Source organism: Leptinotarsa decemlineata, unplaced genomic scaffold, assembly GCF_025532065.1.
Source record: "Leptinotarsa decemlineata unplaced genomic scaffold, Ldec_3_MD MMD2_tig00002974_RagTag_RagTag, whole genome shotgun sequence".
Classification (NCBI taxonomy): Eukaryota; Metazoa; Arthropoda; class Insecta; order Coleoptera; family Chrysomelidae; genus Leptinotarsa; species Leptinotarsa decemlineata.
Genome location: NW_027412578.1, coordinates 1,679,846 through 1,748,345, shown reverse-complemented (window position 1 = coordinate 1,748,345; position 68,500 = coordinate 1,679,846). Strand labels below are relative to the sequence as shown.

Sequence of the window (68,500 nt, the reverse complement as noted above, 5' to 3'; positions counted from 1 at the left end):
TTCAGAATCCAAGTGATGTTCCGGCAATTGTGGATAAACAAAAGCAGAATGCAGAACTTGATAGACGATAGTGATTTTTTTAATGTTATTAACCAGAATGACATCTATGTTTAAAAACTTCTTTTGTGTAAAATTACTAATGAATTTATTCATTTTCTTGTCTGAGTTGTAATGTTTTTTATAGGCTTCGATTTCATTTCATTTGTTAATTTGCAATTTGTCAAGAATATGTCCTTTTTTTATATATGTTTTCTTACTGAATATTCATTTATGTTATTCGTATAACTGCATGATTTCTCGAAAGTGTGCGGTTGGAATATGATATTTAAGCAAAGATTAGCAAAGAAATTTTAGTTCTCTATTACGTTTTGTTTTTATCACATGCTTTTTCAGGATAATATTTATGATTTACAATTGCTTCAAATAAACCAATCATAATATGTAATGTATTATTTAGTTTCTTTCCTTACCACTTATAGCACAATCTTGGTGGAATATTTTTTTTTACTTAAAAGGAGCGTTTATTCAGTCCATTTGAAATAATGATCCAAATTCAACTTGAGAGAATATGTTTCTCAGTTTGAAAAAATATTTCTTCATGAATATAGGAGAGCAAGATTTCTTCAAATCGAGATAATGTTCTTCACTTTGAGATTTTTATTTTACTATGCAACTTCTTTCAGCCTGAATTGGAACACCAACAACATGTGGTTTCGACAGGACGACGTTTTGTGCCACACAGCTCATGCCACATTGTGATTTGAGGACATAGTCATTTCACGTAGAGGTGATGTAAACTGGCCACCAAGATCGTGCGATTTGACCCTGTTAGACTTTTTCTGGTGAGGTTTTCTCAAGTTACAGATGTATGCTAATAAGCAACAAACCACAGCGGTTCTCAAAGCCAACATAATCTATGCCACGGGTCAAATTCAGCCTGATTCATGCACCAGAGATGAAAAATTGGACGTTTACGCTCCACCCATAGAAGCCGTGACAGACATTTGAACGATGTTACATTCCACATCTAATGGCATCAATAGGTATTTTAAACAAATACAAATTTTCGGTATCTCACATACACTTTGTTTTATTCAAATTCAAAGATGAGAAGCGCATAATGAAAGACCCTGTACTGTTCTCAGATTGGTGGATATTTAAAACCAAATTATTATAACAACTGATATGCACTCGTGTAAACGTGGTCATTATAAAAGATGCAGAGACTAGTAACTGAGGTAAATTTAGGTGAAATTTTTAGATATTGAATATTTTTCGTCATTTACTAATGAAACACATTCATGTCTTAAACAACAAAGTTGAAAATACATTATTATTATATAAAACAATTCATTATTGCTCATCACCAGTATTGAAGAAGTACAACTAGCGAATAAAAGGAATATTCAATAACAACTCTCTTCAAGTATACTCGTATATGATTTTGCTATAAAACTGGCTTCCATCGTACATAGGCGACAATTTTGATGTAAGAAGGTTACCAAAACGTTTCGTAGGATATGAAGTGATATATTCATTTTTCATAAATCTAATGATATTGTATGTTGATGTTAGTATTATTGGGAATTTATAGAAATTTCACCCGAAATTTCTTGATGATATACCTCACTTGATGTGGTTAGTTGATTCACTTCATGTATTTGTGTCCAGTCGTGCATAATAGATATCGTCCTACTACCATATGTTTTTGAGATATGTGTTTCAATATTTTGAATATTAGAATTTCTTTAAATTAAAAGGGTTAATTTTTTAGGAGTAACTAACTTTTGGGAAAGAAAGTTTTTGGCTTTCTAATACTCACTCTTGATACAAAAAAATATGTGACTCTTCCAAAGAAAGGATAGAAGTAATCAATTTTGAAAGAAGTAACTCTATACAAAAAAACTAATTGATACAGTTTATTGTATGATTTTAACTATACGTGGTTTTTGTAAAACCATATATAATGAAAATCATACAATAAACTGTAATAATTAGTTTTAATATGGATTTTCATCAAGTATCGGCTAGTTCTATTCAACTCTATACAAGATGTGTAGAGCATGCGTTAGAGTAACTTTCAGACACATACTGAAAGAAAAAACCCACTTGAAACAGCTACTTTCATATAAACATTGAAATTACAAAAGAAAAATTCTTTCAAAACAAATATTTTTATATGAACCCTGAATTGTACGAAAACACTTTTCTCTACTCGGTTTGTATTCCAAACATTCGTTATAGAATTGAATCAGATATCATTCACAGGATTTCTACACAATATACTAAATGAAAGGTAAAAATTTCACTGTCATCCTCGCTAGTAGACATCGATGTTTCGCCGTAAGACACTTGCATTAGGCGTTTGTTTGAAGGTGACTGACAATGTTTCATGATAAATTTCACTAGTTTGGACTTCCATTGTCGACTATATAAAATGATTTGAAATCCCTGAAACAACTAAAAAGGAATAATTAAAAATGAATAGCTGAAAATAACAATTATATTAAGCAAAATAAACCTGAAATGAAATGATAGTGAAATAAACTACAAGTAAAAATATAACAATTGAATAAATAAAAATCAAATCATTTTATATAGTAGACAATGGAAGTCCGAACTAGTGAAATTCACTTGCATTAGGGCTCTTCAGTACCAATCTGGATGACTGGTCAGTCATCACCCGAAGACGATTGTAGATACTAACAATCGAAATGTCGTAAACTAACGTGACTTGGAATCTCTCAACTTTTTATTTTTATTTTCTTTTTTCATTTCTTTATTTTTATTTATTTTTGTTCAATTGTTCTATTTTACTTGTATTTTATTTCACTATTATTTCAATTCAGGTTTATTTTGCTTAATATAATTGTTATTTTCAGCTATTCATTTTCAATTCTTCTTTTTTAGTTGTTTCAGGGATTTCAAATTATTTTATATAGTAGGCAATGGAAGTCCGAACTAGTGAAATTCATCATGAAACATTGTCAATCACCTTCAAACAAAAAACGCACAATTCATTTATAGATTACAAACTGAGTGAAGAAAAGTGTTTTTTTATTATATTAATCAGTGTTCATATAAAAGTATTTGTTTCGAAAGAATTTTTCTTTCATGTAACTCAATGTTAATATGGAAGTATCTTTTTCAAGAGGGTTTTTTTTTCAGTTTGTTTCTGAAAGTTACTTCTTTTCATGATGTACACATTTTGTACAGAGTTGCTTCTTTGAAAACTGATTACTTCTTTCCTTTCATTGGAAGATTTCCATATTTTTTGCATCAAGATGGAGTAGTAAAGCCAAAAACTATCTTTTTTTTAGAATTTATTTTTATCCTACCAGAAGTAACATAATTCACTTCCTTCTGTTTTTCATTTACCTAATAATGATGCCGATAGATGTAATTATATTTGTATGAAAGTTCGATGTTCATCGCAGAATTCAATTCATTGCAAGTGCCATTGATTTGATTACAGTAATATGACATAACAGGTGTTTAACGCTCATCCTATACGTTCGAGGAAATGAATTCACGTGTGATTTCACACACATATCGTGAAGAAACTAATCAATGCTTCATTGCGAGAATAAATGACTCGAATAGTTGTTTTACTATATCTATATTATCATACATGAGTTTGTCTCACTGATCAATCATTTTTTCGTTTTCCACAGATCTGAAATATTCCTAGGGAGTATCTTGTGGGAGGGAGTTGACGCTATTATTATTAGTCATAACACTTCTAAAAGTGTTGTAGGCCAAACCAAAACTTTTCTTTAATGAACAGGGATTTCAAATCATTTTATATAGTAGACAATGGAAGTCCGAACTAGTGAAATTCATCATGAGGCATTGTCAATCACCTTCAAACAAAAGAAAAATTATTTTTTTGTGTGTGTGTGATGAGTTCAGATGGCATTGGTACAACCAATTTGCCAGTCTATTTTAACATGTAAAATTTCTACAATATTTTGATATTTTATAGATTTATAATACATTCTTATTTATTTATAAAGGTTAGTATTCAGTTAGTACTAGTACTTTTTTTATTTTTCTCTCACTATTTCATTCTTTTTTCAATATTTGTTTTTATTTTCATTTGTTTTAACTTTTTTCTTTAAATTTCTTGTTTTGTGTGAGTTATCTAAAAATTTTAATATATACACATTTTTCTCTTCTCGTTTTAATTTTCCGTTTCTCCTTTTTTTTATTCTTTTTAATTTTTCCATTCTTTTTTTTCTTTCCTTTTTTTCCATCTTTCTGTTTTTTTTTTTATCCTCATCTTACACTATACGAACGGATTTACATTCGTTTGGGACGTGACAGAACGCGACTTATAAGCTTGCTGGTAGTCCTGTTAGTTTTATTCTACAATATACAGAGAATACAAACTTACTGAAAAATAAAATTATAATTCTAAATTAACTTTTTTGATATATTCGAATAAAATTTTAAAAAGATTTGTATTTTTTCTATTGATTAGAAATTCTTCCAATCTTATTGGGAATATCATATTTTCACTTTTCAGTATTTCGTAAAGGTTATCAATATGTTTTTTATTTTCGATACATTCTACAATTAGATGATCTAACGTACCAATTTTTCCACATGAGCAATATGGATTTTCAGCTAATCCTATTCTGAATTCATATTCTCGGTACATTGCGTGTCTAGTTCGCATTCTGCAGATTGATTTGATGAAGTTTCTGTAAATTTCATATCTGTACCACGGAGAATTTTGCGGATTCTCCTGAAATATCCTATATACCTTTTTGTGCTGTTTCTTGTTTGTTATCATTTGGTAGAAATCAATTTTCAATGTGGAATTTCGTTCATTGAAATTCATCATCAACTTTTCACAATACAAACTAAAATTTTCCAATTCCAAAATCCAAATCTGTGAATTCTTGAAATTACAACCCTGAATTTATTTTCGAAGCTACAGAGACATCTACTGAAAACATACCAAACTATTCGGTAGTGTCTAACAAATAGAAAACATTAAAACCGCAGCGTCGTACGAGACGTCGAATCCAAATTCTTTCCAGCCCGTATTCATGTCGAAGTTTAGCTTCTGAGCAATAGGTGGCAGAGCCACCTTCAGTGTACTGCATATTAAAAATGAATATATTTAACGTTTGCAGGACAATTTCACTGATTATACGAATGCTTTTTTGTTTTCAAAAAACAATTCTTTTACCTATTCAAATATGGAAATAGGAAATTTCATCGAAATAAAATTATTGATGACAACAAATTCATACAAAATAAGTAGATATCTAGTAACTACAATTAGTTTTGAAACAAATTGCGAATGCTTATTATTTTTGGCATGTAAATAAAAATACACAGTAACAATTTGAAAAAATTGGCCGCGGTGGTAGTGCGCCCGACTCACGATCGGAAGACCGTGGTTTCAATTCCTGCCTCGACCAGATATTTTTCTCGAGAGAATTCATCTGGTTGAAGCTGAGATAATTCTGCAACCGTGTTACGAATCACACGTTAAAAGGTAAGACCTCGTTAGTCCTTAGCTAGCACAAGTTTCTTAACTTCTGAGAGTTGTTGTTCGTATGGGGGCGACAGCTGATTAACGGAAAAACAGATTTTCAACAGATGTAATGAAGATATTATTATTGAAGATGAAATAATAATACAAAAGTGTATATACCTAGTTTTAACCATTTTCGTTGCGTGACAATTTGTAGTTTTTTGAATTTTGAATAGAAAAATAATGCTTCTTCTGGATCAAGCAGAGTATATTGAGACTTCTCAAGGATTTTTAGAAAAATTTCCAGCAAACTGTCGCCTCCAGAAATCTGCGTATCCAAATTTTACCAACTTTCGAAAAAATGAAAGCTGAGGGATTAGTTACTTCTATAATATATCAATTTTCTCACTTAGCTATCCAAAGATTGGCTGAATGCTTATGCCCTTAGGGTATGCACAAACAAAAATTGTTTTTTTTTAATTTTTTATAAAAATAATAACGGGAATCATTCTACTTTGGATCAAGGTCCTTGGTTTTCCACCATAACCACTATGTATAGGAATATTCAATACAAATGAAAGGAAACAACACTCAAATAATATTGTGTTTTTCTATCTTCACGGCCCGAAATTTCCCAACTTTTCCAACTCGAAAAAATATCGAAAAGTTGGGAATTTTGTGAAACTATCACTCAAAAATTTGTGGACTGTTCAGAACTGTTCTCTTACTTGGGAGAAACTAAACTTTTTTGAAGTTTTCAAAAAACTCAGAATTTTAAAGTATGGGATCTCCAAGTTATGCATGTTGGGAAATGCCGACCTTCCCCTGGTTCTTTCCCTTTTCTCATTACCTCTTCCTTTGTTTTCTCTCATTTTTATTTTTTAATTTTTATTCATTTTTTACTATTATTTTTTTCAATCTTCACGGCCCAAAATTTCCCATTTTTTTTTCCAAGTCGAAAAAGCAGGGTCTAGACCCAGGGCCGCCATGCTGACGGCCCTGGGTCTAGACCCTCCTGGTCGGTAGCTAAATAGTCCAGTTATTATAGTTAGTTCACCTCGGAATTCGAGATACCCAGCTGTAAGTCTGTAAATACTTGTATATTGACACCCTAAAAGTTGTCTGAAAACCTACATATGGTGGGGTGTACGCAACTATTAAATTTCAAGGTCAAAGGTCACAAAAATCGGTTTCTTGCGCTTTTTTTGTAAATATCTCATTTCTTATTGGTTTTTGCCATTTGTATTCATTATCAATATTGTAGAATACAAAATTTTCTACAAATTTTGTTCATAAAAATTTTTCATACGGTGAACCGGTTTCGAAATAAAGGGCGGAGAGTGCGCGGTCACAGGATCACTTCAGGTCAACCGGTGCCTCCGGTCGAAAACGCGCCATATATAGTTGATGAACTATCGATAAATCAATGATTATAAATATTTGTCAATTTTTATAAACTATTATATTATATTTTATAATTTTTTCCTAACCTTTCCACTTTTTATTCAGTATTAATTTATTCAACAACACTTACCTGCCCATGTAATTGCAGAATTGTTAATGAAAATAAAGAAATTATATTTGAGTTTTAACCTAATTAATAACTTCTTACATGATGAAAAAAAAAACAAATAAATTATGAATTAATCTTTTTATTAAAAAATATTACATTTATTTTTATTAAAAGTAAAAAATGGAATAAAGGTACAAAAACTACAATTTATAATTTTAATCATCTTCTTCCTCTTCATCGTCGTCTTCTGGCTGCTGTTAAATTTCAAACTGGTCTTCATTATCGTCTTCAACGACATTTGTCCCACGTTCTTCCATGATTTCGGGTTCCATCTTTGTTAATGTCGCTCTGATATGGTAGAGCATTGAGACAAGCTTGCCCATTACATTGGCCATAAGCTGAAGAACATTGCAAGCCCGCTTTCCTGCATCCGCATCACGAACCACAACCACTCTTGCAGTTGCAGAAAATTGTATTTAGCAAATCTTCTGGAGCAGGTGGTAAAATTGTCATGATAGGCTTCAGAAAATCGTTTCGCATTGCCCAACCCCATACCTGGGGTTCCAAATCATGCCCTAACAAAGTTTGAACTTGATAATATACACGTTTGAAATGTTGATGAGCAGCTGCACTTGTTGGTGGAATATTTGAAAGCTGCACAGGTTTATTTAGTTTTGCAGACTTGACGTAATGCATATAATGAAGATGATTGAGACTTTTCACAGATTTTGGAGCATTATAGACTACCAATAAGGTTTGAGTTCCAGTCTCTAATAATCTCTGGGCCGAACAATTTTCTTCCTCGAATGCTGCAGCTAATTCATCCAATTTTGTCAGTTTCTTAAAAAACTTTTAAAAATTATTTTTTCCCTTTTTAAAAAGCGCAGAAGTTGTGTCACAGCCACTTAATGCGTGCAGAAATAAAATATGTGTTTTGGAATGAGGATAATTATCAAAACTTTTAGCCGAGTATATCTCCGTTTTTACATTTCCTTTCCCAACTTTTTTAAAGAAAATTTCTTGTTCATAAGACAGTGTACGCCCAATTAAAATGACAAGTAAATCAATATCTTGTCCTATTATAACTGCAATTTTTTCATACTTTGATTCCTCAATTGCAGTTTCAACATTAAGAACATCCGCGTCATCTCTTGCTTGTTTAGTAGTAATATTTGCAGCTTGTAATTTTCCAATTAACATATTAATGAATTTTTCTTGAGTAACTGGTACAACCATTGTTTCATCGCGTTTACGTTTTTACTGTAGTCTGAATATCTGTCAAATACAACAATTATTTTGGAACTGTAATGCCTTTGTAAATATAATTCATGTATTTATCAAAAATAATAGAAAAAGTATCTTCTCTGCTCCATACAACATGATGAAGAAGAAATCCGCCATCAATAATTTACGTCACATTATTTTCATTGAGAACAAAATCAATTGGGCTCACGTTGTCATACAATAACGATTTTGTTGTTTTTCTCATGCCATCATTATCAAATAGAGCTGTTCGATACGGACTCAATTCATATTGAAGGTTGACCTAAAGTGATCCTGTGACCGCGCGCTCTCCGCCCTCTATCTCAAAAACAGTTCACCGTATGAAAAATTTTTTGAAACAAAATTTGTAGAGAATTTTGTATTCTACAATATTGATAATAAATACAAATGGCAAAAAACCCATAGGAAATGAGATATTTACAAAAAAAGCGCAAAAAACCGATTTTTTTAACTTTTACCTTGAAATTTAATAGTTGCGTACACCCTAAAATATGTAGGTTTTCAGACAACTTTTAGAGTGTCAATATACAAGTATTTACATACTTACAGCTGGGTATCTCGAATTCATGGATTCTTACCTAATTTAAGCTTAAATGACTGGAGTAAAAGCTGTTAATCAAAACTTATCAAAACACACAATTCCACCTCTAACACAAGCGGATGGTTAATTGTAACAACAACCATAAAAAAACAAATCTAGTAGCTGGACAATCTGCGTCCTACTCCACGGTCGATTTTCTGGGAATGGCACCACCCACTATTCTCACACTGGGATCCACAATGCCAAAAATTATTCTTTGACAACGTCTAGTCAGGCGAATTTTGAACAGCTCAATATCAACAAGGCATCTGGTCCTGACAAAGTGCCTGTCATCGTACTTATAAAGTCCGGAAATGAACTCGCACCAGTATTTTGCACACTTTTAAATTTGTCTTACAAGGTAGAGGTTTTTCCTCCTCGTTGTGAGATTGCTCGCGTTCAGCCTATTCCAAAAAAGCAGGAGAAATCTTCCAAATAACTATAGACCAGTCGCTTTGCTATCAGTGATATCAAAAAATCATGGAGAAAGCCGCAAATCACCATATTCTTGAATATTTGGAAGACTTCAGCATTTCGTGCGATCATACACATGGCTTTTGGAAACAAAGATCAACAGGCGACCTTCTATCTTATTCAAGAGCTGTTGCGCTTGATATTTCTAAGACCTTTGACCGTGAGGCTTTGCTGGCCAAACTTCGATGCAATGGCTTGTTGAATAATTTTTGTGTATGGTTCTTCAGGTCCCTGAAAGAACATTCCCTGCAAGTGGCCGACGATGGATATCTCTCGAATACTTTTACCATCAACGCTGGTGTTCCCCAGGGATCCATATTGTCCCCAGCCTTCTTTTCTTTGTATATCAACAACTCATTGGAAAATAAAACAAGAATCCCATATATTGCTTTGCTGAGGACAGCACACTTGTCTCGTCATTCCATTTGGATTCTAGAACATCGGCTGCGGATGCACATCTTCACCGGCAGCAGGAGGTTGCATATCTTAATGAGGATCTAGAAGTGATTTCGAATTGGGGTGAAACCAACCAGGCTTTATTCACTGCCACAAAAAACCAGGCATCGGTTTTCTCAAAAAAATTACTGTCTCCGAACCGGATACAATGATGTCAGGACAGACGATTCCGCTTTCTGCTTCAATAAGTTTCTGGGGTTTGAAATGGACACCAATATGTCTTGGCACAATCATGTCGCTGGAATTGAAACACCGTCCCGAACCGAAAACTGTACATACCTCGGCAACTTTGGTGCTTTATGCTCAGATCAGCCCTTCTTTGTAGTATTGTTCTTATGTATGGAGCTCCGCCCCTAAGCATACCCTGAAGCTGATGGATTCCATACAGAAAAGAGCCATCCGCTTGATTGAAGACGCGGACCTCGCATGCAACCTTGATAGCCAGGAACATCGAAGAAAGGTTGGAGAATTGTCTCTCTTCTATAGATACTTTCACGATAAGTGTTCAAGTGAATTGGCACATTTGATTCCATCGAGAGCAGTACATATCAGAAATACGCGACGGATTGTGGCTGCTCATAGTTTTGAGGTTCAACTCAGTACACCTCGAACTTCGCTATTTAAGAACTCTTACATTTTGAGAACTGCGTTTATGTGGAGTGAACTTCCTGGGAACGTTTTTCCAAATAGATTCAATCTCCAGCGACTCAGATCCAATGTGAATCGTTACTTTCGCACAGGCACCGCTCTAAGAGCACTTCAAAGATTTTCCTGTAGTGCTAGTGTTTTGTCTAAAAAAAAGCAACGATCAGTCACAGTGAATTTATAACATATCATGTGTTATGATGACAAATCATTTCCGCTGGTTTTGTATGTATCGTGTTTTCAGAGATTTGGATATTTTGTTGTGAAATTTAGTCTGCCTAATACAATTTTATCAAAGCTAAAATTGGATTTCTCATTATTTTCTACTCGATAACACATGCAATTTTTTGAAAGAATGAACAGAGAATTTGTTCTCAAGTGTAATAAAGAGCAAAATAAAGTCACCCTGAAAAGTATCTGCGTAATATACATATAAACCTGTGAAGAGGATGATTGGCTTATTTATAAATTTTATGAAAATGTATGAATACAAGTTGATGACTGATTAGATTTTTTAAAAGGTTTACACTAGGTACACAATAACTTTTGAAGTTTACTTTTTCCCTTTTTTACTTTCGAGAACAGACAGATTAAAGGAGGTTGAAAATCTAGAACACATTAAAGATCATCGAGTCGTTAAAAAATATTGTGTTTAGAAGACTCTTCATTCAAATTTCTTCCAGAATTTTCATAGAAATAATCTTTGATTACCTCTAAAATTTGCTTATGTGTTTTTAATTTTCAAAATAAACTATCAATTATACACTTTTATTGTTTTTAGACACACCTGTGACAAATGACGATCACCATGAAATCCATAATATCTTTGATAAAATAGATTATTCATGAACATCATTAATTTACCATGCGAGATGACACATCAGATATTTCTGTTGCATAACAAACCACGATTGCAGAGTGTGAATAAACTCACTTATGTAAATAAAAAGCATTTTGAAATGAAAAATAATGCTGCGGAGAGGAAAATATGCAGAAACATTTCATTTATAGACGAATACATCTCCTATCTTGGCTAATTCATTTTCTTATGTTCTTGAGAGTGTTGAATAATTTCTAACCTTGTATATCGATGGGGTCTTGTATTCAAACTGTAACTAACTTGTAATGGAATGTAAGCTTACACAGTTGACGTCAATGATTTAGTCATAGGCCTTCCGGAAATAATGCATCCATCGCTGTTTTTTCTGTGTTACCTAGGCTTATGATCCAAAACCAAAATATGTATGATAAAAATGAAAATCGAATATATTATTGTGTATTGTAAATTGAAATTACAATTTTTCTATTTGACCTATTTGTTCAGCAAATAAATCTGTGGTCTCATCAAATAATTTAACTTTGTGCAATTCGATTTTCTATCGCTGAAATTGCAAGACTCGATAAGCGTTCCTGGCTCATAGAAGATCGCATGCCAGAGCTAGATCTGCTCCATAGTTTTGCAGCTCTTCAATTGACATTTTCGAAATATTGGAACCATTAGGAAAATCGAAATTCTGCACTGTAGCACAATCAAGCCTATTTTCAATTTCTGATATGGTTCGAGAAAATACCATCATTTTTTCTTTAGAAAATAGTTAAACAGGTTGGAGTGTTTGTAATTTGTCTTCACAAATCTCATCGAAATGTTTTTTTCGTTTCGGAAGTCGTTTGTTTTGCAGAATACCACTTTTTCAGCAATTTCTCCAGCCTCTTTTATTCAATATTTCATTGGATTTTGTCTCATGAGTAGACCATCCATTAGTTCGACGGAACTGGCAAAGATAATAGCTCCTTTCTGAATTTCTATATTCACTCGATGGATTTCGCTAAATTAGTGATTTAAGAATAAATCAATATTCTTTATAGCAGTTGCCTCGTACTAGAACATGAGAAGTATGCCTAACTTTTTTCAAGGCTTTCGCTACTTACTTCTGGCAAATTACTCAATAGGGCATCCACAGCAACATGTTTTGCCGACCACTTCGTCTAATTACTTCCTTTTAAACTTGCATTAACATATTTTTTCTCGAAGTCCCACCTAGAAGTGGAGCCAACAAGAAAGTAATATATTTTTTGAATCAGTCCAAATAGATCAACAGATTGCTGGCATGATGGTGCAGAATAAACACCTACAAGATTTAAGGAGTGAGACAAGCACGGTACAAACTCGGCCAGCTCATTTCTTTCTGCAATCCTGGCCTGTACATTGTACATTTTTCATCTCCGATCACTTAATTAACGGCTACATCCATCAATTTATTAATTTTCACATGTAAACGCATTCCTTTCACCCCCACGGAGGTCACATCTAAAACCAAAGAAGCACCTATATACCATTTCAGCTTCCTAGGACTTACCAGTATCGAAAAACAAATATCAATGAGTGTTAAGTGATTGACTTTCGTATTCATAAGTATAGATTTGGAGCCCAGTGTGTATAATAATAATTTTTACTGAGAAAGGTACTGTGTTAGCGAAACGCGTCTAGAAATTAAAATGTGAAAATTGTGATATTATTATCTTGGATAATAACAGAGTATCACAGACAATTGGAAATAAACATACATACATAATACACAAACAAATGTGTTTTTAATATTCCGTCTTGGAAATTATCACAGCAAAATTCATCATGATTCAAACAAATATATAATGGTAATAGTAATAAAATAACGGTGTTCCCAGTTTATTCGAATGAGATGGAAAACAATTCACTAATTTTTTACATTACTGTTTGGAAAAAATATTCGGAAGTTTTGTTAGTAAATTCTTAATTTAACTTTCAACCTTTCAATAGTTGCATTGTTTTTCAGTAGAAAATGTTCAAGATTGAGTTGTAAAGATTGAGTATATACAGGGTGTTTACTGAACATGCGGCAAAAAATCAAGGGACAATAACAATTCATTACCAAAAATTACATGTAATGTTTCTGAATCTATAATTAAGCACAGAAAATGCACGTCAAATATACAAAGTCAATCAATTTCAACCTATTCGATACATACAAATGATCACTCATGAGACATACTATTCAAATTGAATGTCTGCAGCTGTTTGTAGGAATCGGAATGTTGTTGATAGATACCAACAGAATTATAAGATTTTTTATAACTTGTAGATCAGCAGTGTAGTATGCTACACTTTTATCCAGTTGGTAATAATTTTATCATTACCAAAAATGTTATTGTTGAAATTATTTTTCACCTCTTATCTTCGAAACAAAGCACCTTATCAAAAATCATACAAAAACAAAATTTCCTTAGAATAGTCCAAGAAATAGTCTCTCAATTTTCTGCTGCATGTTCAAAAAACACTCTGTATAATTGTATAAATGCCATGATGCCAACTCCAATTGTAACAGATCAAGAATGGGGTATTTTTTTAATCAAATATGAACTTTGGGGGGTAGAACTTGAGGTGAAATTTAGCTACCAAAGATGGGTTTTTGTACGAATTTGAAAATTTGTACTACATATCAGATTTAATTCGAAAGATTTTCAAATTTTAGGGAAGGGGTAACCCGTAAATATCAAGGAGAACTAATTGTTTTTCAAACTGTAATAAGAAAATACAAATAATAAAATAATAAAAAAGGATTGTATCATAGGTGAATACAAATTTTTCAAGGAAATAAAACAAAATCAAAAGGCTGTTTATGGAAATGACTCAGTAAATAAACAATTGAATAAAAACTGAATGAAAGAATGGGCTGCACTTTTATTTACTTATATTACCTCAACAGTGTCTATTACTCATTGAAGAAACATAATAAAAATGATTAAAAAGATATCAGAATAACTCTGACAGGGATTAAACAGTGAATATGCAACATAACATGGAATGTTCTGTCACAAATGCATTTTTTCAATTTCGCCGTTGACAAATTGTTTGTTACTTGGGTACGAAAATTATGATAAGGATCTTATGAAATCGAATGGTGCATCGTTAACTAAAATATTCATGGCTTTATCTCTATTATATTCACTATTTTCTCCACAATATGCTACTTTCATATCTAACGTCATGTTAACTTCAACGTTCTAAAAATGTATTTCCTATGAAATTCTAAATCATTAATAATAATGATGGTTATTCATTAAAGAAATACATAAAATACATTTCAGTGAGATATACTATAATCCCAGAATAATAGGAACATGCACTGAATTCTCAGAAATAACTGACTTTTTGCCTTAATCTGTCACTTGCAGTAGCGTACGTATATTATACTGAAAACATGAGGAAAAATGATGATGAAATATATAAAATCACAACCTTGACAACAATGTTTCCGTTATAATGCCAAAATATTTCTGAGAATTTAGTGCCTTGTCTTATGGAATTGTGCCATAGTTTCAATAAACAGAGAATCACAGAAGTAGTGGTCTAATTCTTGTTTATGTCATATAGGTAAATAAAACTAATTTGGTATTGTTGTGTCATAGTTAGGCGAGTTCTTGGGAGTATCGTTGTAGTATATGATCAATTTAGTTTAGTTAACGATATATACATTACACACATATACATATAACCTATCACAAAAACTTTGTTTTTCGTATACCAAAAGCTATTGGTCATTGACTCATGATCTGTCCATTTTCAGCAATTCATTTTTCCACCACTTTTTGAAAGTACTATAATAGAGTATATTTCTGTTGTTGTGTTGAAAACATACATTCTTGGGGCGAGATAGTTTGTATTTCACTGGCCAATAATTCCAATACTGCATGAAAAAATAATTCCTTTATTTCAGATGTCAGATCAAATTGTAAATGATATAGGTGTACCACAAGACAGTATTTTGGGGCCACTGCTATTTATTATTTACATAAATGATATCAACTATGTACCTAGTTCACACCACGTTAATTTATCTGCTGATGATACCCTTGTATATATAAAAACTCTAATTCAAAAGAAGCTGTACAAAATATAAATTTATCATTAAAGAACATCGAATTATGTCTACAAGTGAATAAACTCAAATTGAATATCAATAAATCTCAGGTGATGATTGTTACATCCAATTCGAATCAAAGAAAATTGATAGTAACGACGTTGATATCAGCATATTCAATAATCAACTCACAATTGTGAATGAAATTAAGTACCTAGGATTTATTTTACATCATCAATTGAATTTTAATAAGCATGCTGAATATACCATTAGAAGGATATGTAAGAAAATGTATTTTTTCTCTAGAATTTAAAAATCTTCATCAACCTTTGTTAGACTAACATGTTACAACTGCATAATAAGGCCATACTTTGACTGATGTGCCACACTGATGTATCAAAATCAAATGGCACAGTTGGAGAAACTACAAAATCGTGGTATACCCCAGTATACAGTGGCAGGCGGTACATAAAAGAATGTATTATTTGAGCATGATTTCCATTTTCAAAATTACGAGTGGGATACAACCAGCCTATCTTAATAGATATTCAGTTCGAAATAGTGATTACCATTCATATAACACAAGAACATGTAATACATTTTATATATTCCGAACAAACTATGAGAGTGAAATGAATTCAATGTTATGTAAAGGTCTAGATAGCTTCAAAAATAAAACATTTGTGTTCCTCAATAGTATTCAGGAAGTTATTATTAGAATATATCAAATTATAATACATGACGTACTGTGAAAATTATACATGTAATAATAATAATAATAATATTTATTTGCCAAATCTTCTTAGAAGTATTACATTGAATATTGAAAAGCATAAGAGTGTGCAAATAAAAAACGATTGCCACTTAGGTTCACATGGAACCTGTCTGTGGGAACAATTGTTTTTTTTTGTTTCGTCTTATGAGTAAGCTTATAAGAGGAAATCAAAAATAATCATGAAGAAAAGAAATGAGATAAATAAATGAGTAAATAAGAAATGAATCAATTCGCTGGGTCTACAATGTTTTTGACAAATTGTCTACTTTGTTCAAGAATCCATTTTTTAATGCGTTTCTTCATCAGACCAATATTATTAAGTGTTTTAACTGAGACAGGAACATGATTCAGGAGTTTAGCTCCAATATAGGTAAAGCATCTTTGACCAATTGTTTTTTTTGCTCTTGGTATGTACACTGCTGCAGAGTTTTGAGCTCGTGTTATTCGATTGTATATGTATATACATTATTCATATATGCATAACTATATATTTTTTATTAGGATTCCTAAGACGAAGTCTAGTACTATTTCGGTGTGTATTGCAAAAATATTCATGAGAATTGAATTTAATTTTCCTCTGGTGAATGACCTGCAGTCAATTTTTCATTACAATATATATGCTTAACGTGTTTGATTCGATATTCGTTGCATAGAGTGTGTAAGGTACGATATTTTTTGGTATATTATTTTCAAAATCCACATCGGCGCAACGTGAAACTTTTCTAAAGAACTTCCTCTAACAACCCAACAACCTGAAATCTCCTATGGTGTAATGGACTGTAACAATAAGAAGTAGAGGATTTTTACATTTTTCATTTCAAAAAAGTCAAGATATTTGAATTTCGAAAGATAACACCATCTCACGTGGCGTTCAACCATTACACTAAGGTACTTTTTTCAGATTCTGAGATATATGAACCTTGCTCCACATTCAGACAGCCTTCTTGAATAAACCGAGTGAATGAATTTGAGTGAGGTTTGTTGGTATTTTTAAGTATATTATAGATCTTAGGTACGGGAAGTGTCTCTGCGATAATGTTTTTTCAACTTTTGGTATAGCGGTCGTTTTCGCTTTATTTCTTGTGTTGTATTCATGATTTATTCGCTCAAAATCAGTTTTATTTTTATAAAAATGCGATATTATACTTTGGAAGTATAGCTATGGTTTTCAATACTAGTACAAGATGCTCTAAAGTACACAATATCAAAAAGAAACCACTCAGTCGAAAATTTCAAAATCCCTTTTAGGTAATCAACCAACGAAATAATTCGACTAGGCAAAACTCTAGTTGGAATTCAACTATTACTGAATTGGTTTCAGTCAAAACTTTCATTTTTAAGAGAACAACAAAAAATCGCTTCATTGATCACCAATCTGAAGAAAAGTTATATGAAAACGGTCACAAAGTTGGAAAAATGTATTGATTGATCCAATCGTATATCGAAAATGTAAAAACAAAATTTTTGAACGATTGAAAAAATTGAACCGTAACAGTGGTAAACAAGTACAAAGACTACTTTTCTTCAATGACATATATGTAAATAAGTTTTCGTTTGCTGATTTTCCTGAAATTAAACAATTGTTTTCATTACAATTAACAATTGAGCGAGACATTTTTTATGGTTTTTCAGTATTTTCCAAATTTAGGAAAAAGAATTGAGCAATCCACGTAGTCAAACACTTTTACAAGATCACTAATTACCGCTACTACTATCGCAATCCAATTCATTTTGGTATATATTTTTTCTAGTAGCGCAATCATGACATCATTTACTTTTAGAGTCCTGAAATGCACAGTGACAGTGCAAGTGATTTTTACTTACAAATACCGTTTCTTAAAAAAATTTTCAAAAAATTTCGTAAGGGTTAGCAATTGAGTAATAGTCTTAGTTTTGTTACCAAATATTAATTCCATTCATTGAACAGTGGATCAATAATTGCTACTTTTGAACACTCAAGAAATATTTCACTGCTATTCTCTTTTTTTTTGAAAAAGTTTTTTTCCATTTGGCCAATATAAATTTTCAGGTAAAAACCACAAGACAATTTATATTTGTACTTCTAATCTATCCGACACTGAAGTTTTGTCTTTACTGTTTTTAATGAATTTGCAATGAATACAATTATAATAAACTGGTAACGCTTCACATCACTTTTTAAATATGAATAATTCAAAGGATTACCTCATCAATATCTATTTTTGCTTTAATTCTCATTAGTCTTCTTATAGAATAAATTGTTTCTCGGACTGATTCCTAAAAAAATGTGTTTTATGGAGTACGTTTAACAATTGTTTAAATACTCAAATATTAATCTCAATGATAGCTAACATTTGAAGTTTTCGTAAAACAACCGGGAATCACCGAGCAGTGATATATAACACGAGATAAAGATAGGTGTATCAGAAAACGATTCAAATTACTGATAATTATTATCAAAAAATATTTGCCTTAGATAATTTATGGAGTTGGGAATAATAAATGACTACAATATTCAAATTATGTTGAAAATTAGTACAACGATTTGTTACTACTGTAAAAACACTAGTGACTGAGTCTAAAGGTTATCACCTAGAAATAAAGCAGGTTGGCGCAAGCAGTCGTGTTCTCTAATTGAATAGAACTGGCCGATACTTGATGAAAATCCATATTTGAAAAACTAATCAATAGAGTTTGTTCTATGATTTTCACCATAAGGGTTTTACAAAAACCGCGACACGTGTTTCGCTATACAATAGCTTCTAGCATAACTAAGAGTTATTTCTAAATTACAACCTTATATACTATAACCTATTACCTATTCGTCTACCTGAAAAAGTCAGGTATTAATACATTTTTCGAAAGTCTACCTGTAATTATACCTATATTATTACCTGCGTATGAACAGATTCAATAATGGGAATTATTCAAGTCAGTTTGATCGTTCATAAGATGGTGAGCGTTTTTGAATTTGTTTATTTCCATACTCTCCAACAGGTTAAGTTTCAAACCTTTCTTCTGGAAATGGAGGGGTTCGTATTTATGCTTGAACTCATGTCCCTCTAAGATTAGATGACTGGCATATGTGGAATCTACTTTTCCGTTCTGAAAACTATATTTGTGTTCCTTTATGCGGGTTTAGAACGTTCTTCCAGTTTGACCTATATAAAACATCGGACATGACCCACACGATAATTTATACACTCCTGATTTTTCTGAAACTGAACTTTTATCTTTGTTATTTTTAATGTGCATGCCCAAGTTGTTGTTGGTTTTGAAAGCAGTATTTACACCTTTGCTGTGCAGAAAATCTGAAATATTTGTAGTGGGTTGGCCTAAGTAGGTTAAGGTTTTATAACTTTTATCCTCTTCTCTTCGAATTGGGTAAACTTCTTTCAAAGCTTGATTGTATAACTTCTTTGATAATAAAGAATGTATCAGACCACTATCATAATCATTGTTGACGGCTATTTGCTTCATTATATTCAGTTCTGTATTGAAATTCGCTTCTGACAAGGGTACATTTATCAGTCTGTGGATCATACTGTTGAAAGCTGCTACCTTATGCTGATATGGGTGAGTGGACGAATTATGAATGATAATATCTGTATGTGCCGGTTTACGATAAATTGAAAAATCATGTCTGTTGTTAACTTTTGCTATTGTCAAATCCAGAAAATGTATAGATTCGTCCTGTTCCATCTCCACTGTGAATGTGATCGATGGGTGAAGAGAATTTATGAACTTCAAAAAGTTTGTCAACTGTCTGTTCGTTCCCGTGAAACATACCAGAATATCATCCACATATCTATATCAATACAGGAAACTTCTTACCAGTGGGTTACTGTGTATTCTTCTCTCCTAATCGACCATGAAAATCTCTGCCAGAATAGGACTAAGTGGGTTTCCTTTCTTTCGTCACAGCTCCCTCAGTTAAAATATCCGAAAAACTCATTGTAATTATTCAAAACCACACCAATTTCAAATCAAAATTCAGTTTGAAAAATTCATACCATTTGATCAATGAAATTCGAGATATTACTCTCCCAGATAATGCCAAATTGATTTCATTCGATGTAAAGAATCTGTTTCCCAGTATCCCTCCGAATGAAACGATTACTTTGGTGGAGAATCTATTGGAAAAAAACTCTATTAATCCAGTAGTGAAAAATGAAATATTAGACTTGCTTACGGTATGTTTGTCACAGAATTACTTCCAATTCAATGACAAGTTTTACTCATCTTGCAAAGGTCTCATAATGGGAAACCCACTTAGTCCTATTCTGGCAGAGATTTTCATGGACGATTTGGAGAGAGGAATATACACAGTAACCCACTGGTAAGAAGTTTCCTGTATTGGTATAGATATGTGGATGATATTCTGGTATGTTTCACGGGAACGAACAGACAGTTGATAAACCGGCACATACAGATATTATCATTCATAATTCGTCCACTCACCCATATCAGCATAAGGTGGCAGCATTCAACAGTATGATCCACAGACTGATAAATGTACCCTTGTCAGAAGCAAATTTCAGTAAAGAACTGAATACAATAAAGCAAATAGCCGTCAACAATGATTATGATAGTGGTCTGATACATTCTTTATTATCAAAGAAGTTATACAGTCAAGCTTTGAAAGAAGTTTACCCAATTCGAAGAGAAGAGGATAAAAGTTATAAAACCTTAACCTACTTAGGCCAACCCACTACAAATATTTCAGATTTTCTGCACAGCATAGGTGTAAATAATGCTTTCAAAACCAACAACAACTTGAGCATGCACATTAAAAATAACAAAGATAAAAGTTCAGTTTCAGAAAAATCAGGAGTGTATAAATTATCGTGTGGGTCATGTCCGATGTTTTATATAGGTCTAACTGAAAGAACGTTCAAAATCCGCATAAAAGAACAAAAATATAGTTTTCAGAACGGAAAAGTAGATTCCACATATGCCAGTCATCTAATCTCAGAGGCACATGAGTTCAACCATAAATACGAACCCCTCCATTTCCAGAAGATAGGTTTGAAACTTAACCTGTTGGAGAGTATGGAAATATACAAATTCAAAAACTCTCATCATCTCATGAACGATCAAACTGACTTGAATAATTCCCATTATTGAATCTGTTCATACGCAGGTAATAATAGTTAGGTATATTTACAGGTAGACTCTTGAAAAATGTATTGATACCTGACTTTTACAGGTATACTTTTTCAGGTAGATTTATTACTTAGGTAGACGAATAGATACTAGGTTATAGTATATAAGGTTGTAATTTAGAAGTAACTCTCAGTTATGCTTGAAGAAGCTATTGTATAGCGAAACACGTGTCGCAGTTTTTGTAAAACCCCTATATTGAAAATCATAGAATAAACTCTATTGATTAGTTTTTTTTAGTCGTGTTCTCGATACAAAGATGGTGGGTTCGAATCCACGTTCAATCAGATATTTTTCTCAGGAGAATTCATCAATTTGAAGGTGGATTGATTCTGCGCTTCACATGATTGACGTGACTGCAAAAAACCTTGATGCTTTTTAGGTGTTTCGAGGTATTTATTACGGCGGATTTCCACCAAGACGGCAACTGTGTCGATTTCGACAAGATATAAACTTGAGTTGTCGAAATGAGAAACATCTTGAAGACTTTATGTCACGGGCGACTGTTTTTGGCACTAGATAAGCTATTTTCATTGATTAATTGTATTGTTGTGGCTAATGCACAGTTCACTTACCACAAATAAAAAATGAACTCTGACTCTGTTGAACCATCACTTAATACTAGAAAATACTATTGAAAAGTGAGCTAGAATACTTACGACAATAACCCCAGCTCTTTATTACCAATGAACAAACAGTACAACTGGTTAAAGGAAGAGATATATGTATAATTATTCATCAATTTCATGACTGGGTAAAGAACTCACCTCAACTAGTCCTTCTACTAATAGAAAATTCAAACATACATATATTTTGACCTTTCTCTTCTGAATTTGAAAGTTTAAAAATTGGTTTGATGAACACGATATATTGAGTATTTATTACTAACATAAAAATACTGTAAGGAAGCAACCAGATTTAGATGATTCCAAATATATGTATCATATATATGATTATTCTCAATGATCGTGACCCAGAAAACGAGAAAAAATGATAAATAGACAGGTATTTTGAGTGAATTAGGAGCTTTTCTGGCCTTTGAAAATGAAGTATCAAATTTTGGGAAACATTCTAACTTGACAAACATACATGCAGTTGATTTTGAAAAAGATTTGCTTACTCACCTTAAACTCTTTCCAATTAGTGTTTTCTTCGTTCAATACTCACATATTTCAATCGTAATATATCCAAAACTGAAAAGTAGCACAACCTATGTCATAATAACCAATGAAAACAGCTTGAAATTATCTCTCGAACTACAGTTATCAAATATTGATGATTGTCACAGATTCTCATCCATCTAGTAGAAGAGTCATTAAAATCAACACTGTAAAAACAGAAAATGTCTGTTGACCTATATATAAAACATTTTTTTTGAGTAGTATTCACGCAACTTTCGCAATAGTGAACAATTTCTGCTTAGGATTTTTTTTTCCAGTCGCAGCAAACACTAAATATGAAGCCAATAGGTTGAGAAATAATAACAGTAGTCAAAAGACTATTAGGTGCATTTGTTTACTTGAAACTTTTTTGAACTTATGAGTGGACGTATGGTGGTAAATATTAATTTTCTAAAAGTAATCAATACAATTTATTGTACGATTTTCACTATAAATAATCTATAAATAATGGACAATCTGGAGAGAAAAATACGCAATAACTCACTAGTAAAAAGTCTTCTGTATATAGATATGTGGATATTATACTTGTTTTCACAGGAACGAATAGACAGTTGACTAACTTCTAGAATTTCATCAATTCTCTCCACCTTTCTATCATATTTATAATGGCGATCGAAAAGGACGACTCTATACATTTTTTGGACTTGAAAATAAGAAAAGTTGAGAACAAACATGATTTTTCCATTTATCGTAAACCGGCACATACCGATATTATCATTCATAATTCGTCTACCCACCCGTATCAGCACAAAGTAGCAGCTTTCAACAGTATGATCCACAGTCTGATAAATGTGACCTTGTCAGAGGCGAATTTCAATAAAGAACTGAACCTAATAAAACAAATAGCCGTCAACAATGATAACGATAGCAGTCTAATACATTCTTTATTATCATAAAAGTTATACAGTCAAGCTTTGAAAGAAGTTTACCCAATTCGAAGAGAAGAGGATGAAAGTTATACAAACTTAACCTACTTAGACCAACCCATTACAAATATTTCAGATTTTCTGCACAGCAAAGATGAAAATATTGATTTCAAAATAAACAACAACTCACGCATGCACATTGAGAATAACAAAGATGAAAATTCAGTTTTAGAAAAATCGGGAGTGTATAAATCATAATGTGGGTCCGATGTTTTATATAGGTCAAACTGGAAGAACGTTCAAAGCACGCATAAAGGAACACAAAAATAGTTTCCAGAATGGAAAAAAAATCCACATATGCCACTCATTTAATCACAGAGGGATATGAGTTCAACAATGAATACAAGCCCTCCATTTCCAGAAGAAAGTTTGAAACCCAACCTGTTAAAGAATATGGAAATAAACAAATTTAAAAACTCGCAATATCTTATGAACGATAAAGCTGAATTGAATGATTCGCCAATATTGAATCTGTTCATTTCCAGATGAAAATTGTTTGGTAAATTACGGTACTTTCGAAAAATGTATTGATATAGTTAATGAATTCATACCTGACCTTTTCAGATAGATTCATTCATTAGAAGTTAGGCATACGAGTAGGTAATAGGTTAGAGTATAAAATGGTTGTAATTCAGAAGTAACTTTTAGTTTATGCTTGAGAAAGCTATTGTATAGCGAAACACGTATCGCGGTTTTTGTAAAGCCCTTTATAGTGAAAACCGTACAATAAATTGTAATAATTAGTTTTTTCTACACCCGTACTCTAACAATACACTTATATGACCATAATCCGTTTCATAATGATATCCATTATGATACAGATTTTTCATAACGATACAGATTATCAACCAATAGAAACCCTTAATTTTTCAATCAAAAATCCTGTTCCTTTGTTTGTCCTAGATTCTAACCTAAGTAACTAATTGCTTTATTTGTCAAAATCAGTTTTCATATTACCTACCTATATTATCAAAATGTCTGAAAACAGCGATATAGAAGGAATACCATCGACTCCAATATTTTTAAAAGATCAGATTAATTACAGTTGTTATATTCAATATAAATATAATTAGAATCTTCATAGTTTTCATATATCCATGATAATACCATTGAGTTTGTGTTTTTTTTTTAAATATGAGTTAATTACTGTAAATGTGTTCAATACAAATATAATATTTATAGTTTTTCATTATTTATCGGGTTTAGATCAAATAGCGTATGCAACTCTCATGTGATGGTTATTAATACCCTCGCATATACCATACAAAACTCGCCTTCGGCTCGTTTCGTATCCCGGTTAATGCTCGTGTCTTAATAACCATCATTACATGATCGTTGCATAATATACTATTATTGTGGATTTTCATAAAGTTTCGGCCAGTTCTTGTCAATTTTTAATTTTCTGTACAACGTGTATTTTTTTGGAAACATGCAGTTCTCCAGGTCGTATTTGGAAATTCTCTTCTTGGTCTCTTCTGCTTCCTGGAAATTCAATAGGTGATGTCCCCGATTCTACACCATTATGTTGAGTGGAAATTTTTGGCAATTAAAACAAAAAAATGATGTTTTTCGAATGTGATGGATCGGAAGTGAAGTTACTCATCCCATTTGCCCAGTCATGAATTGAGTAACTCATAGATAAGATCGCCGGTAATGAACCATTGGTAACGTGAGTGAGTAAGCTATTATCGTCTAATTGCACGGTTATTATTTACCGAATTACATATTTTCCGGATACTCATTCATCGATAGTTAATTCCGTAACTTTTTCCGTGACAGTTAAATTCCATTACTCTCTTGAATAATTAGAGGGGATTCCCTTTTCGTGCGTTCACGTGTTGTAACATTACCTTGGTAAATTCTTACGGCTGGCGGAATTTTATTTGTTTTGACCTCGTCTATACATTGAATAAAATATATCGGTTCTCTTGTATGTGCTACAATTCATTCAAATTACTACAGCTGAGCCTTCTTTTATTACAGAACTTGAGCTAGAAGTCTCTATGGACAGAAACCTCTGATGCTGGGTTGTCGTGTAATTAAACTTATGATATGTTTTCAGCTTTCCATAATCTATTGACAATTTATTTGATCACTTGATCATGATGTATAGTTTTTGTGAAACTTCACACCTAGGGACATAGATATTGCCATGATTGATAGCCCAGAATTCTCTAATTCGAGAATGTATACTGTATAAAGTAGGAATTCCATTCCATAATATTTTCTCTACAATAACTACAATTTCATGAAATTCGTTGTCATAGTGAAACAAAAACATACCAGCAAATAATCATATTTCTACAAAACTACAGGCCGTTTCTTTTATCATGTGGTAACATTGCTATATTCTAAACCGTAACAGATACGAAAACAATTGAATGGAAAAAAGATAACTGCCATAGGAACCGATACAATGGTCGAAAAAAAATTACGGTGGTTCTCGCCCTTTTCGAGTTATACGGGAAAAACAAAAAATACTGTTTTTCTTTTATTTTTCGAATAGAATTGTTATTTCGGAGAATATCAAAAAATGGAAAGAGAAAATATTAATTGAATTGAAGGGGTCATAGTTTTTAGGAGTGATTAATTTCCGTGTTAGGAATCACACGTTAAAAGGTAAGACCTCGTTAATCCTTACCTCGCACAAGTTTCGACTTCTGAGGGTTGTCGTTCGTAGGGGTGCGACAGCTGGTTAACGGAAAAACAGATTTTAAACAGATTTTTGAGAAAGAAAATTTTTGGCTTTCTACTACTCCATCTTACAAAAAAGAAGGATGAGGGAGTCTTTCAAAGAAAGGAAGGAAGTAACTTTCAGACACAAACTGAAAGAAAGTCCTCCTGAAACAGCTACTTTCATTCAAACATTGAATTATACGAAAGAAACAATTCTTTCGAAACAAATACTTCTATATGAACACTGAATTATACAGAAGATACTTTTCTCTACTCAGTTTGTATTTCAAACATTCGTTGTGGAATAAAAATCAGATATCATTCACATGTATATGTATAGAGTTACTTCCTTCCTTTCTTTGGAAGACTCCCTGATCCTTCTTTTTTTGTATCAAGATGGAGTAGTAGAAAGCCAAAAACTTTCTTTCTCAAAAATTATTCACTCCTAAAAAATATAACCCCTTCAATTCAAATAAGATTCCTCTTGGCTGGGAATAAATCAAATAGGTTTGGTTTTCTAGGGCAGCCAACTGGATATCGTTTTGTGCGGTTTGTAGGTTGTCCGGATGTTTTTACGTCTTAGTATTCTCCCGATTTTGTCGGTCACACCTTTGACATAAGGTAGTGTCACAGATTGTCTGTCGTGTGGAGAGTCTTCTGTCGATCTAGTGGATGTTTTTTTGGTTCTTCTTTGTCTGTCGATGGCCTTTTGAATGATCTTTGGTCCGTAGCCATTTTGTCGCCCTCAATTCTGTTGCCCTGTTTGTTGGTTCTGTTAGGCGGAAACCGCACTGATGAGGCCAATAGCTATTGGCTATTGGCCTCATCAGTGCGGTGCAGCCAATTGCAAAGGTGGACAACAACTGGTTACCAAAAATGAAAAAAAAACATCATATATGCACGGTGTCACCAACAGGAGCCAACCGCACATTTGTGGTTTCAATTAGAAGACCCAGCATTCTCAGGCATCATCTAACATCACCACGTAGGCAGCTATAGCTACCTACGTGACTTCCGGGTCCAGAACGAAAAAAAACTGTTGAAGCCAAAGTTTGGCTTCATAGACATTATTCGGACTTTGCACCAGTAAAATCAACCGTTAAGAAGTGGTTTGCTGAGTTTGAACGAGGTGAAATAGGCAACGAGAACGATGCACGCAGTGGATGGTGACATGAAAAAATCTACAGATAACTGAGGCTGTATCTGTATTTGTAGAGTAGGGAGGGTGAGTGTAGGTTCACAGAACTTAGGTCACATGTGATCCATTGTACATCCTCCCAAGGAGTTGTCCTCCTAGGTCATCGTCAATCCAGTACTTTCCAGGAAGGTGGACAGGTTCCTGGGAGACATATCCTTTATATCGGCATGTGTAAGCCAAGACTCGCTGAACACACACTCTCTTATTGACGATAACTCCAGACATCTGCATGGGACATATCTGACAGTTTCCTCTTTCTGTCCACACATCCTGCATAGAAGGCTGTCCATCGGCCCCATATTTTGGAGGTGAGAGTTGACAGTGGCCAGTCAGAAATCCTACTGTTAAGCGTAGATTTTTCCTGGTTATCGCCAGATATTTCTTCGGCGCCAGCTTCCCAGTGTCGCCCAGGGTGATCCTGGCAAGATTTCATCCTTAGATTTCATTCCATCTCTTTAGGGATTGAGCATGAGTGTAACGTTTGGCTAGTTCCGCAATTGTCGAAGTCATTAGGCGGTAGGTCCCACTGGGTCCTGAAATCCTTAGTCCAGCCGACTAAGGCTAAAGAGTCGGCAATGCGATTATCTTCACTCCTGTCGTGCCCTTCAACCCCTCAGGATAATGTTATTATCTACCTAGGCTTTGTCTAACTCTTGGTGGCACTCTAGTACTATCCCTGAGGTAACACGTTGTTTGTTCAAGACTAATAGGGCATGTGCACACAAAGATAAAGCAAGATATGAAGAAATATGTGAAGGTCAGTACTGAAAGTCACTAACGACAAAAAGGTTCGAATTCACGGCGGGGCAGAAGGTTGAATAGATGAATTCTAGTAGTCACTGGAGCTTTTTTTTGCATGGAGTGACAAATTTTCTTCGGTAGGATATTTCTTTTGTTTCTGGTGTCATACATGTGAATATCGCAATGCCTGCTAAAGCTGCTTAGGTTCTTGAAAATGTGAGTCAAAAGTTTCAATAAATAAATACAGGGCACCGTGAGAATTTTATTACTTCTAAAGGCGTCTCTGCACGATGTTCTATAAGATAAGCAAAAAATACGTCTAATAATACGTTTTTGCAACACAAATACTCTTTGTAGTTCGGACGTTTGACCCTAGACAACGATACTATATGAAAGAGCGGAGTACCCCAGTGCATAGTAAACTTGAAGCAGACAATCTCGTTCCAGCATGTTTTGGATTGTGGTGACCACATAAAAAACATTTGTTCAGCTAGCCGCAAACTACATCGACATGCGAGTTCCATGATATGTAGCAGTCGAATTGTGTTCCTAAGAACTTCACCATTATAGATGGCTCAATTGACACTCCTTCAAATTAGAGCGGTAAATGCAGAGGTGTTCTATGTTTGCTACAAAACTCTATATATTCCGTCTTATTATGAATAATCATGAGTTCATTTTTGAAGCACCAGTCCTTGAACTCTTTTAGGATTGTGTTGACCTTTTCAGATAGTCTCACAGATGAAGCATCTGACACAGTAATGTATCATCTGCATACATAAGCACCCTTCCTTGAGCTATGTGAATGGGAAGGTCGTTAATGAAAATTAGGAAAATTAGAGGACCGAGTACGCTTCCCTGGGGTGTACCAATATCTGTTTCAAAATCCTCCAAGATGACGTCATTAATCTTAACAATGAACTTTCTCCGTTCGAGGAAGGACACGATCCACTCATTGATTGGGCCGCAGACACCAAGGTTATTCAGTTTATCAGATATGAAAGAAATGTCGACCGAGTCGAAAGCTCTAGTAAGATCAAAGAAAATTGGGATCACAAATTCGCCTGAGTCCATTTTGTTGTTGATATATTGAACAAATTCAATCGTGCTTGTTTCAGTTGATAAGCCACTACGGAATCCATGCTGGTTGTCACATGAAACCTGATATGTGTTGAAAACATTTGTGATTCTATTGGCCATTACTTTCTCTATCATCTATTAGTTTAGAAAAAATGCTCAGTAAAGCGATCGGTCTATAATTCTCAATATTACTTGGATCGCCTTTTTTTAAAATAAGAATCATAGAGGCTAATTTGAGGCTTGAGGGAAACTATTTTAGTTTCTATTTATTGAGAACAGTTCCAAAACATTTGACAATTCATGGTTATGTTACGATCTTTGTAAGGATTTGAAGGTCGTCGTGGTTTGGAACTGTATCCTAATGTTTCGCCAGCACGAGTGGCTGGCTTCACCGATGACCCATCGATGAACCATCAGGATGAATAGATCTCTGAAGAAGCCAGCTACTCGTGCTGTCGAAACGTTAGGATACAGTTCCAAACCACGACAGCCTTCAAACCCGAACGAAGATCGCAACACTGGAATTCATGGTTATTTTCTTTAAAATAAAATAATAGCAAAACATTGGTTAGGTTGATGATACTTCAAGTGGGAATTTTTGAAATATTTAATCAAATATATACAAATGAATATCGCATTTATGTTTGAAATAAGCGAATTTCACTCAGTTTGTTGACAATGGTCGAATTTATTTTATTTTCTTTTTTCGATAAGTTGGAGGGGATTCACTTTGTCCTCGCTCACATGAATAAATAGTAGGTATTTTCCACTAATTGATTGCTGAAATTCTTTCAAATTGCAAACACTATATTCTTGATGTCATTAAAAATTTTGAGATTCCTTTCATTGTTATCATTCCAATCCGAATCGAATAGTGTTAACTGAATTTGTTTCTGAATTTCTGAATATTTTATGTATTTTATCTTTTGTCGAACTTTTGAAAGGACATGCCGTAGTAAAAAAATCCAAATAATACAGGCAAATTTGAAAAATCTCCATTCTTAACTTTTGAATGGGAAAAGATATCAGAATTCACGTGGAGAGGTGTCTATTTTGGTACTTTTTGATAGTAAGTATGTCAATACTCATCCCAGAGAATCACTTAATTATTTTTATTTCAAGTAGAATGTGAGGTGTCTGAAGAGTATCGAGGAAATATACACACGTGTAAGAAATTAAATATTTTGAAATGGAATTTCGAAGAAAGTTTGAAACCTTGTTTGACAGATATTTTGAGTCTAACCAAGTTTTCATTTCTGCGAATTGACTCAGCCATTCCTGAGTGAATAATAGTTTTAAAATAATGAAAAATGTACATTATGAACATGGTACCCTGTATGGAATGATAGAAATAAATACCGATGCTAGTAGTGAAAAATAGAACAGTATATAAAACTTGTTTGTGAACAAACATCTTTCCATTCTGATTTAATTTATATTGATTTATTTCTGTTATTCACATAGCAATTGATTTCCAAAAGTTTTACATCATTGGATTGAGTTTCAATTTCACAATGAGCCGATAATCATTTTTTATCTCAAGGAAGGTGGCGATATCTCAAGAATTACTCATCCAATATTTTATCAACGTCTCTCCTGATAATAGTTATGTTCGTGTCTAATTGTTTTTGTTTCATATTGAACAAGTTGGAACAGGTAGTTTCTGATGAAATCGCTGCATGGCGATGTAAAATAGGATTATGGGTGAGTGATTGTTCAAGCGTTCAATGTAAAAATGACCGTAGAAATTAATCTAGTTTTAACGTTTATTGTAAGATGGTGTTTTGAAGTTATACAATGTGTAACAGCCAACTGGAATGAATTCATTATTTCAGTTACTGTACATATTCAAAACAAATCCCGAAACACGTCAAATATAATTTATAATTAGATATTCTTCAACGTGAAAAGTCCACCCTTACCTTTAATCCTCTTCGAATGACAGGTAGAACCTTCAATTTTTTAAATGGAAAGTATAGGTTGATGATATATTGTTTGAAAGATCTCTTCATTCCCTATTCGAAAATGTTACTGTTTTCAGTTTTATTGCAACAATTAGGATAAAATAAATTAAAATCTTAAGCGTTACTCGTTCTTTTAAGTCATTCAAATCTGAAGGTTTGGTTTTGTACACGTTTTTACATATCTCCATAAAAAAATCTAATAATATCTAATGAAGAAAGATCGGGTGATCGCGCTGGCCATTCAATTGATCCTCTCCTCAATATCCACCGATTGGGAAATTATGTATCGAAGTATTGCCGGATATTGGTAATGTGGTGGTGCTCCATCCTGGTGAAACCATATCGATTCACTGGACCTTGAGGGTTTCCTGGATCAGGATATAAATTTGCTAAACTTGGAATGACATTATTTTGAAGTAGTCCCAAATAATTATCGCCACCCAAGTTGTCCATAACGTCTTCTAATTGGATGATATTGTTATCCAATTTGTCCATTATTTGCTCACAAAAATAGGTTCTTCTATCAAAATCGTCTTCTATGAGTTCCTGCGCAGGTATCATATTATGGGCATGCAGTTTATTTTCTTTTAATATGTTTACTATCGATGTATGGCTAACATTGAATAAAGTGGATGCCTGTCTCCTCGATGTAAGTGGGTTTTTCTCAAATTCAAGCATCACATCCAATTTGAGTTCAACACTCATTGTATGGGCAGCTGCTTTTTTTATCTGCTCCATATGATCAAGCTCGCGAAACTGATTCTCTATTTTGCTAGTTGTTCCTTGAGATATGGACGGTAAATTAGAAAATTTCTCAAGAAATAGGCGAGCTACTTCCTGTTGTGTTCAGGTTTTATCCCCCTAACCAATCATTTGTAAAACTGTAACTATATGCATTTCCGTTAATCTATCCATTTGTCAGACTTGAAGTTAAGGAACTTTAAACTTGAATTAAAATACTGACAACTAATTTTGTAACATACAAAACAAGTTGACAAGGTGTTTTAAACAACGTTACCATCTGAAAAGAACATTGCTTTGATTCTCAATTACTTTCTTATTATCATTAACTCATCATGAAATGAGTTTTGAGTATATTGCAATAAGTTTGAAGTGTAATTTCATGGAATTTGGGTAACCGCCTGATAATCGAACCGAATAATAACCACATGATAAAATAACCGAAACAAATTAAAAATCAAAATATCATGAAATTAATTTTACAAACTCGTTCAATACACATATAATCCACTATTTACCAATCTCCACAATAGAAAACAAATTCAACAGAGGGTAATAACTCAATTCTATTTAGTAAAATCTCAGAACGTGTAAATCTATTATTTCTAAGCGTTCCAAAGAAGTGAGTTTTTGAAATTTTTCCTTCCAAATGTCATAGTTGCGGTTGAACTCTTGCCCCTTTACCAAAAGATGGTTTGCAATTGTGGAATTGGTTTTCAAATTGAAGAGACTATTCTTATGGACTTTCATTCTTTGGAAAAAGGTTCTCCTCGTTTGGCCAATATAAAGTTTCAAGCAGGAACCACAAGTCGACTCATATACTACTACATTGGAGTTTTGTCTTCATTGTTTGCAATATATTTGCCCAAATCATTATTTGTACTGTAGGCCACGTCTTTTCAATAACAAACGGTATTATTGGTAGGTTCATCAAAGTATTTCAATATCATATGATGCTTATTATCGTTTCTCGAAGTGAGATTGACCTAGTAAACAGCTTGTTGTCGTAGTTTTCATTTGTAGATTTTGTGTTTCCTAAACTGTTCAGTAAAAATTTCATTATAGAAAACCATAAGTTTTCTATAATGAATTTTGAAACTGTCTCTGGAATATCTTTACATTCGATGAGATGGAAGAAAAAATTGGCTACTCAGCTAGTGAATTGTCAATTTGCAGTCTGCTGAAAGTTTCTCAACAGTTTTTTAATTTTCATCTCAGCACTATTGTTGTTGTAGTATGGTTGATACAGATTCTTCTGAACTCAGATCCTATACCAGATCAGTGATATTGTAAAGTTCGACTATACAACTTTCGAAATATTTTGTACATAATGAGAAAACGTGAGAAGGAAAAGAGGATGAGGTCTCTTCTAATGAATATGCCAATTTGGGGCAAACATGATACTCATAAATGACTAAACAGGCTTCAAAAAGGCTCTGCGTTGAAATCCATACTTGTTTGTCTTTCTTTGGATTGCACAAGTGTCAATTTGTCATCCATTCCTCGTTATTATAAACCAATCAATCCATTACCGTGCTAGCAATAAAATATATCCATCATCTTTCTACATAAGCTGAACTCTATTAAATACAGGATTGGTGAAAAAATATCGAAATTATTCATTTTATTTTGGTGAGAAAGTAACGATTCATTAGTTTGGACTTCCATTTGAAATATTATGACCCAAATACCTTCAAACAAATACAGCAAGTAACATCTAGACACTAGCTATCAGCTGACAGCTATGACAGAACATTTTATTTATATTCGCGGGGAAGTATGATTCAATTCAGGTGTTTCACCGATTTTCGACATTCATTCAATTCATATCAGCAGAAAGACGATCAAGGTTGTTCCAAATTTCGAAATATTATCGATAAGATAAGTGATTGTTTTTTGAGATGAACTCGTTTCTTAATCTCCATTTTTATCTCCTGAGTGATACAAAAAAACTCATCATTGCGCTCTTTTGTAATTGACAATCAGTGAATTTATGAATAATGATGATGATATGATCAGAAATCATTCTAATTCATCAAAGGTATTTGAAAATATAATTAGGACTTAATTATATATTACAAAACATTATCAGACTATGAACTCCCTTCAATATTGTCCGTCTTTGCTTAATTAAATTGTTAAGATATTAGTCTCTTGATTAACAAATCTAACTTCCTATTTGAGATGAAAAATGTCTCAAATGGAAGCTGTATAGGGTAATTTTCCATTTGTTTCAAAAATAACCATCAACATACACGTTTCTGAATAAATTTTTGACTTATCAAAGTTGTCTTCTGTAGACAGAACACCCTATGTTTTTTTCACAACATCTCCTACAAGATTGAATGAAATGAGATTTTTTTCATCAAATCTTTTTCATTTTCCATTCCTAATTTTACTGAGTTACGCTTTTTTCATGAAAGAGTAGTCACATTTTTCTCGGTTTTCCCAAATGAAACCCTCCATAAACGAACTATACCAGAATAGACCAAACTATGAGTTTTCAAGAAGCTCAGGGTGGGTTTTGGTAATTTAGACGTTGCTCATTAGCAGCTGAGAGCTTCATACGCCACACAATTCAATAGCATAGATTTTCGCTTGAAATACACTCCTAAAAATATAACCCTTTCAAATCAGAATTTTAAGTTTTTTCATTTTTTGCAGCTGACTGAATATTGAATTACATAAATTTTTAGGCATCCTTATCATGCCAATCAATAACGAAGGCCCAATTTCAGATGTGTATTGAGTGGGACAGTCCCATTTTCCATTATTGTTGTATTTTCAAATTATAATACGCTTAATGGTGAATGTTTCAAATTCAATATTTGCTCTCAAAAAAATGAATTGATATTTCAACATCTATTCAAATTATACGATTTTTTCTGAAACTCTTCACGTCAATTATTTGTTTCTAACCTCGTTGCCCTCTCTTGAAAAATTTTCACAACCCCATTTACTATAAGTAGGTATCATATTTTGGTCCAAATCCAAACTTGGTGATTATAATTGCAAGTGAGTGTAATCGTAGGCAGAATCCCTCGAAATGACGTAATTATCTGTAGCTACCCAAAAAGTTTTCAAGAAAGTCGTTCTTTTCAATGGCGGTTTTGTATTTTTCTTTGATTTTCTCAAAAAAATCAAGTTCTGCTGATATATACGAAAAAATTCAAATTAAAATATATCACACGTTCACAATTGATTCCATATGCACATATGCATTTCATCGTGATTGCAAAATACATATTTTTTTTAATGCAACAAACATTTTCTGTTATTTTTCAGCTCTTCATTAAAAGTCATGATGCGTTCCAAACCAGTTATGCAGACTGTGAATGAAATAACTGCATACAGGTTGTTTCTTTGAAGATATGAATTTTGTTATTTAGATGCGAATTTAATTTTTTTCACTTAGACGTTTGTTTACGCGATTATCATCTATCTGAATCTATATACTGATTTGTCACATTTCAGACTCCTGGTGAATAAAAATTTTCCTGAATCTAAATTTCTACTTATTTCCCTAACCCTCAACTCAAAATCTTCAACCATCATACACGTTCATTACCTTATCAGTTTTCACCAGTAAAAATTGTTTCAGTTTTCACCAGTAAAAATTTTATATGACGTGTTTTCTCAAATCGTTTGTACAATATTCATGGATACCTTCTTTCAGGCAAGGGCGAGTGTCAAACATTGTATAAATTGATGGACGTAGCCGTTAACTACGTGATGTATCATCATGAAAAATGAAAAATAAAATTTTCTATGATGAAAAAAACAGAAAGTTTTTGCCCATTAATTATACTCGGGATTCCGGAAAATTTCTATGAATGTGCATTTCCGATCGGGACATAATGAATTCATTATCTTATCTATAAATGTCTACAATTTATTCATCGAAATTATAAGGTAATTGATAAGACACCATGAGTCACATTTGAAGCTGAAAACAGCATATAGTTTTCATATTGTCATTACATCAAAGTATCAAAGAAAAACAAAAATTTGATAAGGCATTAGATGACGAAATAATTTATCATTAGAAAAAATAGTTTGGTAATATCACACTACTTTTCGCAGTTTGCGTTTAACTTTATACTTTTCATAAACCTCTGTTTACTTCACATTCCCACATTCCAAATAGTATGATACAAATAGGACACATTCAACTAACACACCAAAGAATACTTTTTAGGAATGTACATGCGTCACCTCACCTCTTCTAGATGAATAGTTTAGGAAAAAACTAATCTAAAAAATTGTGGATATCGAAGTAAACGAAAATCAAATCATACCTTTCACAGCTAACGAAAAGAAATCAAAGTAGACCAAATATTTTTCTGTAGCTACCTTTGGTCTTTCTGGTTGTTCATTCCATTCGAGTCAATGAGTAATTAACATTCAGCAGTATAGGAAAAAGTTACCAAGAAAAAATAATCATAATATTCTCATTTTCCGAACTCGTTCAAGGTTCACAAAACTGGGTGATGATTTCGATTGTTTTCATTTTTAAACTTCCTGATTTTCTCAAGAAAAAAGTATTACTTTGCTTTGTTTTGCTTTGCGTTACTTTGCTTTGCTTTGCTGGGCTCTGCTCTGCTCTGATCTGCTCTGCTTTGCTCTGCTCTGCTCTGCTCTGCTCTGCTCTGCTCTGCTCTGCTCTGCTCTGCTCTGCTCTGCTCTGCTCTGCTCTGCTCTGCTCTGCTCTGCGCTGCTCTGCTCTGCTCTGCTCTGCTCTGCTCTGCTCTGCTCTGCTCTGCTCTGCTCTGCTCTGCTCTGCTCTGCTCTGCTCTGCTCTGCTCTGCTCTGCTCTGCTCTGCTCTGCTCTGCTCCACTTTGCTTTGTTCCGCTTCGCTTCACGCAATGAGCATTTGTCCTGCTGAGATTTCTTTCTTAGTGCGGCCAGCCGACATGATATTAAGATTCGAGTGGTCTGGATAGATTCTACGGAGTTTGAAGAGAAAATGTCGGTACTTCATCCGTTCCTTCTCTTTTTTGGAATATATTTGTCCCAAAACTCCATGATGAATATCATCTTACTGTGATGGACGAGAAGAACAACATTAGGCTTATTAGCTTGTATCAGCCTGAGGGTAGGAAAATGAATAGTTCCATTATTATTTTCCACAATGGATTCAATAGCGGTGTATCATCCATACCGTGAAAATACCTTCAGGTACATACTGGCCTGGAAGGCAATGAGGCTGGTGACTCCCTTGCAAAGAAGGGTGCTGCAAGCAGATTTATTGGGCCAGAACCTGTCGTTGGCATCGCTTCAAGCTTTGCCAATGATACATTGAACACTTGGATGGCAAGATGATTTATGGACTCTGGCCAAAATCTTTCAGGATTGGCTCATTTCAAGGCGTTCACTTACCCTTCGAAGCTTGATACAGAACAGTTGTTGAACTACAGCAGGGATGAACTACGATGTCCAACAGGCCTTCTCACAAGTCACTGTCGTCTGACTCATCATATGAAGGGATTCGGACTATCGAAAGACAGTGTGTCGCCTCTGTCTGTGAAATGATGAAACAGCACATCACCCTCTTTGTCCTTGCCCCGCTGGGGCTCGAATCAGGTTTTCAGAGTTTGACAGAGCCGCACTTTCACCATCTGACCTGAAACATCACTCACCATATCGGCTTCGTTGAAGAGCTGCGTTTATTTGGTCGAGTGTGACCTAACGTAACCTACTTTCGCAGGACCCTGAATAATCACAAAACAATGAGACATCTAAGCAACTTCTCAGGTTTCATATACCCTGTAAGATCTGGGTTTTTTTGACGGCGTGACATTTGCGTGGTTGGCAGGAAAAGTGACAGGTGATGTGGACGCATGGAAAGTAGGGTTTTGACGAGGCGAGGAAAGTGACAGATGACGTGACAATTGATGTGGAACTGTTTTATATCAGAGTTCGCGCGTGGGTTCAATTTTTATTTTTGATAATAGAAACGTCAAAGAACATGTCTACCAAGCGACAAAAAAAGTCGACATAGCGTCAAAAACGTCTATAGAGCGTCGATAAAACAAAATTTTGAAAAGCGTGGAATGCCTGCACAAAAGCGTCAAAACGTCGTTTCGCACTCATGAGGGCACTCATCATCGTTGAATTAATGCACACAGAGGTTCCGATCGGTGGTATAAAAACTGAACCTCCGTAAGAAAAAGTATGGGATTTCATTCCCGAAGCGGCCTGGCCTATTTACTTTGGTGAATGGACTCGAACTTTCTGACCCACCACGTAGTCAAGATCGTCAACCGGCAACTCCACCAGATTATCCAACATAGCCGTTCTGACTGGTGAACAAGCGAACTTTTTGATGGTCAATAAGTATCCCGCGATTCGCCTGAATGTATCATGTTTCAGACCGTCGGCTAGACTATAAATTTCGGCGCGAGACAAATATTCTAGAGTTACTTCTGACTCACTCAAAACTCCGTCTGGTGGGTACAGAAACGTTCTAATTTACGATATCTTTATATAAGCCTGGGTGGAAAAACCTCACATGCATAGATTTTTTATATATTCCGTGTTTTTTAGGAAATTTCGTGTTCATTTCAGGAACAACTGATTTATCTCCCTTGTTTCGATTAGTTCTTTTTGAAATTACTGCTTTAAAATAACTTGTTCGATTGATGACCTATTTAATGTATAGAAATTCACATCGAATGATATATTATAGGATAATATATCATTCTAATGTCAGTCTAGTGTCTAATTTTTAGTAAGACTCTAATTTTTTACGACCAGTTCCGGTTTCTTAAACCATTCTTACGTAAACTCAACTCGAGAATGGTTAATAATTCAAAACCGATCGTAACAAATGAAAATTTTAGTAAAAATCAAACAAAAGTTATTTTCTCTATCCTATACTGCACTAGAATATTTTTGTATATGACTTTACTTATTTTCAGATTTTTACCGAACTTTCTCGGTATTTTCATCTACCAAAACCTGAAAAATAAGAAAATTATAATGGAGAAATATATGGGTTATACGTTATGTATTACGTTATGCGTTACGTTACCAAGCGATTTATCCTCACTTCAAGAATCACACTAGGACTGGAAAACAGTGAATTCAACACCGTCAAATCGTAAGGTGTAGTTTATGAAATCACTATGGATCATCATCAAGTAACAGCCAAATCTATCAGAAAATTATTATATTCCATTTATTTCCACTAATAATATCATTTTCAAATTTAAAACAGACATTCCCTATTTATAGCATGGTACATCCATAAGTAACGGGTAAATCAATTCTCATGTAATGAGTTATTTTTCTGTAAAATTCTGAAAAACGTCAATTTTTCAAACTGAAATTTTTCAAGTATAATTTTACTGACAGCTTGTTCTTCAAATTTACAAGCATAAGAAGCGAACGTGCGATAACTTATTCAAAAACAGTTTTCAATTCTCTATCCACCAATACACTGTGTCCAAAATAAAGAGGACGAGCATGGGAAAATCAGTAACCATCAGAGATACGAAGTTGTTTAATTTTGGAAAAGTTGGTATCTAGTTCCATTCAATCAAAAGTGAGATATTGATATTCTGACTACAATTTTTGTAATGTGACATTTATGTAAGTAAATGTTGAATAAATATGCCGACGATTGATGACTAATGAGTGGCATTTGATAAAAATAACCTCACAGTCTACACCTGTTTCATTACGATTGTTAAATCAAACCAGCATCATTCATAACAATAATAATTATGGGGTTGCTTATGTGACCTTCCAGTCTGTGTCATTTCGTATATTTATTCTCTCACATGAATTTTTATAGAGCTGAAATTAGTTTTATATTAGAACTTTATACGACACGATAAGTTATAAACATCATGGTTAATTAATTATCAGCAATTATATAAGTAATACTATAGTTATATGACGGAAAAAAATAAACGTATACCTAATAAAAGAACGTTTATTTGAAGGTGGTTGACAATGTTTCATGGGGCATTTCATCATCAATGAAATTGAAAAGAATAGCTGAGATTAACAATATTAAAAAATTTCAAGCCAAGTTACTTGGCTTGAATTCTTTCAACGACTACGAAAGAAAAGACATAATAAGCGTTATGCGTACAAGGAAGAAGAAGATAAACACCAGTGAAGATCAACAACAAGGCACTGTCTATCTGCCATACATAGAAAACATATCAGAGTATCTGAGATCAGCAAAAGACAGCAGAGATCCACTCAAATCAGCGGGAGTTTACAGGATTTCATGCAGAATTCTGCAGTAGAATATGCACTGTCTGACGAGGAACACAAGATCCTGTTCGAAAATACCGAGAGGCTAGCAACGTCGAATAATTGTTCAACAAGAATGTATTTAGAAGCCATGGAAATACACAAACATCAAGAGAACTTCAACAGACAACAGAATGATATTTTTTAATAAAAAAATTAATTCTAAATTTATTTGTTTTTTTTTCATCATGTAAGAAGTTAATAATTAGGTTAAAATTCAAATATAATTCCTATATTTTCATTAAAAATTTTCCAATTACATGGGCAGGTAAGTGTTGTTAAATAAATTAATACTGAATAAAAAGTGGATAGGTTAGGAAAAAAATGATAAAATACAATATCATAGTTTATAAAAATTTACAAATATTTATAATCAATAATTTATCGATAGTTCATCAACTATATATGGCGCGTCCTGTGATCGCGCGTTCTCCGCCTTCTATCTCGAAAACGGTTAACCGTATGAAAAATTTTTTCAAACAAATTCTGTAGAGAATTTTGTGTTCTCCATTAATGGTAAAATACAAATAGCAAAACACTTATAGGAAATGAGACATTTACAAAAAAGCGTAAAAAAAGATTTTTGTGACCTTTGACCTTGAAATTCAATAGTTGCGTACACCCTACCTCATGTAGGTTTTGAGACAACTTTTAGGGTGTCAATATACAAGTATTTACAGACTACAGCTGGGTATCTCGAATTCCGAGGTGAACTTACTGAAATGACTGGACTAATACTGCTGAAGAAGTTGAACGAGGAATATCGCTTTATCGATGAAACTTCGCGAGTAGTGTAGAGGAAGCTCGAAACGACTGAAAAACATAGTGCTTCGTGAACAAATCAATGGGTTAGAATGAAATGACTTTCACTACAACTTCATTATCAACAATTATAACAATTTCAACCTTAACCTCATCGAGAATGGAGATGTAATTAAAACTACCTCGATACTTGTATCGACCTTACTAATTACGAAGTCATTCTCATATTGCGAATTCATCAAAGAAAAATCATTGAATTGCTACTTTCTAACCAACAACTGAATTTTTATATTCGGGAAGATTCAATGATGTTATATTCTTTCCCAAATGTGATACATCATAGCCAAGAGTCGACCTATTCTTCGTTTGCTAGGAAATTGTTCGTAAACGTTGAAAACGTTTTTCAGTCTGAAACAGAATGGATGGAAAATGTTTGAAATTATTGTAACTGGTACTAGTGACAACAGACTCTCAGATGCCATGGAAGTGAAGCATGAAGAATGACATTTTTCAATGAGAATTGGTAAATACCTAATACAACATCAAATTATAATTCTGAGGAGGAAGTTTATCCAGATGAGTATAAATTTCTGTAGATTGGTTGTGACGACTTAGTTATCTTCTGGCAAAACGCGCGTCGTGAAACTATATTATTGTTTTGGCGTGAGAAAAATTGTTTCATTAGATCAATTTCACATCGTCCGAAGTGAACGAAGAAAAAAATTGATTCAATTGAAGTTTGTTAGAAATATATTGGTTCTATTATCTTCTCAGAATATGTCAATATGTTAGATTATTTTTTTCACAACCATCAAGGGATGAATATATATTGAATTCAATGTTGTTCATCCAGAAAATATAAAAAATATACATAACAGTAGCGATATTCAGTATCGTGCATGTTTCTGTCTATTTTAGTGTTGGCATATTCATGATTACCGTTACTACAGTCAAAAAATGCCAGAAAAATATATACTGTATGAAATTCAAGTCATGTAGGTGAGTGGTTTGTACAGTTTTCTAGTTCGAAAAGCGTTTAAAAAGCAGCCTTTGCAATTCCAGCTACAGAATGGCCCAAGACATATTGGTGTCCATTTCAATCCCTAACAAACTTATCGAAGCAGAAAGCAAAATTGTGTGTCCTGACATTTTTTTATCCGATTCGGAGACATTTATTTTCATGGAAAAAACCGATTTTAGGGTTTTTGAGGCATTGAAATAAACCTGGTTACTTCCACCCCAATTCGAAAGCACCTCTAGTTCCTCATTAAGATATGCAACCTTCTGCTGCCGATAAAGATGTGCATCCGCAGCCGATTTCCAGAAATGTTAATGGAATGACAAGAAAAGAGGGTTTGAAATAATGTGGATCCTTGCGAAACACCAGTGTTGCTGGTTGAAGTATTCGAGAGATACCCATCCATGGCCATTTGTAGCAAACGTGCCTTCTGGAAGCTGGAGAGCCATAGACAAAACATAATCCGACAAGCCAAAGTATCGAAGTTTGGCCAGCAAATCCTCATGTCGCACACGAACAGAAGCTTAATAACTATCAAGCGCAACAGCTTTCGACTCTTGTTTGAAAATCTGCTGGACTTGCTTAATTATTCGGTTTTTCAAGTAGTTATCATTCTTTTGGAAGAGGGTAGAACAAACAATAACTGAAAATTATCATTCGATGTTACTGACTTCTCTAGGAAAAGAATGATATGGTGGGATACTCCTGCACACAAATCACATATTGTCATGCAATTGATACCAGCAGATCTAGCTCGATACAATTGTCAATTCTTTCCTCAGCCGAGGTTTGAAGGGTTTTGAACTTTTTTCCGATGAAGGGGTGAGTGATAGAGACATGAAAATATTCATATAACACTTACTTGATTATTTTGTCATATAAGGAAACGTCTCTTTCGTATTCGAGGACGTTAATGTTCATAAATAAATTTGATTTTATCCAGCACTATGTTTTCACCCGTTTCACATTTTTGTGGCATTATTAATGAATTCATTGTTGCATTTGAGTTTCTCAATATAAAAATTACACATATTATAACGTAATTTCACACAAAGAATTACAGAATGTATCAAATAACTTCGACTCTACACATTCATAATTGTGTGCAGAACCGAGATGAATATTTCACATTTCATTGTTCGAGTCCAAAATTTACCTGATAACTGACTCTTATCTAAGTGCCATGCATATTTTTTTAAAATGATTTCATTATATTCTCACCGTTCTATAATAAAAAGGGAAGGAAATAACGCATTTCCATTAAAAATGCTCAATGTTAGCCATATTTCATTGTTATCAAGATCGTCATCATATTTCGACATTCGCCTACATGTGGGATTATTAGTATCAACAAGTATTTACAAGAAATACATATAAACCAAAGAAATATTTCGGAATTGTTGTTTACAAAATATAATTTTAATACCGATGGGAATTTCTAATACTGATAATTATTTAACAGGTATTTATCAAATCATTACCTAAGGTAGAGAATATTTCAAATATGTTGATTGAAAACAAGTTTAACTTTTTGAATCACTTACTGTTGGTAAAAACTCGCGGAAAAACCTTATTGGTGGGAAAAGTCTTTTTCATTCTAATAATAACGCCGAAGTGATATCAGAATTTTTCTCTACAGGGTAAACTGAGCCTTGGTTTTTTACTTTCTGTCCATAACAAAACAATAATATTAGTAGGGTAGGGTGAAAAATGAAAATTATATAAAATTGTTGTATATGTAGAACTTATTTCAAGGGAAGTCAAAATATACATAGTTCTACCTCGATTTTATTTTTTCAAGATGTTTTCAAAAAATTGACTATTTAAAAAAATTAGACGAAACAAAAGTGTAAGAGAGAAAAAATATGCAGTAGCGTATATGCGATACCAATATTAGATGAAAATAGAAAGATGAAATTTAGAAATGTTCAAGGATTGCAAATCTGTTATTTCGTAGTTATCATCCAATCATATGATTCATTGTATCGAAATTCGAGTACATACAGGAAAATCTCGTGAACGGTAAGAGATATAAATAACTATTTAAATCCTTTTTTGAGTACTACTGAATATTATTGAATTTTATTATCTGCTGTATTTTTACTTGCGAAAAATTTATATTCATACTTTTTGTTATAGGAACTTTTGATGAGCGATCTGAATATGTTCATGAATATTTCATACAGAGTGTCGCCTAAATTGGATCACTCCCTACTTACATACAGAGGTATATCTGCAGTTACGATATTTCTGAGAGTTACGATATTACTGAGAATTGCGGTAATTTGATAATCATTAGGTGGATTTGATTGTTTTATTCAAGGCCCTCATAATCGTCACACGAAAGCAGAATTTACTCTCTTCATGTACCAGAGTTCATCGTTTTCGAAAACTTTGATGACTTTTATTTTCAATTTAATGAAAAACTACTCGACAAACTTAAGTGAAATGAGTTGAGTTTGCAAACTTCTAATTTCATGACTAATTTTTTTTTTCAATGCATCGCCGTACAACCTCCAAAATTTCATATCTCGTCCCATTCGGTTTCACGAATATTTAGTGAGACCTATAATTAAGAGTCAACCTATAAGGAGATTATTAATATTTGATTGATTCCAGAGTTTTGGCCGTTATTATGAGCCTATTTTGAACAGTAATATCTCAGTGAATACTGATTCAATTTGATCTAAATAAGCAAAATTTGAATCAGTACACTTTTGCAGACGTAACATAAGTCGATTTATTTCATCAGCATAGAAATTGTGTGCTCGGGAATCGATGAAATCGATGTAGGCCGTTTTTGCCTGGTCGTGATTGGCGAAGGTTTCACCGATGAGAAAGCTATCGAAGTGCTTGAAAAGATGGTAGTCGATTGGCGAGAGATCTGGAAAGTATGGTGAGTGAGGCAGAACGCTCAATTTGTTTAATTTTTGGAAGGTGAATTGTGATTCGTGCAGACAGGCTTCTGTTGACATGTGCCGACTGTTGCTGACGCAATTTTTGGTACATTTCGTCTATTTCCTCACAAAAGTACTATAGTGTGATGGTTTGGCCCGTTTTTTTTTCAAATCTGTTTTTAAAATCTGTTTTTCCGTTAATTAACTGTCGCTCCCATGCGAACAGCAACCCTCAGAAGTTGAGGAACTTGTACGAGGTAAGGACTAACGAGATGTGATTCCTAACACGTTGCAGGAAGTAATAGTGAATCACATCACAACAGACCTCGAAATGTGACAACTTTTTGAGCTTTCTGACCTTTCAAATATGTTTATAACCATCAAAAACCGCATGGGAGATGACGCCATATTCCCACGCATGGTTTGTGTTGGGTCAGTCTCTTCAAACCCTCGTTCTGAATTATTTTAGGTTGACCACTTCGTGGCTTATTTTTGAGGCTGAAATCTCTGGAAATCTCAAAAACATGATATAGTAAAGAGCTGAAGAGATGCATAAATCAAAATTTGGAAAAAATCAACAGCGTCGATGAAAACATCTACATTCCCGGCTAATACCCCGTTGGATATTGCAGTGTGCTTGTGACTCGATTAATTTCAATGCGGCTCGACTGCATGTATGAAACCTCAATCTGAGAGAAGAATTGTTAGCTAGTAATAGCTCCATCTGGTGAACAAAGCCCCAAACGGGAAAGAAACATCCCATGCACCAATACTATTGACATAAATCAAAATGATGAAAACTGTATGGAGAGAAAATAATTATATCGAAATGAAATCTCAAAATATTCATATCTCGCAACAGCAACTTCATAGTAGGTTCTGGTAAATGCCTGCAGGAAAACAACTACTTTCCCAGTAACACGCTTGACATTAGATTATATCCGACTCTGTGAGGAATTCTCTATAGATGTCTATAGGATATAGACAGCAGCATTTACAAGAAACTACTGTGTAGGTATGTTGGGAGAGATTATTGTTTTGATTTTTTTTTCTTATTCTTATAATGAGTTCAGGTTTATCGAAGTTAGAACTTTCACAACCACAGAGGAATTTTTTCAACTAAGAATGTATAGCTATAAGAGTTCCGGTATTGAAACTAATTCAAAATCCTTAAAAAAATATTATCCTTCAATAACTGAGTTGTTTCGTTCAAATGAAAAAAAAGTTATGATTGTTCATTTTCTCCAAAGGAATAAGACAATGTAAATTTTGAAAAAAAAAATTGTATGTTGATTTCTTTCCAGTTTCTTATGTCAACAGAAGAATAAAACATCAATGATATATTACTTATTTGAAAATTTTCAAAATTCGAAAATTAAACTCAATGCAATTATAGTAAAATATTTTATTTACAAAAATTGAAGTCACTAGGCCAGAAACAATAAATACAAATAAATACAATAAATTAAAATAAAAAACATTTTACAGAATATCCTGAAGAATATCGCATGTTTGAAGATGAAACCTCTTTAATGGAAAAACATATTTCAAGAGGTTCAACATTTCTTCCAACAAAAATGAAACATTGTTTAATGGAATGATTGAAAAGGAATAAATACAAATAAATAAAATGAAAGACAATGAGAGATTTTGCTAACAAATTGAATTTTGCTTCTAGAGATTCTCGGAAGGACTTATGAAACATTACCTACATATCACAATATAATACAAACTCGAAGGTCACGGGAAATTTTGTGACCCCAGACAAAAAAAAGATATTTTTTTTTCTAGGAAGTCCCTACATTTTCTATAAAATAAGCGTACACACTTAAAAGTTGGATTTCGTGTCTATAACATAAAATAAATTAAATAAATACACACTTAATCTATATCACAGATATTGAAAATCTAACTGGGCAAGAGAATACATTTAAGGAACTAGTAGTTCAGTTATTGGCTCTCAAATTTTACACTGCTTTGGTTTTTCGCCCTTTTCCAACAAGAGCCCAAGATTGCGCAAGAGAAGAAAATTACTGCATATTTCTAGAATTTTTAGTCCTTTTTCTTCCCTTCGTTTTATTTTTCCTCACACCTTTACTTTTTGCGCCAAATTTTTTACCACCTCTCTTCTTTCCCCCGTTTTTCTTCATGCTTGTCTTCTTCAGCAACTTGAGGCTACGCTTGAAGAAGGTTTTCAGCCTTCGGAAGAAGTCTACGTCCATCATTTGTGCAGTTGAACTGTCGAATGATTTTTGCAAACACCCTTCTCTGAAATCAGGAACTTCTGGCTGAGTATACTCAACGCCAGAATGACTCTCGAAATAATGGGACAAAGTTATATTGAATTCACAAACGACTCTCCTCAAATTCAACCTGGTTTCCTCGTAAATTTCTTTTCTCAAAGAAGTGTTTAATTTCATGGCAGTTTCCACCGGAATCGCCATGAGTTTGTCGATAAACTTCCCCAACTTGATGATGATCTGGTAAAAGTTCTCAGTAATCTGAAAAAAAAGAAAAATTGATTTTACCGATTTTGAAAATGTCACGAAGTTTCAATATACCGTTTGAGATTTTGCTATGATTCAGTGGAATAAAAATGTATAGGTGAAAAAAATTTAATCAAACTGAAAGCATTATAAAATGAGTAATTTTGAGAAATGTAACTTTTCAGAAATTTCCCATTGAAGATAAATAAAATTACTCCTACTAAAGTATTTTAACCCTCTCACCTCTTTTGTTCCTTTGAATTTGTTGAGGTGTTTCATGAATGCTTTGATGTTGAAACACTTACAGCTGCCTGTACGTTCATTCTGCAAAAAAAACGAAACATTCAAATTAATGATAAAAGATTTGACAAAAAAAACAAAATTTTTTTCATGTTAACTGAGTTTTGCAATTGATAACTTGAATATGACATTTCTATGAGGTTGGTGAAATTACGACAAACAGAAATTCAGTAAAACTATCTATATATCTATCATGAAATATGTTGCAAATATGCTTAATATGCTAAATATACTTGAAATATACTCACTCTAAGATGATGAGGATACAGTTTCGCAAGGCTTTCTTTGATGATATTCTGTTCAATTAATTTGCCGAATATTGTCATTTGTCTGTTAGTTTTATTAGTGTCAATCCCCGAACTTCTACTGTGTCTAATTTGTCTGCCACAGGAATTTGTCCAGAATTCATCTGATTTCTGATTGAGAGGCATGGGTGCTGTGGCACTTAGTCCTGTCAGAAGAACTACGATGCACATGAGCAAAGTGCGATTGTCTGTAACAAAAAAAATCCATAAGTACTATATACATAAAGTTTGCAACAGCATGTAATTTTATAGTCTAAAAATATTGTACCAGATTATCTACTCGGTTATATCAATTCAAGACTTGAAGCTTAGCTAATTAGTATATCATAGGGCTACATTTTGGAACATTCAATTATTATTGATTGTGATTTCAATTAACTTTGGATTCATATTGATATTGAAATTGATATGATCGGAATCGACTGAAGAACTTTAATAAAAAAAAATTAGATTTGCTAAACATTTGTCTAGAATTTTGTCTCAAAATGATGATAATAAAATACTGAACATATTTGCGTGTGCTGTCACGTTCCAGGAAAGTCCGTCTCCAAAAGAGATAAAAAGTATGATAGAAAGAAATTATATTTACTGAAAATTTGTTCACTCAATGATAAAACAATTGATAAAAATATATAATTGCATTGAATACATTAGAGTGTGCTAACAATATTCTGAAAAGTGGTCCTCAATCATCTTTTCATTTTCCAAGAAAAAATGAAAATTACTGAATAAGAAAACAAATCTCATGGACAATGGTTCTCTTGCCAAACACCAATTATTCAGATTTTGTAATATATTTCGTCTTTATTAGTTCACTTTCCATCATGTTGATACCAATAGTTGAATAAGTATTTAAATTCATCACATTCGTGATTTTGTTTTAAGAGTTTTGAGATCATAAAGAGTTCTGAATTGGAAACACCGAACCACGAATTCAGGTGACACATTAAGTCAATATGTCACAATTACTCAATATGGAAATGGATGATTAACACACCACCAATTTCTCAATGAATACCATTATTTATAAGGCATGACTAACTTCTGTAATATTTCATGTTTGAACGATCTACAAATATATCGGTATGCAAATTCAGACAGTGAGGAAAATTTTGAAAATGTCTTTGAATATACAGAACTTTCTTTGACCTAAAATTGAAGCAACAACTCACGCGAAAAACCGCAAATTTTAACAGAGAATCCCTTCCATGAAGCGCACTTCGAAACATTCACCAAAGTCATTTTCACCGAACATGAGGACACCGCGCACACTATGAAGGTACACCAAATATTAGCAGACTTGTTAGCAGACTAACCGACTGACTAAGACTAAACTATAGAAGAGTGGACACCGAGGTCCAGCCTCCCATGATGAATCCGTCATCAAGATGTTGAGTTAAACGCTCCGCTATTGTTTTTTATTGTTTTCCATAGGTGGCTAGAATTAATTGTTGCAATGCGTGGAAGGGGTAATATTTAGATATTTGTAAGTGCTGCGGAAACGACGGGTTACTCGACTCGATTACGATTTTTGATAAATGCATATCGTAGCGATACTACTCGGTGTAATAGTTCAGGTGACTAACTCTCAATTATATATTCAGTGGCGGAAAGTTATGAATTAGCCAAGTGCAATCCTATGTTACCGATTTTGAATTGTAATGATTTCGGTATTTACAACAGAAAGAACGCTTTTGACTTCAACAAAGAACCTTCCCATTAAAGTTTTGTTTACTTATATTCCGAATTTACATTGTTTGATTGATGCTGGGTCTATTGGGTGTTGTTCTATAATTGTTTCTATAATTATTTCAAATAAATTCACAAATTAATTCACAAAAATAGTTTTACGGAAACAAATATCTGTTTGGACAAGTAATAAACATCAAACTGAATTGTAGTTAGTTCGTTAAATGTTATTTTACGTAAGGTATGGAAAACCAATATTATTTCTATTCAAAAAAGTCTCTATTATATAATGATTATTTTCATTTATAACATATTTAGGTTAGACAAGAACATTTTCTCCAGAAAACTGGGCATTATTGCCCCTATTTTTCACATAAATGTTCAATAGATTTCATTACTTTCAGGGGTGTGATAATTAACAATATCTTAAATCTACAATTTATCGATGAATACAATTTTTCGGGTTGGATGGGATTTTCATCAAAGGTCATGATTGGAAAAAGAGATCATAGGCAATAACATATTTTACTTCAACAGATTCAATGGAGCACAATCCTTGCATTAAATGCATATAACATCTCGTTAAGTGTGGTTTTTTGAAAATTACTGTTTTTTGGGAATCGATAACTGAATAACAGTAAAACTCACCAAATAAAGAAAAAAAATTATCAACTGTCTCTAACTCTTTGAATTGAATACAAAAAGAAGCAAGGAAAATATAATACTTCAAGGTTTGAATAATGTTTTCTTTAATAACCGTTTCTATAAATTATTTAGGACCTATCATTTGTCATCTTTCTCAAAATCAACTGAATGAAAAAATTCAATCTTTGCAACTGACAAAATATTTTTGAACTACAAGCTACAACCAAAATGGGGTCTACTGACTATATTTTTCACATAACAATATAATTTTATGGAAAATATTAACAACACTGAGGACTAAGTGAAACAGTTAGTTTTCGTTATTCAACTACGAGTAGGTATGGAGTTTATCATTTCGCGATAAATGACTCAATTGTTTTACCTAAACAAAAACGATTGTGAAGTACCTGTGAGTAAATTTTCTACGGAAACTCAATTGAGAAGCCACAATAACAAGTTATAATAATAAACGATCATTTTGCAAATTTGTTTCAAATCCAACAAACATTTCAATAAATACGATTCTAATTCAAACGATAAAGTAATTCAACGAATGTAATTGCTGTTTTCTATTTGCATAAACAATTTGATAACTACTAGTGTTACAGAAATTACAGAAATACTTATTCAAAAACGGGACATCGAAAATTGCATTGAAAATCTTATCAATATCCGTAGTTGTTACCTTCAATGAAATTATCCGTGCAAATTTGTGTAATACACTTTTATATTTCAAACTAAAACACTAGAAATTACGACCACTAATTGAATGGAATTCGTATCCAAACGAGAGGGGAATTTTCCCGCGCCAAATTGCCGGCACACTCGATACAACACGTGAAACAAAACACAATCACCTACGACAAGCTTTCCCAATAATCCGCACTTATCAGGGAGTTATTTACCTGTGTTAGACCTCAACGAGACTGCCATCGATTGTAATTTGAAAGTAGAGTTGCGGCTATATGTGTAAAATCACTTTTCACTATCTCAAATATGAATCATCAGTTAGGAGGTGACGGCTGGTGTTTAGTTGTTAGGCATGTGTCTCCTCTTTTTATAGTCCCCCACATTTCTCGGGAAACTACGTGCAATAATTATAAAGATAGTCAATCGAAGGTTTGGGGGATGGAACGGGGTCAATTTTAGGGCTCAATTCTAGGGGTGAAAATTTGTTTTTCATGATTTTCGCTGAAACTAGACCTTTCATTGTAAGAAGCTGTAGGAAAATTTTGATGATAAACAACTGCTGAAATTTTCCGAGAAAAAATTGAAAAATAGGTTTGGTAATTTTTCATTTTTTTCAGCAACAAAAATCTTTTTTTATATCTAGAGGATTCTTACTATTTCGTGTTTTGAATGTATGTTATTTTTCTGATTCATTAAATTTTAATATTAAACCAATCTTTGCGTAATTGTAGATCAACACCTTAAATGGGTCGAGCATGTGAAATATGTAAACAATGAAGCAATTAATTCAAAAATTTTACATACTAAGGTACATATTAGACAATCGGAACTTAAAACTTATATACATATCTTTAATTGAACCTTCATTTAGATACTGTATACTAATATGAGGAGGATCATATAATAATTCATTAAAAAATTTGAAAACTACTCAGAACTATATACTAAAAATAGGTTTGAAAAAAACAAACATTTTTCCACTGTTAGGCTTTACGAAGACCTAGACATATTTAACATTAACAAACTACATATGCACCAATGCTTGTTATATATGCATAAAAAACAAAACCAATTATAAATCCCAACAAAATTATTCCAACTCAAATCATCACGAGCCAATCGATTGATATACCGTTATTCAGAAAAAGTAACACCCAAAACAGCCTTTTTTATTTAGGTCCGAAACTATATAATACTACCACTTCAAATAAAAAAATAAACTCATTTCCTTCAAATACCAAATGAAAAAAATGATCAAAGAAAATAGAATATACCTATAAATAAAACTAAAGTAAACAAATAAATGAAGAAAAAGGAATGAATAAATAAAAATAAAATTAATAAAAATTAATGATGAAATAAAAAAGTACTCCTCAGTTTTACTCATTTCTACTCAATTTTACTCAAAATACCCATATATCATTTATTCGCCAATGTTTTTTATAAAAAAAATATCAAATTTTTCAAATTACTAGCCAAGCATCTCTCCAAACATGAAAACATCAAAATTTAAAAAAAAAACATAAAAAAATTATCTTTCGTCGTGCAGAATTATGCACTACAAGCATTTAGGCTTAGGTAATTTCTGTACAGGATTATATATAATTATTTAACAACAATTTAAATTGTAAAAAGGACAATTATGGAATTAATGAATGAAGTTTGATAGAAATACCTTGTTTTCAGAAGAAAAATCACATCTGCTGAAAACATTTTTTTTTAATTGTTTTTTTATGAATTATCTATTCTCAGATAGTGTGTAAGTGTAGTAACATCACCCTGAACTAAAAAATATTGTTGAAACCCATGGGAAATGTGAAATGTAATCAATGTTATTTTATTCAATGGAGGAACTACAAATCACTGAGCATTAAATATCATATTTCAAATGGTTTCTGCGAGAAAAAAAAACATGACTGGAAAATTTTGCATTTTCATTTCAATATACGAAATATATCAAATAGTGACGTTTATGAAATTTATGAAAATTTTAAAAAACTATAAGAGTGTGTCAACATTTCAAAATACACTATTTCGAATGAAAAAATTGTTCTCCAAAAAAATTAATAATTTATTACTTTTGGAAATTATCACCATCCCAACAAATACAAAGCAAGCACTTTTTCCAATCATCAGAACTGCAATACTCTTCTAGACGCCTATTTCATTAAAAGAGTTGGCCTTTTCAGGGAATCTTAGTTTTCTTCATCTCCGGATGAAGCTAACTTGGTTGATGAAACTCGAGAAGAGTTTTCCATTTCTGGTTTGGTACATTATACGCCAGAGACTTCAGTTTTAGTTTTTATCCTAGCAACTGTTTGATAATTAAAAGTACAGTCAATTAAATGATACAGATATAGAAATAAAATACTTTGTCTAGTTTACACTTACTCAATGTATTGAATCTGCTGAAAACATTTTTTTTTTAATTGTTTTTTTTATGAATTATCTATTCTCAGATAGTGTGTAAGTGTAGTAACATCACCCTGAACTAAAAATAATGTTGAAACCCATGGGAAATGTGAAATGTAATCAATGTTATTTTATTCAATGGAGTAACTACAAATCACTGAGCATTAAATATCATATTTCAAGTGGTTTCTGCGAGAAAAAAAACATGACTGGAAAATTTTGCATTTTTATTTCAATATACGAAATATATCAAATAGTGACGTTTATGAAATTTATGAAAATTTTAAAAAACTATAAGAGTGTGTCAACATTTCAAAATACACTATTTCGAATAAAAAAATTGTTCTCCAAAAAAATTAATAATTTATTACTTTTGGAAATTATCACCATCCCAACAAATACAAAGCAAGCACTTTTTCCAATCATCAGAACTGCAATACTCTTCTAGACGCCTATTTCATTAAAAGAGTTGGCCTTTTCAGGGAATCTTAGTTTTCTTCATCTCCGGATGAAGCTAACTTGGTTGATGAAACTCGAGAAGAGTTTTCCATTTCTGGTTTGATACATTATACGCCAGAGACTTCAGTTTTACTTTTTATCCTAGCAACTGTTTGATAATTAAAAGTACAGTCAATTAAATGATATGGATATAGAAATAAAATACTTTGTCTAGTTTACACTTACTTAATGTATTGAATTTCCACAAAATAAATAAGTCATCAATATCACAAAAAAGTACACTCAATCATTCATCAGTTTTTGTCTCACTTTTTTTCAAAAAATAGTTCGCAGTTAGTCAATAATACCATTCAAATTAGTCTTTTCATATGTTCAGACGATATGACGCTACAAGTCAGTTGGGAAGCTTGTTACAAAATTATTATTGATGAAGTTGATGATAGTTATAATCATTTTCAGGGAGGGTATGAAATATTGTGCTTGTGACAAGAAAATTAATGAGTAAACTTTTAGGAGATGGAAAATGGTTTTTCGTATTTTCCATCGGAATCAAACCTCTTCAGGTTGTATTTGATGGAAAGATATACAACTGTAGTGGGAAATATTCCTTCTTGATAATTTTTTCAATGTACGGGGACTGTTATAAGTAGTCTTTATGTGTTCACGGAGTTTTTTGTTGATATGGATATTTTATAAATGTACTGCAGGAACAGATGATCTGACAATTTCCTCTGCAGTGAATTGATTCACAATATTCGACAATCTAATTGCCTTACGATTTTATTGTGAAACTTTCGATTTTCTCGCTCACAGCACGGTCATGAATATTACTGACTCTTCTTCATCAATTATTCATGTGAGCATAATGTCTCAAATATCACAACCTCAATTATTTTCGCGCACACCATGATAACTGCCATACCCTAATAAATCGAAAGCTGTCAATTTCTTCAATTTTTGTGAATGGTAAATGGTGTAGCTAACACTATTCTGATACTTTGTTTTGATATATTAGTGTATTTATTTTGCTGTGGTCAAGTATAAGTATAGTGAGAGAAATTTTATTGAATTATGTATCACTCCAGTTATTTAGGAACTGAGTGAAAAATTCTAGGGACAGTTCTAAAAAAGTTTCAATAACAAAATGGTATACAATCTGTTCAGTAAATTTGTCACTTCCATGTAGTACTTTCATGGATTTTCAGAAGTAGTATAAATACCCATATTTACCTTTTTTGGAGGAAGTCCATTGAATTTCTAGAAGAATTTCCTCGATGCAGAGTGCATTTTTTGAAGAAACAGAAACATGAGTCATCACCACTGAACAAAACATAAATGTATGAAAACGATGATGATTTTCACACAGTCTCAACTGGAGAATTATACCTCCAGTAATTGAATGAGTCAATCAAATATTAATTTCATCATATATACTATCAGATTTGATATGAGAGATAAGAGTAGGCAATAATCGGAAGTAATGTGGATATTTCAGGAGTGGGGAGGATTATAAAACTGTAATTTTATTGAGATAAAGTATCAAAATCACCTTGACTTTTTAAATTATTGAATAATCGGCAGTGGCACTGTTTTTATAACTCAACTACAGTATTTTCGTATTGAATGGAATAGCCAGGTAGATTTTTTTTTCCTAAAGCTGGATTTACACAAATTATTTGAAAAAAATGGGGAATGAAATATATTCCACTCGCGTATATACTAGTGAATGAATTAGATGAACTCGTCAAGAAAGGATGATTCAAAATTTAATCGATTTGATGAAAAAAACATTCACATAAGTAAAGAACTTCACTGGGTCAATATTCTGCCTTTATTGTGTTAGATGCAAACCGATTCGAATTCGGTTTGTTTCTGTCATTCATCAATTTCTTCATTTTAGAATTTATTCAATCCATCTCTCACTTCTTTTTCTTTTTATTTCAATGTCATTTTCAATTGTTTACTTTCCCCTATTCCCCATAATTTTATCACTCCACGTATCACCTTTCTGTCTTCTCACAATCCCAATTAGTGTTCACTAAATAAATCCTCATCGTCACCTGAATTTTTAAATTCCTTCTTATTGAGACCTTTTACCCATCTATCTCAATCGATACCTCTTTTGTTCTTCCTTTTCTGTCTTCACTAATCTCTATTTCATTTTCAAATCTGACTTATTGAAGCAGGAACACGTTGTTGATTTTTTTGAAACCTTATTTCCTTTCATTTTCATCCATGTTATTTGTTCTTATTCCTCAATTGTTATTCAACCTCTCGTGTTATATTTTTATATTTTTTGTTCTCATTCTAAATTATTGTATTGTGACGGATTGTTTGCTTCGTCCTCTCTCAAGAAAAACCTTCAGGAGAGCTTCAGTGTATTCCATTTTCTTTTCTACATTTGAAGCTATTCTTCCTTTTTATATCTTTTAGGTCATATAATATATCTCCTCTTCATAATTCATAGAAAATATAAGGAGAGTGGTCTGGATTTTGCTTATCAAAAATTAGAAATTAACCCTATGAAGAAACATAGTTCAATATTGAAACAGTAGTATATTTCATATTTCAATTATTTTCATTCGTGACAAAGGCACTATGGAAAAAACAATTATTGCAAAAATTGAAGTGAATTAGAGAACCAATAACAAAAATGAAGTGAGACGATACATGTCAAAATTGAGAAGCTGGAAGAAATTGAGGTGGATGGAAGCTAGGAAATGATCCACGGAAAGATCTGGTATAGGTACTGAGAACTGTTCCAAAATTGATAGCAGAGAGACACGAGAGCAATAGAAAATTGGGATTTGTAGTTTAGATATTTTTCTTAAACTACGGTGGTTCTTCGAAATAACAATGAAGGAGACAAGGAAACATTTTACGAAATAACTAGAAAAACAGATCGAGAGGTAAATAGATGAATTTGCATGAATGAAATAATTATTGATATGTAGAAGAGGTACTTATATGAAGCAGAAAGAACCGATAACACAAGATGAACGGGTACAATAGATGTTGAAAGAAAATGGGAAAACGGAGAGTTATGTAATCAGTTTTTGTAATGAGAGTGATAAAGAAAGCACCAGAAGAAGCAATGGAATAGTTTACAAGTATTCAGGTAACTGAACCAAAATAACCAAGGTCTTCAAAACAAGGTAATAAGAAAAGTTCAACAAAAAAATGATGAAATATGTGGTGTTGGTGATTCAGAGACACGGTGGAAAGCGAGTTAGAAAAAGATCATTGTACGAGTTTCAGGAGAGGTGAACAAACTGAAATAAAAATTCGCGCCTACACCAGTTTCCACAAGGTCAGATTTATCGGTATTAGTGAGACCGTCCCGGGGCGAAACTCAAGCTCACAACTTTTGATTGTATGTAATATAAATCAAAGTTGAGAAATAATATGAATCAAAAATCAGGTACCATTTAATGCAAATTTTTCCCATCGGTGACAGGCCAAAATGATAATGGTAATTGAGAAAAATAATTACATTTGTGATGAAAGTATGGAGTTTTCGAGACGACAGTTGTACCACTGTTCTAATATGGTACCATTTCCAGATTCCATGGTCATTTGGGTGTGGTACCTAGATTCAAAGCAAACAAAATATGTATATGTCGTTTACGTCAAACGATTTCATTTCCTGCCTTGACCCTAGGATTCCCAGTTACGGTCGAGAGACTAATAGAACATCCTTGTACACGTATTATTGTTTGCCTTTATGATATATGAAGTGAAGTCACTAACACGAGGCTCATAGTTTTCATTATAGTAAACGCGTAGTGTGTCAAGTGAATGAATTCATTCACTAGTTTCAGTTATTTAGTAAGGTTATTATGAATATTTCACACTTCACTTCATTGATGATTCAGTTTTCATGTTGTGGATTTCTTTATTCTATCACAGGTATCGCCAATTTAGTCTATATAAATTGATTATTTGAATATTGGAAATATTTTTCCATTATTTATTCAACACGTCAAAAGAGCTATAGTAATGTTTTCTTTTTCATCTAGAGAGTGTTATAAACAACCCAATAAGTTGAAATGGGTATCTTCTCATTTATTACTATATTTATAATCAATAAAATGAAAATCAATACTTCAATTCACTGATTTCTTTTTGAAGGTAGCACCTGATAGATTGAAACCTTGAGTCTGTGAGTGGCACTCACAGAAATCTTGAGTCTATCAACTGGTGAAGACATTGGTTACTTTTTTCCTGCCGAGTGAAAGGAGTTCAAAACTTCTGGATAAATGGCTAACGATCCATCAACTTCCTAAGATATTTCATTCGGAACGCGAATCTGTAGCGTATAATGCTCTGACAGTCCTATTTCATGAATATAACAAATTACCTCTCTATTACTAAACATCTGTTCGATGATTTATTTCAATGGAGGAATGGAAGCCGGTTGGCTAGCGTGAGTTATTCGTCCTACTCATTCAGTCAACCGCTAGTTCCACGACCGATTTCCACTGCTTATCGTTTAACCTGTGTTATGAATCGCACGTTGAAAGATAAGATCTCGTTAAATCTCAGCTGGCACAAGTTTAGAATTTTCAGGATCGTCTTTCATGAAGAGGCGACAGCTAATAACTCATTTATGATTCATAAATTGAAAACCGGGATGAACCTTTGCTCAAAGAATGAAAAACCCGGTGTGGTTTTTCGCATGGAAAGATAAATCTCACATTTGCTAACCATTTTCCGACAGAGAATAGTGAAAATTTACTGAATAACCAAATAGAATTGAAGTCATCTCCTCCTCTGAATCTGTTTTCTAATGGGGAAATTGATGGTTACCTTATTGCATGTCTATTTGATTGGTTGGTGAAATTTTATTTCATGATGTTCGAATTTTTAGTTAGTGTAAATTATTGGTAAGTGAGTAGATAGAAGATTATATGTTTTTAATTGTTCTTATATTCACATTGAGTAGAATTTAGTCAGTATAAAAAGTATTGAGGAATCTAATGTATAGCAAAATACGTTTCGCTGTTTTTCAAACTGTTTGGTAGAAATCTCCCATTGAAGTGTTCTTGAATGACTCATAGATTTTCATCAGGTATTTGTCAATTTCATCAAATATGAGGCTATAGCTGGTTAACGCAAAAACTAATTCTAAACGGATATATTGACAAGTAGGCACAGTGATATTTGTAAAATTATGTCAACCCATCTATTCCATTGATATCAGTTTGGGAAAATGTCGAATAATTAATTGGAACGTATCTCTATATTTTCTGGCTCACCCTAATGGATTACCTGCTTATTCATTTTTGGTGAATTTTCTGAGACAATTGTTGCACTAGAAAAAATTCGGTTTCATGCAGACTTTTTCAGTTTCAAGTAGTTTTCAATTACTTTTCCACTAAGATCATTGACTCTTGAAAGATCCCTCAAATATTCAATAGTTTTTTTTGAATAGAGACACTTAGAAACAACAACGATACATAAAATGATTCTGTAATCTCGCAATCTCGCAAATTTATATTATTGATTTTCTCTATGTATTCATGTGAATTAACAACACTTGAATATAGCCATTTGAAAATTATATAAATAGAGTAACTTATAGCGGAGACAATTGGTCGCATCGATTTGCTAGACTTATTGATTTTTGGTACACGAATTCTAACTTCTTTCATGGTGAGAAAAATGACAAATAAAAAAAACCTTTATATGTTTCTCAACACTCGTATTTGTTACCACTTGTAAAAGTGGTAACCTAGTTTTTCGCAAATTTCTCAAACAAAACCGTTCCGATGTATCAGGTAAGTGCTGAATTGTACTTTCAAACTATACCAAATTTCATACCCTTATTCGACAGATTAAATTTTTCTTTATCGACAGATTGATTCGGAAAATGTTCAACAATGTTGGCAAGTTTGTTTGACATTTCCGTTTCCTAAATTCCAAGATTTTTAACTTTCCTGTTCGTACACGCTAATTTTTCAATAAATTTCGGTTCATTGACAACAAACATTCATTTCTGAAAATTGTCCCATTGTTTCGTCTCTGTTCTAGTACTCAAGAGCAGTGCTTAGAATTTAATCTTCACCAGAAGTTTCAGTAATTATTTCAATAACTGAATTACCAAAAGTCATAACTGGCTGAGAACTAATTCCCTGAAAAATACCTTAAAATTTTGAATGTTTTCGAATGAGATTATTCAAATTATTCAATATTATCAACTATTTTTATTTTTATTGTGATAGAACAACTTTTGAATTTGTGAAAACTCTATTTTTGTAAATGATATTCAATGTATTCACTTCTTTTGATCCTTCTTCAAATATAAAGTTTTCTGTATATTAAGTAGGAGTTTATAATTGGAGTATTAGTAATACCCCCATTATTTTTAATTATACCAATTCAGATTTGGCGACAAGTGATTCATTTGGGTTATAGTGAGTGTTTTAATTTTTATCAGATTATTTGCACAATAACGGATAAAACCTTGAACTGTGGAACTGACAACATAATCTTCCAAATAGAGGAATCCCTCGCAATGTAACCTGCATTATATACCAAATTAGGTGTTATTCAATAAATATTGGATGATTTTTGAGAGTTATGTAGTTTTTTCGATCGAAAAAGGAGAACGAATCTATCTTTCAATACAGAATTGATACTCATTCAGACGGTAAGCAAAACTCATTCCCGTTACTTGATGCAAATCAAATTGAAAATGAACATGAATATTCAAAGAATATCACACCAAAAGTTTTAGTTTGTAGTTGCTCAAGAATATATCCGATTTGGGAAATAAAGTTTTTGGCTTTCTACTACTCCATCTTGATACAAAACAATGTGGGTATCTTCCAAAAAAGTGCATTTTTTTTAATGATATTGCAAGTGTTTTACGGCGAAACAACGATGTATACAAGTTAGGTGACGGTGTTCCATGTAAGGGAAATTTTTATCTTTCATTTACTATACTGTGTAGAAATCCTTTGAATGATATCTGATTTAACTCCATAAAGAATGTTTGGAATACAAACGGAGTAGAGAAAAATGTTTTTTGTATACTTCAGTGTTCATATGAAAGTATCTGTTTAAGGAGAGCTTTTTCTTTCAGTTTGTATCTGAAAGTTACTTCTTTGCATGATCTACACGTCTCTGTATAGAGTTACTTCTTTTGAAATTGATTACTCCTTTCTTTCTTTGGAAGATCCCCACATTTTTTGTATCAAGATGGAGTAGTAGAAAGTAAAAAACTTTCTTTTCCAAAAATCAGTCACTCTTAATAATATAACACTTTCAATATATCCGAGTTATTCTTTAAACGTGAACTGAACACTTCGTTCAAATAGCGAAAAAATAATTTCAGAACATAAATAATGAAGAACAAACATTCCGTACCATCTTGAAGAGTTAGTTTTCAGTATAACTAATTGAAATGAAGAAGCGAAACATGTCGTAATTTAGTTTTCTAATAAATTTTGTGGAGATCAACTCATAGGTTTTAGTTTATGAAACAATTGTTAATTCTAGTTAATTTTCTCAGCTCTTAGAACGGGAACAGATTTTGACTTATCGCCGATACTTATCGGTGTTACTTTGAAGTTTTCTCTCTCTACACACGCATACAGTCCTCTAATACAATTTTTATTTATTCAGACTATGGACAGTGAAAACTGTTAGCGAGTTGCACAGGATAACACTCATTTCCTCTACAAAAAGGACTTTTGTCCAAACAAAAATTAATGTTTTGATATCACCTTCAATTATAAAACTGAGTGAGTCATGAAATAAAACATGCATGGGTTTTAATTTTATCATTGAAGATATACTGAAAAAATTTAATCCCAGAAAAAAATCATCCAGAGATTGAGACTCCTAGAATAGAAATTTGAAAACGAAAGGTATCCATCAGCATAGTTGGAATTAGAATTCAAAATCGTTTATCCCTGTTGGACTAATCTAGACGAGGACAGTTATGAAGGGAGTATGAATAATAACCTGTAGAAGTAAACACAACATTCACCTCAAAATTACATAGTTGTATTCAAAAATTATGCTAATTCTGAAAATTCTATTAAAAAACTCAATGTGAAACATTTTATTCTTCACATACGAAAACATTGAAATGGACTCTAAACAAAGATTTGTAGTTCATGCAGAGAAGTAACTTTCAGTAACAAACTGGATGATAAAGCCTTCTTCAAACAACAACTTTCAAATCTGTGACGAAAAAGAGAAAGAAATTAATATAGTAGAACCATTATGAGTTAGTTATAAAACAAATCAATATCAAAATATGAGAATAAATGATCAATTACTTCGAAACATTACTGAAAAATGTTGATTCTCACGTGATTTTTCAAGCAGAAATTTTAAATCATGCTTAGGCATGTACAGTAGCTCGGGATCGTATGTTGAAATCTGAAACCTCTGTTATATATATTTCAGAACATTTAGTCATTGTTTGCGAACGAACAGCTGATTGGTTGTTGAAACGATTTTGGAACTGGTATCATTTTTGAAAAAATGTATAAACATCTCTCTGTATTCATTAAATGAGTGAAGATTGCTGGAACTATGTATTACTATGGCTATTGTAGCACCTTTTTCACTCATTTAAATCGGAAAATACTGTAAAAATATATAAATATGTGTAATGATGTGTTTGAAATGCTAGTAGTTTTCCTATATTTAGCAATATTTTTATATACTAGATACTCTGAGGATGAATGAGTCACATAAAATATAAAATTGAATGGAATAATTCAGGAAAATACATTTCGTTATTCAACTAGTTGAAGAAATTCATTCTGAGGCTATTATTATTTATTAATAATAATAATATATAATAAGGATGGGGAGTGTATAAAATTTGAATATTTTTTTTTCAAATATTCACTGAGTAATGTAGGTACTTCACTTCAATGGGGGAAAACGGAATCATTATTTGTGACCTTAGTAACAAAAATTAACTTTACTTGATTCACCATTTTTGGAAAAACCAACCAGAAAATAATTTCCATATGGTAATATTCGCTTCTCAGAAACTTTTTTCATAGAATATAAAATTTCCACTTTCGTTACACAATTTTCTTTCCCAAAAAAACTTCCTTTTCCCCAATGCTATAATGTTTTTGTTCAGATATAGGTGTCTTCTAGATATTCATGAGTAACAAGAACATTTTGTTCCATTGTAAAAAATTGAAGTCCATTGTAAGGGGAGAAAATGGTCTAAAAAAACAAATACAACGGACCATTGAAAACCAATGACTTGAAAATATCCACATCATCATCATCATCAGAGTCTCTTCGTTTCAAAGTAGATCTTGAAGCCTTTATTTTTTGCACGAAAGAAAAAATACTTTGGCATCAACTACTTCAATATGGACATTGAATCATTCAAAAAACACATTTTGGAAGATTACAACATTTTCCCCGTACACAGATGGAAAGCAGTTGTTTCCAGGGGGCTTTTTCTTCTAGTTTGTTTGCAAAGGAGTAACTTGCAGTCCTTTGCATGATTTACACATCTTTGTAAGGAAGGAGTTCATTTTGGAATGAATTTCTTTTTTCCTTCCCACATTATTTTGTGTGAAGATGGAGAAATAGAGAAGTTGAAACCTTTGTTTCTCATGGAATTTTCATTTTCAGACCTGTGTGCTTTTTTAACAAATAGAGAAAAGAACATTAACGCTAAAAGCAAAAGTCACTGCAGAAAATAATTAAATTTTTGTTGACGCAATTCGTCATTCACCGGTTCAATGGATGGAAATCAATTAATTGATGAAATTCAAATTCCTATCAAGTTCAAAGTCTCCTGAAAACACCTCAAACACTTTTCAGTGATCAAAACTTTCCATTCCTCCAATAGAAAGTGATAGTATTGATCGATATACATATGTAATAGTTTTTTTGCAGGCAGTTATAATTCAATGTTTCTAGTTATAATATTCATTTAATATATTTTGTTGATTCCATGGAAATATAGTTTATTTATGTCTGTCAGTTCTGCATTATATTGTTCCAAAAATTCTGTCTGTCTGTCTGAATGCGAAACCCAAAAATATAATTGAATTTTAACTTTTCTCTTCGCTTGAACTCTGACAAATTTGTGTTCTGCATAAAGTATGCAGGTCAACGGATCGTGGTTTAATAAAAAATATGTGCACGCTGTCGTCTCTAAAAATTTTGGTCATAGATAATGGTTCATAAATCCTCGTTCCAACAAATGAAACCTAAGAATAGATGATAAAGTCAGAAGTTAAATGCAATGTTTAAGGGGTACTGCCCCACATTGTGTTGGAAGATATAAGAATAAAAAGTAAATGAAATATTATTTTTATTTCTCTATTCTTCGTTCTTTTAGATTTTGATACAATTGAGATATAAATTCATTTTGTATTTCTGTTACAGATTGTCCGTTACCTGTAGACAACTGTATCATCATAAGCAAATAGTCAATGCAAATAGACTGTATTCATTGGAGTTTCAAAAGTGCAGAAATTTCACGAGCGTACTGAATTGTTTGCTTGTGCTGAAAAATAAACAAGCGAGGCCATGAAAGTACCCTCTATCCTGTGATTTACGCAGATGATGACTTGATACAAATTAACGTAATAGCCAATGTACTCATCCTCCGATGATCATAACCACACAAAAACAAAAATGAGGACTCGATCCACATGTTCCAGAATGACGCCTCTGTTTGACGATATAAACAAATCTTCGGCGGTGATAAACACGGATTTCAAAAAAATTCGAAAATCTGTGCGATTGAACGTCATATGGATGTATGACGTTTATAGTCGTTCAATTAGAATATTTATTTACAGTAACATTTTGACGGCTAGACATGCGTTAAAAATTAACGAAAACAATAGATGTCCTGGTTCCGGGAACATAGGAAGTAGGCATGCTTCGATGGATTGTCTGTTTTGTGCGTCTAATGAATGAGATGATTGTGATTTCGAGTCCGGTTTTTAGTGAAAGGATTCATATGCGGATTTTGTCATAATTGCGAACGGAAACAAGGAATTGATGTTATTCATTTTTAATAATGGTAGGAGATGATTCACCGTCCATTAACGAAGTTTGCCTCAGTTTTTGAGTCTTTCTGAACTTTTTTGGAGTCCAAAAATCCTCAGACTACTATAAAAGCAAACAAAGTTTGAGAATCAAAATATTTTGGTCTTCAGCATACAGAGACTTGCAAAAAGTTATCTTTCCCTACAAACATCAATTTTCTGTGGAAGAAAATTCAAGACTTTTCAGTTTCTTTTTCATTTGATTGAAGGCGTGATGATAAAGCCGAGTCTGGTAAACAAGGTGTTCAAATTATTTGAATCATGAATCACGAATTTTTTTCATGCGATTTGTGTGAGGGGACATTATCTGCAAAACAAATCAACTTCTTTCAAGTTCACCGCCTTCTCTTTTAGTTTGAAGAGTTTGTTTTGTAGGGAAAATGCTTCAAAAATGTAGTTTTTCATCATATGTCTGCAACAAAAAAATCACCCTTCTTTCAAGTTTGTCGCCTTCTCATTTAGTTTGAAAAGTTTGTGAATACACACGAGAATAATGTTTTCAATAATTCGGTAGTTACTTGATGAAGATCTGTAGTAATTTCATAAACTACACCTTACGATTCGATTGTTAGCGAAATAAGTGATAGTTTTTTTAATAAAGTTTATGGAGTTTAAATCGCAAAGTGTAGTTTATGAAATTCTAAAATTATGTTTTCTTGTTTACCAACACTCAATACTTTATTTAAGATGTAATTTCTTCTCAAAAAGCTTCAGGAATATGGAGTTCCAATTTCATAACAAAAATAATTTCAAGAAGTATATTATTTTCAATTTCTTCAGCAGAAACTTTAAAACTGAAATCTTATTGTCAAATGATTTCTAGGCACGTTGATGATCTTCAGGTAATCAACATTCTCGGGAATCAGACAGAAAGAGTTTTTGTAATGAAAATTTGTTTAAATGACGCAATCTTGATAACGCAAAGGCAAAAAAAAAACAAAAATTATCAAAAATAATCACCATTCACACCGTTAATGAGGCTTATCTGGAATTGATGATGCCAAAAAATTTCGAGCCCAGTTTTGATATGAAACTACAAAGTAGAGTCTACAAAATAACATAATATTTCCGAGCACAGATTGATTCAACTCTTGCACCCATCTGGTCAACATTTAGACACACCATGCAGGAATATTTCTCATATCCGAATCGACGTGAACTATGGAATGAACATGATTAGGTTCATATTTTCTCTAAAGTAGGCTAAAGTAGGTTAATGTTGAAGTCAAACTGATTGACGAGTCTCATTCAGTAACTGCATCAACTCACAGTATTCTCACAATTTGTGCTGTTCTGATTGTCCTCTTGTTTTCAGAATTTATATTTACATCCACCTTTTACAAGGAGATCTTGTGTGATCTGCTAACATGGACTTCCGAACTTTGACAATTGATAACAGACATGTTGTTGAAGCGACATTTGACAAATGAGTTGTTATTTATTCAGTCTATTTTGCCAAATCACCATGGACGGATACAGAATTCAACAACACGTGAAAATAATAAAATTGTTTCATTACACTGAGTGTTGTGTTCGGGCAACGTACCGTGCGCTTTGTCCATTTTACAGTCGCCACAATCGTCCTACCGAGAGGATTATTTGCACCGATTCAGTTAACGATCAACCAACACTCGTACGTCGACGAGACGCAAGATCTGCCAAACACATTGGATTGTGCCCGAGAATTCGGGGCAGTCGATTTCGCGTCTCTCTCAAGAACTTGGCCTATCGCAGACCTCAACTTGGCGAATTTTGTGTCGTGACTTGAGCCTGCACCCATAGTATCAAGCTAGTTTCCATTGATATTTATTTATTTATTTGTTTCATACACTATTCTACAGGATGAACCCAATTACAGAATAGGGAGTAACAGTGGAATTTACAAATATGTACTTACATAATATAATTTGTGAATCTATATAAAAATAAAAAAAATAAAAACAGAACTGTCAGTTAGCTAAGAAATGTCTTTTGATTTGTATAATCTGGCAGTTGAATATATCTAGGACATGACTAACAGAATTAGAGGTATCGCACAATGTATAAATTGGAGATTTTTTCATAATATTTATACGCGGAGTGTTGAGATAAAATGTGACACTATTCCTAGATGACCGTCTAGGAACCCAAAAATTCAACATATGTAACAGTTGAGAGCAGGTGATATTGTTTATGACCTTGAATAAAAAAAGAAATGAATAATATTTAGGCCTTACCTCGAGACTACAAAAATTGTGAGTTACAAGCAATTCATAATAGGGTATTCCTACAGTAGGAGACGTGCCTTCAAGTTTAAAAGACATATATTTTAGGAAGCGCCTCTGTAGGGCTTCTAGTTGATTTATATGGACCTGAAAGTAGGGACTCCACACGACAGATGCATATTGCAGCCTAGATCTAACAAAAGTGAAATAAAGTAATTTCAATGTTGAAGCTTTTTCGAAGTCTTTTGTATTTCTAATTAAGAATACATACATGTAATAAGCTGCTGTTTGAGTAGTGTCAATATGTTTATTGAAAGAGAGGGATGAATCAAAAGTAACACCTAGATCAGTGAGTGTGTCAGGACGCTCCAGAACTTGATTGTTTATGACGTAAATTCAGGTTGGTTTCCAGTGAGTAAGACATTACATTATATTTGGATATGTTGAGAGATAGATTATTCTTTCGACACCATGTAGCAATGCGAGACGTTTGCAATCATTAGAACATGTTATAGAGTTTCAAGTCATCTGCATATAAAAGGAAATTGACATCAATCTCAGCTCCGATATCATTAATGAACATATTGAATAGTGGGGGTCCTAGATTTGATCCTTGTGGTACACCAGATGTGGCTATATATTCGATAGCCATTTGAGTTGGATGTACTGCTTACGGTTGTGAGAATACGATTTGAAGAGGGTAATCATTTCATTGGATAACCCAAAAGTCGAAAGCTTGTTGAGCAGGATACTGTGGTCAAGTCTGTCGAACGCTTTAGAAATATCAGTGTAGATCGAATACGATTTTTTAATAAGCCAATTTTTGTGAATCACCATCAATCAGTAATTAATTTTGAGATGTTGAAGCAATCAATATTTTCATTCCATCATTATTAGAAACACTTCTGAGTGGGATAGTACCATTTACAAAAAAATTGAACTTCAGTAGAAAAATCGCAATTCCTTTGAAAACTCTTGAAAAACAAAATAATTTTCGTGGAATGATTGTACATATTTCATTGTTTTGAATGTTGTGGGCGCTAATATAAATGAGAATAAGGATAGTCTCTATTTCTCGGCATAAGTAGACGTCATTGATATTCATTAGAATGACTATCCGATCAATTTCCTTTTCAGAAGATTGAAACCTATTGTTGCAAAAAATATTCGATAATACTTTGGATATGAAGTTAAATTCTAATAGTTTCGTTGTAGGGTTGCAGATTGAGTCTTAAGAATACGTTAGTTACTGATGAAGAAACCTATACTGATCAAATTATGTGACATGCAAAACAACCGTGGGGTTTTTCCTGTATTTGCCAGCATTTTTGCGCCTAATTACCATAATATTATAACTACTTATCAAGTTTTTGAATGAGTCAATTTGGTAGGCAAAAATTGCCCTTCTGATTCAAAAGTTTAAAATTCGCGCCAAAATACTCGCCAGTATCATAGTGTCTGCTCACCACGTCACATCTATGTTTATCAATGGTAAACCTCAAAAACCGTTTCAACTTTTTTGCGAAATAATTTTGAATTCTG

General features: G+C 32.8%; 1 protein-coding gene and 1 long non-coding RNA gene across 5 annotated transcripts; one reads left to right on the top strand and one right to left on the bottom strand.

Annotated features, from left to right (window-relative positions):
• The first annotated feature begins 30,636 nt into the window (after positions 1-30,636).
• LOC111508840 (uncharacterized) lies at positions 30,637-40,191 on the top strand. Its single transcript, XR_002722570.2, has 3 exons — positions 30,637-30,764; positions 38,687-38,868; positions 39,716-40,191. It is a non-coding gene; the product is annotated as an uncharacterized lncRNA (long non-coding RNA).
• Positions 40,192-46,101: 5,910 nt separating this feature from the next.
• On the bottom strand, positions 46,102-55,100 carry LOC111508841 (uncharacterized). 4 transcript variants are annotated; one of them, XM_023164457.2, is made up of 4 exons: positions 54,928-55,100; positions 47,746-47,990; positions 47,441-47,521; positions 46,102-47,212 (listed from the first exon to the last, which is right to left on the bottom strand). In XM_023164457.2, exons 1-4 carry the CDS (start codon positions 55,028-55,030, stop codon positions 46,742-46,744), a joined length of 900 nt encoding a protein of 299 aa, XP_023020225.2. In that variant the 5' UTR covers positions 55,031-55,100; the 3' UTR covers positions 46,102-46,741. The 4 variants fall into 4 exon arrangements, with proteins under 4 accessions (XP_023020225.2, XP_023020227.2, XP_023020228.2 ...); XM_023164459.2 differs by lacking the exon at positions 54,928-55,100 and adding an exon at positions 51,042-51,186; XM_023164460.2 differs by lacking the exon at positions 54,928-55,100 and adding an exon at positions 50,822-51,033.
• Between the last annotated feature and the right edge of the window lie 13,400 nt (positions 55,101-68,500).

What these genes read in the sequence shown, in the direction of transcription:
- LOC111508841 (XM_023164457.2), bottom strand. Translation starts at nt 55,030, where the DNA reads ATGTTTTGTTCAGTGGTGATGACTCATGTTTCTGTTTCTTCAAAAAAT. An exon ending in TGTATCCTCATCATCTTAGA is followed by an intron (nt 47,522 to 47,745) that starts GTGAGTATATTT and finishes TTTTTTTTGCAG; the next exon opens with AATGAACGTACAGGCAGCTG. An exon ending in AATTCAAAGGAACAAAAGAG is followed by an intron (nt 47,213 to 47,440) that starts GTGAGAGGGTTA and finishes CTTTTTTTTCAG; the next exon opens with ATTACTGAGAACTTTTACCA.